The 72089-nt window shown below is 33.8% G+C and overlaps 1 protein-coding gene across 1 annotated transcript; it reads right to left on the bottom strand.

Moving 5' to 3' along the window:
* Positions 1-5273: 5273 nt before the first annotated feature.
* LOC110031530 (exocyst complex component EXO84A-like) lies at positions 5274-48406 on the bottom strand. The gene is made up of 8 exons (XM_020734776.1): positions 48082-48406; positions 47891-47988; positions 37507-38557; positions 27653-28147; positions 26538-26699; positions 26028-26164; positions 5794-6690; positions 5274-5722 (listed from the first exon to the last, which is right to left on the bottom strand). Exons 1-8 carry the CDS (start codon positions 48214-48216, stop codon positions 5530-5532), a joined length of 3168 nt encoding a protein of 1055 aa, XP_020590435.1. The 5' UTR covers positions 48217-48406; the 3' UTR covers positions 5274-5529.
* Positions 48407-72089: the final 23683 nt, after the last annotated feature.

The following is a 72089-nucleotide window of genomic DNA, read 5'->3' on the forward strand; positions in this document are numbered from 1 at the left end:
GGTCTTCCACTCGTCATTATTACTAACTGTGGAACACAGTTCACAGATAAAGGGGTAAGAGATTTTTCTCAGAGTTAGGGGATAGGCTCAAAGTTCACCTCAATGTGTCACCCGCCAAGGAATGACCAACCAATAGCTGCTAACAATATCATTTTAACTTTTGAGAAGGAACGTTGAAGGAGCTAATGAGAACTGGGCTAACGTTCTTCCATTGGTCCTCTGGGTGATTTGAACGACTCCATCAACATTGATCGGGTAGACTCATTGCATGCTGTCACACATAATGGAAGCAATGCTGTCAGTTGAGTATAACCATCATATCAAAGGGTCATCACAACCTTAACTTTCAATGAAGAAAATCTGGTCGACTAGTAGGAGGCAAACGATGACAGGGCAAGGTTCACGCTTGACCTGGTGGAAGAGAATTGAACCAATTCAACCCTACAATAGGAAGAAGCCAAAAGAAGAACCTCCCACTGCTACACTAAACACATCCAAAAAAAGAATTTTATTTCAAGAGATCTTATGCTGAAGAAGGTCGAACTAGACCAGACGTGGGTTGGCCCATATATTGCTGACCAAAGGAACGCCCCCGAAGCTTACAAGTTGAAGACCTACACCGATAAGGGAGTTGCTCAAATGTGGAGCAAAGATGATGTTAAATTATTTTTCCTATAGAAATCCCATGTATCACCACTAAAAAAAACAATAATAAAGAGGTTGGTTTCATTCCAATAAGCTTATTATATTTTTACCTTGAGAAATGTTAAAAAAACATGAATCGGTTAATTGTATAACCTCATGTTTGAACAAAACTCAAGGAACTCACAGAATTTGCATGCCCAATTTCTTAGCCACACATGGGAACTCGAGTCCGAACACTGAAGCCGACAACGACATTTAGATGTATGACAGACTAAACATAAAATAAAATAGCCTACAAAGCTCATACATCAAGGTCACATTTTTAAACTTGGTTGGATATAACTCTGGAGGCAGCTCCCTACCCAGTAATGACAAGCTTCAAGAGTGGTACCAAGCAAATCATCACAGAGTTTAGTTGAGATAGCTACCCGTATGAAATTGATGCCAAAATCCACTTAATAAGCTTAACATATGGGGTACTTCGTTCGGGGTGGAGATCTAACCAAGTGACCGAGACTCGACGAGTGTAAGACGCGAGCTAGTCTTATACATCAAAAAAAAAACTGACAATGATGTGGTTTGTCCAATCGGTGTTAAATTCCTAAGATGACCAACAATGAATAAAGTTGTCTGATCGTTATTCTAAAATAAAAATGACTCCCAAGCGTCAAAATTCTCACTAAAATCAGGTCAGACGAAACTTAGGTGGTTCATTGCCTAGTAGCAACAAGCTTCACGAAGGGTACAAAAAAAAACCTCGGAAGCAAACCATAATAGTTAAGTCATTCGAGACAAACACCAACCAAGCAAATGAAATGAGGCATAAATAAGACTAAAGTAGGAAATAAGTGACAATTGACTGAAAGAGGATGAAAATCTGACTGGCACACAAACGTCACAAGGAGTAAAAAATTCCATGAATAATAAAAGCAAGAGAAATGATAAAAAATCGGTCAAAAAGCTCATTTTCATTCCAATCCAATCAGTTTATTACAAAATTTTTCTACACAATGTTTTCATATATATGTGAAAAACAAAAATTTTCTAAGTACACACGTTAGATGTGCCATCATCTGCCGCTCCACCATCTTTGGACTCGCTGCTACCACCAGAAGATACTAACTGGGCAGAGAAGAGCTTCTTGGATTGTCCAAGTTAGAATATATAGGGTCGACCATTCCAACCCACATGTATTCGCCAATTGCTAATTTTGTGTCCAGTTGGAGGTTTGTGACCTGACCATTGGTGAATTTCTTCTGTCGTCTTAATGAAGGCTACCTTCTCCAACAAAAGCTTGCTATCTTACTGATCCATCGAGAACAAATCCAGTTGTTATCGCTCGCTCATCCTCAACAGAAGCTGCCCAAGCCTCAGCTACCTTCAGTCGTTCCTTAGCAGTGGCTACGCGAGGAGCCTCTGCTGTGTTTGCCCGCATCTCAACAATGGTTGTTCGAGCCTCTGCTGCATCTGCCCGATAGTGGTGTTGGTTGTCAGAATACCCCTCGACATCATCCCTCAGATAATTTGGCGTCTGGTCGCCCTCATCCTCGCGGAACCTCAACGGACTTAGATTCAAGTGCATGAATTTTTGTTTGATTAGAATGAGCTCTCCAGTTGAGATTCATTGAATAACTACAGTCATTTCAGAAACTGAATGAATGTAATCCAAACTTGGGAGATTTTCGTCTGAGCGAACAGCTGCGACCTTCGATCGAGAGTTGCCTTCTTGCTTGACTTCTTCTCTATGGGTTGTGTGAGTCTTTCCAATCGCCTCCTCCTCCACTGCATTTGAGTCAGCCCAAAGCGCAACAGTCATGACCTCGAACTTATCAGGTTTGCAATATTTTACGACAAACAGCTGCTTGCCCTTGATCGCTGAAGCCAAGGACCAAATCCGAGAGGCAAAAACTTTGAATTCTTGTATACTCCATTCGTCAGGCACACCTAAATTCCCCAGCTCTTGGCCGACCCAACAACATTTCGATACTTCCAGTCCATTACCTTGTTTTACAGGCCAAATAGGTGAAATTTTTGGGTCGAACCAAAGACAACATATTCGTCCGACTCAACCATGAAAAATAACATGTGAGAGAAGAGATCATGAGACAAAGGTATCTTCATCCGCCGAAATAAGACCATATAGGATAAAATCACCGTAATAGAGTTTTGCTTAATCTGGGTAAAGATCAACCATAGTGATTCGTGATTGACTACGAGAAATATTTAGGTAGGAAAGACGCACGCAAAATTGGGCGCGGTACAGTGTTATTCAAAGGGTACTGGGGGGTTATATTTATCTGTGTTATTGGGGGTATAACCTCACTATAACCCCCTAATAACCTACAAATAAATTTTGCGGTTCTATTTTCATATATTTGTAGGTTTCTTTATATATTTGTAGGTTACTTGGAGGTTATTATGAGATTATAGCCAGGTTATACCCCCAATAACACAGATATAACCTCTAGTACCCTTTGAATAACCTACTTTACGCACCCAATTCTGCGTGTCTTCCATTCCTAAATATTTCTCATGAGAGACTGACGAAAACCGCATTGAAACTGGTCCCGATAAAAGACCAGATGTTTCCCAGATCATCGGTCGCCCAACTATCCGGATCAACGACATGAAGGCTGATCTTAGCATTGGAAACACAACCTTTCTCAAGTATAGCAGTGTCGGTTGCAGTCAACATAGACTTCTCGGATGGAGAGCTATTTACGTACATCATAGACAAGTAATTATGCGTGTGTATGAACCCAAATAATCTTCCAATAACTCAACTATTGGAGCTTTTTAAGAGGTTATTGAGCGTATTAACCCCAATACTCAATAACCACTCAATAACTTACCAATACATTCCGCGGTTCGACACTTTTCTTTTTTCCTGTCATTCGAGGGTTTCGTGAGGTTATTAAGGGCATTAACCTCAATAACAGCGACATTACTCTACAATACCCTCCAAATAACCTTCATACGCACACAATTTTGCGGTGTATGACGTACGTAAATATTTTTCGCTCGGCTGACCCCTCGACCCTGAAACTCTTAGGAGAGTACTTGTTTGCCATAAGAGCAAAAGCTAAGAAAGAGTGAAGAATAGGTGGTCGATCGAAACATTACCCTCATATATAGGGTCACTAGTGAAAGTTCAAAGATTGTGGCCTAGTTATAAATCATGTTGGCCTAGTTATAAACTTTTAGAGGCCAAATCACATCAACATAGAAATGGAAGAAACATAAAAGATATAAATAACTTTTTTGTAAAAATTAATAGAAAAAGCATTTTTATTCAAATAAAAAATATTTTATAAGTGGGTCCTCGACCATCTCGATCGAGACAAACCCCTACCAAACTAATTTTTCTTGCAACACACGCCCTCCAAACCTAAACATATCTACACTGACTAACAGAGCTTGGATCTGCAACATCGAGCATGTTGACTGAATGTAGGCCAGCTCCATCCAGAGAGCTACCAACTCCATTGAATGCTCCAGTCGTAGGGTCGCCAGCTCCTCTCAGAGCGCCTCTACCTCCGCATTTGGCTGCGGGCAAATGATACCTCTTTTGAGCTAGGGTGTTCGGGCAAAGGTCCCTTCACCTGCACCAGAATCAGGAGCTTGGAAGACACCTGGTAGCGGTGAGTCAACACTCAGGACCGTGTCGTGTGCATCAATGAATAAACATCAGTAAGTAAGAAAAACTTATAACCTCATCGAATCATCATCACATACCCATAACTTCATACAGCTCGGACCATCGAAACGAGGGGCAACTCTCACCAGGCATTGATAGGGGGTCCACTGCCGCTCGAGCAAGGTGTGGTTCCAAAGCCACAGGCATTTAATCCCACGGAGCATCCACCATTTTATTCCCATGGCTTTTTTTTCTAAACCTCATCCATAATGTCTTTCTCCCGCTTCTACTTATGTGGCACCTTCGGGGCAGCTCCCTTTTCCTGGTCTCTTTGTGGCTCCAGATTTCTTCGCACCCTCAAGCCGACTCCATTTGCCCAACTTCTTTGTTTTGGTCTTCTCACCCTCGGGTCGGCCAACCCCTTCCTTCCACTTCTTCTCAAAATCCTTCTCTCGACGGGCCCACGTCACAAAATCACCAAAGGCTACCCCAGTATCACCTCTGTTACACAATCTTCCAATATCTCTTACCGCTCGTCACGAAGATCCTTCTGGAACTAGCCAACAGAACAACACACTCTCAAACAATGACGATAGTGAAAGCTTGGCTACCTAGAGGCTTCAAACCCTCATCAACCGACAAACAAGATAATTAAACCGTATCCGTATGGTATTTTATTTTTTACATGCCCAAAATACCTTATAACACTCCCAAGAAAGCAAGGACAGCCATGTAATTTTCACTTTATAACCCCTATGCTTATAAATAAGGGCCCTGGAGGGTCATTAATCACTCTTAAAAAAAACTAAATTCTTACTATGCAGTCTCTATCTCTCCTTTCTTAATCTCTCATATTTTATGCTTTTTTTCTTGGTGTGATTCACATCACGAATTCGGATTCAAAAATATATATTTATATATCTATGTAGTGCATTAACCCTATCTTGAAAAAAATCTATCTTGAAGGGTATTAAAATATAGTCCAGCCTACTGAAAACAAGAAACTTCATGGATAAATAGCTCACAAAAAGGAATACTAACAGCATAATAATAGTTCTGAGTTGAAGAAAAACAGCAGATCTCAAAAAGCTTGGATCAAATAACGTTACAACCAAATACAAAGCTATTGCCACTGAGGTTGTGTTGTCCTCCCCTTGTTCTTTCCTATGCCGTCAGCAGCAGTCTGGGCATGTTTGAGCCTTTCTGTAAGCCTGGAATGCTTGAATCCATCCACAGCCTTGGCATGTTTAGATCTCTCTTGTCCACCGTTTGTTGCCAATGTGTCCCCGTCGATCGCTCGTTGCTATAGCAGGAGGATGAGCACCGCTGCAATTATTATTAGATATTCCTTTCAGGGACAAATCCCTGTCATGGCTAGCCAAGAGCTTTAAATCAAAATGCTGCACGTCACATGTGTTCATTTCGACTCTGGCTTCAGTTCTGTCAATAATAAGATGAACATTACAATAGGATGAAGGAGAAGGTAACTTCCAAATGTTTTTGCATCATACCTGTCATTTTGATCATTCTCCAATGCAAATGATTTCTCTTTGGAATGCTGAAACTCGGTTCTGGACAATTCACGTTTATCATCACAACTGCCATACTGGAAACCCTCCCAAGAAGCCACCAAATGACAGGCCTGCGTTACCTCCGGGCAACAGGTCTGAAGAACAGGCATGGCCTCTCCATTAAGCGCATTAGAACGAGATTCATTTACTTTTGCCAAGTTCTCTACATCAGAAACAGCTGAAATGGAAACATTAACATTTTCATCTTGATGTTCCAAGTTTCCATTAAGCTCCAGATTCTCAAGGAATCTAAGCAGCCGAACATCTACCCTGTTGATTTCTGATCCACTAGTATCAGTCAACTTGTCAATTTCTCGACGTGTAGCAATCGTGTCCAAATCTGAATCATTTCCAGATTCTTCTTCAGAAATTCTTATAAAGTCATCCAAATTAAGCTCATCAATGCTACTAGTCCCACTCAACCTGTCACTAATGGCACCACTTTCTGCTGCAGCTTGTACATCTTCCATGCAATTACTGAAGATGGTTGGGCTGCTAGATCTCTCATGATGGAGGCGAAAGTCTATAGCACCAGCCATTGAATTTTGAAGATGTTCAATTATCTGGATTTGAGTTTTTGATCTTGTAGAGTCCACTGAATTTACAAATTCACCATCCACTCTGACTCTGGACTCTCCTGTACACAAGGCATGCTCCTCGTTCAATTTGAATCCATCCATTTCTTCTTGTAAACCTTCACGACTATCTTCAGTAAATTTATTAAAACAATCAAGTGAAAGATTATATTTTGAATTCGTCTCAGATATTTCAGCCTCAAGAAGGGTTTTAATTGCCAGTTTGGCAGCATTTGAAGCCCACTGCTCTTCAGGAATTTCACTGCAAAAAAGAATTCGGGATAACCAGATCCTAGATAGGAGATCTTAAAAGGTATCAAAAAGTGTCTATCACATTGTATAAAACACAAAACACAGTTAAGGGCTGTGGAACATTCAACTTTCCAAGTTTACTTTTCAATATCATAACCATGGGATCCTTATTTAATAATTAAATTTTACGTAGTCAAAATGAAACTAACAATCGATTGCACTTTCAAGCACTAAGCAGAAATTTATTGTCACGAGGTAAGGAAGTGTTTTTTTCAAAAAATTTAAGTAATTGCCAAAAATTACCATGAAAGAGAACATTCCAAACATCTGTCAAAGGAAAGGACATGCGGCAAAGATTTATTTATTTGTTAACATGAAAAGGAGAATAATATATAAAAGTAAAAAGAGAGTTATAAAAAGGATAAGACACTGAAGAAATGATATACATCTAAGAAATTAACGGGTCCAAAAATAAAACATGAGCAAAAAAATTAAAAAAAAAGCTAATAAAGGTTTATTAGGAGACTATAACGACTGATCCATGCAATCTTCCTTGTGATTATATAGATGAGGATGTATGTAGTGTCAAGAAGGCCAATGAAAAATTATGCAAGAAAGCCTGATACATTAAAAATTTTTCTTTTAAATTACATTCAATGGCATCTAGAAGGCAACTTATTAATTAAAGAATACTGGAAGGGTTCAGTAAGAATTAAGACCACAACAACTACAAAGCCTTAATCCCACTACGTGGGGTCGGCTACATGAATCATTTTTCTCCATTGCGTCCTATTTAGTGTCATATTTTCATTTAGTTCTAGTAAATTAAGATCATTTTTAATACAATAAGCCCAGGCTACATGAATCCTTTTTCTCCATTGCGTCCTATTTAGTGTCATATTTTCATTTAGTTCTAGTAAATTAAGATCATTTTTAATACAATAAGCCCAAGTCATCCTAGGTCTATCTCTGTCTTTCTTAACACAAATCGAATCTAAAACATCTACTCTCATAATCAGATCATCAGATGGTCGACGTTTAATGTGACCAAACCATCTAAGACGACTTTCTCTAATTTTGTCAGTCACAGGAGCTACACAAACCCTATCACGGATATATTCATTTCACATTTTGTCTCTAAGTGTAAAGCCACTCATCCACCTAATCATTCTCATCTCGACAACACTTAACTTATTATTATGCTTCTCTTTTAAAGGCCAACATTCAACGCCATATAGCATTGCAGATCTCTCCACCGTCTTATAAAATTTTCCTTTCAGTCTAAGCGGTACTTCTCTATCACACAAAAGGCCCGAGGCATTTCTCCACTTCAACCAACCAACTTGAATTCTACTATTAATATCCCCATCTATATCACCATCGCTTTGAACGACGGACCCAAGATATCTAAATCGTTCACACCTTTTAATAATTTGATCACCTAAAGTCACACTTCTGTAGCTATTACTACTAAAATTACATTCCATGTATCCAGTTTTTGTTCTACTTTAATGAAGACCTTTAGACTCCAATGTAGACCTCCATAATTCAAGGATATCATCATCAGTAAGAATTAAGACCGCCTCTAAGAAAAAAAATGCTAAAGAATGCCCACCATTTTAAGAAGAGGCGGACTTGTTTTTATAAGAGAAAACAATAAGGTATTATCACGAAAAGTTTACAAGAAGGATTTTATAAGCAAAGAAGAAGCTTGGAGTTTCTTGAAAACCTAGAGGTTGAAAAGATCCCAAGGGTTCACAATTTAATCATGGGATCACACTAAAACAAGAGCATAATCCATAGAGGTCAACATAGGACCCTGGATATTGTCCACGCCCTATGACAACGGCATGACGAGAAAAGGCTAAGAGAAAATCCCTAGTTTACTAAGTTCTGAAAGGACAGTGAAGCGCTGAAAAGCATGTTATAGAGAAGCAACGACGGAAAAGAGGCATTAGGCGAGGGAGGGAAGAAGATGATGAGGGATAGCTACAATTATAATGTAGTGGGCTAACCATAGGTACCGAGGGTTTAGAGTAGATTGCATCCCAATTGACAAATATCAGCAACATGCGATAAACAAGTGCTAGAACTTGCACATAATTCAATATAGCTGAAAGTAACCCACATAAAAGTATAATGACACTAAGAGAAATAGTGTCTATTTTTAGATACTTTTAACTTTTAAACCAATTTAACTTATTTTTTTTAATAAAAGTAGATTTTTAACTTTATATCTCATTTAATTTGCATTGCTTTTGAGAAATTTTCACATTTAATATTTTTTTTATTTCAACCCATGAAGCACGAACACGACACGATAAGGGTACATGGCATAATTGAAAAAAATAGGACAAGCACACCATGAATTATTAATATTAAATATATTTTTTTATTATTCTTTATTATAGATATCACAAAATAGTATGCAAGAATAAAATTTAATAGTAAAAATTTAGTTTGTATCATGAAACCTCATAAAATTATTTTTCAAAATTAAGCATATAATATGTTTCAAAAGTATTCTTCCAAAATAAAATTTAAAATTTCTTGTGACTACACATTGTTTAATTAATTAAGTTAGATTTTAGCTTTTAGAATTATAATAAGTGGAGATTTATAACTTAACTCATCAAAAAGAAAAAAAATTATAAATTATCACTTAAAAAACTAGGGAGGCTTTGACACCACTAACTTCGACAAATCAATGCTTCAATGCAAGCATCGTAAAATTCACATGGTATTTGGATTGGCTTCAACCAACAAGTTTGACTCCAACTTAGATTGTGACAATAAGCTTACGACTTCTGCTCTAGTGAGTGCAAGTTTGGCTTCAATGAATAAAAAAGAACTAGAACACAGTTTCTATAAATGCAAGTTGAATCTATAACACTCGGCTTCGTCAAACAAAGATGAAACTACTGATGCTCGGCTATAACACAGTTTCAATAAATGCAAGTTGAATCTACAACACTTGGCTTCGACAAACAAAGATGAAACTACTGATGCTCGACTTCGAAAAATATTATATGCACAATTGAAGCTTAATTTTGGTAAATGTTAGAGGGGTATTTGACAATACATTTATTATTTTTAATGAAAATAAAAACATCAAAAATCAAATCAAATTCTAATGGCCTCGATTAGAAATATTTATAAGAAATTAAAGACAAAGGAAGCGACATTAGTGCCTAAAATCTAAGCACAAATTAAAAACAAAAATCTATCAAATTTGATTAAATTCAAATGCTTTTTCAAGTCAATAAACAATAATTATAGAAAAAACCAAAAAAAAAGAGAAAATTAGCCAACAAATAAATTCCTCACTTGTTACTCTCCTGAAACAATTCAAGACTCTCATTTGATTATGAAATTGAATGCTGGATGAAGTAAAATTAGATCTAACAAGTACTCTTTTTTTTTTTTTTTTTTTGTACATTCCTCAAACAGCTACTTATGTTGACAAAGCTAAATAAAAAATGTACCTAATTAATCTTAAAGGACAGTACTCGGTCAAAGAAGGATCCCATAACTAAGAAACCGCTAATGACTCAATAGTTGAACTATAAAAGTCATAAGAAAAGGCCACCAAACAAAAAGACAGGAGAACAAATCGTCAAGCAAAAAAAAAACATTCAAAAGAAAATAATGGAAATCATTTAGGCATAGGACTTGTAAGACTTGTATATAAGCTACAAGAATAAAAAAATAAATAATAATAAAAAAGAAATGCAATAACAAGAGAAGAAGTTACATGGTAAAAAATTCACAAGGATAACCAAAAAGTCATTGAAGCATAGAGCATATAAGGAATTGGTAGAAAGAAAAAAGCCATTAAATAGAAGTCATACATAGTATTCCAGCAACTGAGAAAGCTGCTGACAGAGGAAACCATAAGAAGATGAAAACATGAGGGTTGTAAGCTCTATATTAATTCTACTTGGCTGGAAAAATTTTAAATACAATAAATTGCTTGGATGAAAGAAAATGTTTGATTGTTCATTGTATATGGTTGCTTTAATATCCATCATGGTAGTTGACAAAATTTAATATCCACTAATAGTTTAATGAACAAGGTCAATATGAACGTTTGGATTTATTAATCTTAAACTGAAGTTCTCTCGTAAATCTCCCACAGCAAGATATTGCTCCCTACACCACTTATTGTTGGCCGCATGTGATACTTCTCTACAATCATATAGATCTCCTCTTTAGTGTGTGCGTACAAGGTAACAGTTGTAGGCTCGAGTTCACTGTATTTCACTTCTCGCGCATCACATTTTATTTCCTGGTTGTGTAATGCGAGCTATCTCTAACATTGACTCCTCATGACGTCGATGCCTCGTACACTCTTCATTTTTCCATCACCTAAGACGAAACTTGTTTTTTGTTAATTTATTTTTAATTGTGGCCCACGTTGCTCACAAACCCGCTAATGTGGGTTATTTATTTTAATGATAAATGTCATTTAATTAATTAAACGATCTTAAATCTTATCTATCAACAATCCCTGATGGATGGTGGTTACTAACTTATGTCATTTAATTAATTAAATGATCTTAAATCTTATCCATCAATAACCCCTGATGAATGATGGTTAGTAATGTATGTCATTTAATTAATTAAATAAATTAAATCTTATTGTTCAATAAACCCCTTCATGGATAGTGTTTAAATAATGCATAATTCAGAGAAGTGTCATCTCTTTTCCTAACAGACATATTATGTTTCTTTCTATCAGAAAGTACATAAAGTTTCCAGAGATTAGAGAGGAAAACTCCATCTCCTCAGATCTAATTCTATAATCATAAATATAGGTATGTTTCTCTCTTATGAATGAATATTTAAAAATCATGAATTCAAAGATCTTGACCATTATATGCATAAAGTGTTTGAGTCATAAAATTGGATCACAAATGAAAAGTACTAATATGTGGTGTCAAAGCTAAGTTGTTGAATTTGTGATTTTTTATTTTAATTTTATGTACGTTAATTGTATTAGATTTCCGCTGGAGTTAGATCACTGAAGTTAATCCGTGAATTGAGAGATTATTTTTGGTATTATTAAATTTGGGTTTTTAATCAGGGCTTAATCCTATAATTTATGTTATGAAATGCATATTATTGTGATTGAAATTATTGTTTATTTGATATTTATATTATGTTTAATTTGTTAGTCCCAAAGTGACCAAATTAATATGTTTAATAGATGTTAAATTAAATAAATTCAATTACTCATAAGTATATGATGTTTATTATGAAACAATTTTTTTTCTTTTTGTATTTCATTATGGATATATTGAATTCTTTGATTATAAAAAATTTGTGAAGCGCTCAAAGATTGATTATTTGTTTTATAAGCTTTGAATATGATCGCGACCTATTTATATATTTGGATAGATATGTTTATATATCCAAAAATAATAGACAAACCTAATTGAGTATAAACAAATGTCAATTATGTTAAACTAACAATTCAAACATCAATTATGTTTAAAACAAGTGTGTAACTTATCACCCAGACAAAATTAGAGAAAGTCGTCTTAGATGGTTTGGTCACATTAAACGTCGACTATCTGATGATCCGATTAGGAGAGTAGATGTTTTAGATTTGAGTTGTGTTAAGAAAGGCAGATGTTGACCTAGGAAGACTTGGGCTTATTGTATAAAAAATGATCTTAATTTATCATAACTAAATGAAAATATGACAGTAAATAAGACGCAATGGAGAAAAAGGATTCATGTAGCCGACCCCACATAGTGGGATTAAGGCTTTGTTGTTGTTGTGGTAGTTGTTGTTGTTGTTGTTGTTGTTGTATTGTGCATTGTTATATCACCCAAATGAGATATTCAATACACTATTAATGTTTTCATCTAATCTGATTAAATATGAATATTTGTTTAAGTTTAATACTCAAAACATTAATGTATGAACATGATCTATTTATTTGCAGTATCTGCTACTGTTTCTCATCATTCGCAAGCTACATCTGTTCAGACGTTCAATGAGCTTAATTTCTCTTAATGACGTGAGCAAATCCAGTTTCACCTTGGTGTTCTGGATCTTGATTTGACACTCACGACTGAGAAGTCTTTTGCTCTTACTGATTTTAACAATGCTGAGCAAAAATCTTTATATAAAACTTGGGTGAAATCGAACAGTTTGAGCTTAATGTTTATGTGAATGACTGTAGCAAACAACATAAAGTGTACATCTTCTAACACTGAAAGTGCTAATAAATTCATGAAATTTGCTGAGGGATGGTCTCAGTTTGACTATGCTGATAAGTCTCTTATTGGGACACTATTAAGTAGGTTAACCAACATGAAATTTGATAGTTATCGTACTATGCATGAGCATGTCGTTGAAATGAACATAGCAACAATACTTAAGACCCTGGGAATGGAAGTGAATGAAAATTTTCTTGTGTAGTTTATCATTAACTCATTGCCACTTGAGTATAGTCTATTCATATGAACTACAACACTATGAAAGATAAGTGGAATGTGAATGAATTGCAATGTATGCTCATTCAAGAGGAAACAAAACTTAAGAAAGAAGGAAATCACTCCATTAATCTCATGGGTCATCAAAGAAGAGATGTTAAGAAACCTGAAAAGAAGAATGGAAAGGGCAAGCAGAGACAACTAAAGATTAATGCGTCATCTGCCTCAATTCATAAAGAAAAACATAAAGAAATTAAATGTCATTTTTGCAGAAAGCTTGGACACTATCAAAATGAGTGTTAGAAACACAAAATTTGGTTCGAAAAGAAAGGTAAACCTTGTATTTTTTATGTTTCAAATCAAATTTGGCTGAAGTTCCTTATAATACTTGGTGAATTGATTCTGGTTGTACCACTTGTGTTTTTAATACGATGCAGTGATCTCTTACAACCCAAACCATAAATCCAAATGAAAAATTTGTTTTCATGAAAAATTGACTCAAAGCTCCAATTGAAACCATTGGAACTTATCGATTGATTTTAAATACTGGACATCATTTAGACCTTTTCAAATACTTTATGCCCTTTATATTTCTCTTAATTTGATTTCATTGTCTAAACTTGATTATGTTAATATTCTTTTAAATTTCGGAATGAATGTTTCAGTTTATTTAAACACAATCATCTCATGGGTTCTGATATTCTTTGTGATGGTCTATATATGCTTAAACTTGATAATTTTTTCACTGAGACTCTAATGACATTGCATCATAATGTTAGTACTAAACGTGGTTTTATGAATGAAAATTTAGCTTATCTGCGGCATAAATGTTTGGGACATATCCAAAGAAAAAATTGAAATATTGGTAAAGAATGAAATCCTTAATGATTTGAATTTTAATGATCTTGGCATCTAAGTGGATTGTCTTACAAGAAAACACATAAAACACGCACTTAAAAAGTTGTCACAAGAAGCACATAACTCCTTGAAATTATACACACTAATGTTAGTGGACATTTTGATGTTCCATCTTTTGGTGGAGAAAAGTATTTTATCACCTTTACTGATGACTTTTCGCGTTATGGGTACGCCTACTTATTACATGAAAAATTTCAATCATTAGATACCTTAAAGATATTTATAACTGAGGTTGAGAGACAATTAGACAGAAAAGTAAAAATTATCAGATCTGATAGAGATGGTGAATATTATGAAAAGTACAATGAATCTGGACAATGTCAAACTAATGGCATGTGCTCAATGTACTATACCAGAAACACTACAAAAAAATGGTGTTGCAGAAAGGCAAAACTATACTCTAATGGAAATGGTTAGGAGTATGATGAGTAATTCTTCTTTACCCTCATCATTGTGGATGCATTCTTCAAAGATCGCTGCATATTTGTTAAATAGAATTTTTAGTAAGACAGTTCCAAAGACTCATTTTGAACTGTGAAAAGGAAGAAACCTAGTTTAAGACACCTGCATATTTAAGATTGCCCGACAAAGATAAGGATTTATAATACACATGAAAAAAAATTGGACTCAAGAACAACTAGTGGTTTCTTCATTGGTTATCTAAAAAAATCTAAAGAGTATAGATTTTATTATCCTAACTACAGTACAAGAATTATAGAAGCTGAAAATACTAAGTTCATTGAAAATGATGAAGTCAGTAGGATATTGGAACCACGTAAAGTGGAGATCGGAGAAATTAGGGTTTAAGTTCATTTACCCAAAATTTCATCTAAAATTGTTATTCCTACAATTGTTGAACAGTTTGACAACTTATAAGAACAACAAATACATGATCAAATACCCCACAATGAAATTATCACTAATGAACTTCCATTAGATGAACCACATAAAGTAGTACCTAAAAAAAAGAGTCTGCTATTTTTGATGATTACGTTGTTTATACACACGAGTCTGAATTTGACTTAGGAGTCAATTAAAATCCAGTTTCATTTTCACAAGCCATAAAAAATACAAATTCTTCTAAATGATTTGATGCAATAAAAGATGAGTTGAAATCGATGGATAACAACAAAGTTTGGAATGTCGTTGAATTGTCTGAATGTTGTAAATGAGTCGGGTGTAAATAAATCTTTCAGACTAAGCGCGACTCCAATGATAATATTGAACGATATAAAGTCAGACTTGTTATCAAAGATTTCACTTAGAAAGATGACATCAACCATAAATAAACATTTTCTCCAATTTCTAAGAAGAATTCATTTATAATTATCATAGCAGTCGTAGCTCATTATGATTTGAAGTTACATCAAATAGATGTGAATGCTGCCTTTCTGAATGGGAAATTAGATAAAAATGTCTACATGAGTCAACCTGAAGAATTTTTGGTTGAATGAAAGGAAGAAATGGTGTGTAAACTTAAAAAAACAATATACGAACTTAAGCAAGCTTCCCGACAATGGTATTTTAAGTTCAATGATATTATCACGTCTTTTGAATTTAAAGAAGAGACTGTTAATCGATGTATATATCAGAAGGTCGATGCAAGCAATATCATATTTCTCATTCTGTATGTTGATGACACCTTGCTGACTACAAATAATCTTGGCTAATTGTATGAAATCAAGAATTTTGTCTCAAAGAACTTTAAAATGAAAGATATGAGTGAGACATTCTATGTGATTGGAATTGAAATATTTCGTGATAGATCATAATGATTGTTAGAGCTGTCTCGTAAAACATATATTGATAGAGTTCTTAAGAGATTCAATATGGAAAGATGTTTTGCAAGTGGGCTCCAATTCAAAAAGGAGAAATTCAGCCTTATACAGTGTCTAAAGAATGATTTGGAAGAATGATTTGGAATAAAAGGAGAAATTCAGCCTTATACAGTGTTTAAAGAATGATTTGGAATGTAAACAAATGGAAGAAATTTCTTATGCATCTATTGTTGGAAGCTTAATGCATGCTCGAACTTGTACCAGAATAAATATTAGCTTTGTTATCGGGATGTTGTGCAGGTATCAAAGTAATCCAAGAAAAGATCATTGGAAAACAACAAATAAAGTTTTGAGGTACCTGCAAGGAATAAAGGACCACACGTTCACTTATAGAAGATCTAATGATAGAAGATCTAATGATCGAAGTGATAGGATATTTAGATTCAGATTTTGTTGGATGTGTTGATACCTGAAAATCAACATTTAGTTATCTCTTCCTTTTAGCTAAAGGAGCATTCTCATAGAAAAGTGCAAAGCAGATTATCACTGCTGCATCCATTATGGAAGCCGAATTTGTGGCATACTTCGAAGCTATAGTTCAGAGATTATGACCGTGGAATTTTATTTCAGGATTTGAAATTGTCGACAATATTGCCAAGCCGTTGAAAATTTACTGTGATAACTCAGTCTTTTTTTCTAAAAATGGTAAGTATTCCAAAAGTGCTAAACACATTGAATTAAAATATCATGCTGTTAAGAAAAAAGTTCAGAAACATATGATGTCAATTGAACATATTAACACTAATCTTATGATTGTGAATCCATTGACGAAAGGGTTGCCACCGAAGAGATTTAACGAACATGTGAGAATGAGCATTACCGAAACCCTTTATTAATTTATGTTTAGTACTATTTATGTTAGGCACTTTGAACTCGGTTTATTGTTGTTTCTGATATTTATATCTTGTTTCTTTATTGTTAGTGTACAATTTACATTATATTTTGTTTAATAAGATTTGTCTTTTAATAGATATTATGAGATCATGATGTTATTCCTCATTATGTTAAATATGAAATTGATATTGTGATACATGGAAGAGACTATATCGATAAACTGATACACAACCGCCATAATTCATTTTAATTTTATATTTATTGATGATTTATGATTCTGACTAATATAAAAAAGTAATTTAGCTTATAATTGTGCAGTATGTTATGTGCTACTAAAAATCATGTGGGTCAAGCTGGGGAATGTTAATTTTTTCTATTTGTAGCACACGTTGCCCACAAACCCGCTAACATGGGTTATTTATTTTAATGATAAATATTATTTAATTAATTAAATGATCTTAAATCCCATCCATAAATAACTCGTGACGGATGGTGGTTACTAAAATATGTCATTTAATTAATTAAATGATCTTAAATCTCATCCATCAATAACTCCTGATGGATGGTTGTTACTAGCGTATGTCATTTAATTAATTCAATGATCTTAAATCTCATCAATCAATAACTCAGTGACCCCTAATAGATGGTGGTTACTAATGTATGTCATTTAATTAATTAAATGATCTTAAATCTCATCTATCAGTAAACCCTGTCATTTAATTAATTAAATGATCTTAAATCTCATACATCGGTAACTCTTGATGAATGATGGTTACTAACACATGTCATTTAATTAACTAAATGATCTTAAATCCTATTGGTCAGTAAACCCCTTGATGGATGGGAGTTAAATAATGCATAATTCAGAGAAGGATCCTCTTTCTTCCTAATAGACACCATATCTTTATCTTTATCAAAAAGTACAGAAAATTTCAAGGTATTAGAGAGAAATTTCATCACCTCAGATCTAATTCTACAATCATGAATACAAGTATGTTTCTCTCGTATGAATGAATATGTAAAAATCACAAATTCAAAGATCTTGGTCATTATATGCATAAAATGTTCAAGTCATAAAATTGGATCAAAATGAAAAGTACTAATATTATTATCTTCTGTTTTTCATCAATGGTAGATTTTTACCATATCAGCTATTTGTTTTCTTGCAAATTCCTCTTCCATTAGTCCCAAATGGGGGTTATTCTACCATCCTGAATTTTTGGTTTCCATCTCATACATACGCATTTCTTCGAATCCCCCACCCCCTTCAATGAGTACTTCATTTAATTAATTCAATGATTTTAAATTTCATCCATCAATAACTCAGCAAACCTTGATAGATGGTGGTTACTAACGTATGTCATTTAATTAATTAAATGATCTTAAATCTCATCCATCAGTAACCCCTGTCATTTAATTAATTAAATGATCTTAAATCTCATACATCGGTAACTCTTGATGAATGATGGTTACTAACACATGTCATTTAATTAACTAAATGATCTTAAATCCTATTGGTCAGTAAACCCCTTGATGGATGAGAGTTAAATAATGTATAATTCAGAGAAGGATCATCTCTCTTCCTAATAGACACCATATCTTTATCTTCATCAAAAAGTACAGAAAATTTCAAGGGATTAGAGAGAAATTTCATCACCTCAGATCTAATTCTATAATCATGAATACAAGTATGTTTCTCTCGTACGAATGAATATGTAAAAATCACGAATTCAAAGATCTTATTCATTATATGCATAAAATGTTCAAGTCATAAAATTGGACCAAAATGAAAAGTACTAATATTATTATCTTGTGTTTTTCATCAATGGTAGATTTTTACCATATCAGCTATTTGTTTTCTTGCAAATTCCTCTTCCATTAGTCCCAAATGGGGGTTATTCTACCATCCTGAATTTTTGGTTTCCATCTCATACATACGCATTTCTTCGAATCCCCCACCCCCTTCAATGAGTACTTCCTGGTTTTTGCTAAATTCCTCTATGAGATCACCACCTCCTATCTAGAAGGCATTCAACTATCCTATGGCTCATCCTTTTGAGCATCTTCAAAGCTTTCTGCAACACCTACACATCCTTCTTGCTCATTCGCTAATGTTGGTTGGGGTTCAAATGTTGTTGGCTTTTACGCATCACCATCCATCAATTTTCATTATTTTATATCGAGTTTCAGTAATATTACAACATAAAAAATATTCATGTTGTTAAGGCAAACCCAATATTTTCATCACTAAAGAAGAGATATTTTCACTTGATAGATTACCATCCCTCCCAGTTATGGTAAATTTTGACTGGGTCATCAAGCTTAAACGTGATGTGTAAAATCATGTTTGATTTACATCTAACAAGTGACTATTCGATTGATCTTGTTGATCCTTATCATATTATACGTCAATCTTTTCTCATCGCATGCAACAATTGCAGTGTCTTAATTGCTCTGTCGAACTCCCTTGTATCTCTTATTTAGATCTTATTTCATGAACTTCATCTGCATTATTTCAACCAATCTAATTTAGTTTTTTAGCTTAAATTTGAAAAAAACAAGTGGATGCTACAATAGTTCACCTTTCTTGGTCTTTTATGGTCACAATTTAAGTGAAATTGAATATTATGTCCCATTTTTATGAGGCTTGAATTGAGCCCTGTCATCAAAGTACTGGCATCAGATGGAATTTGAAAACATCTCATTATATTGCTCCTATCAGATTTAAAGGCATAAATTTCAAAATATTTTAAGGCATATGCTTAGCTATAGACTTTCCAAATATCAAGCAAAATATTTTTCACCAGAAGCTCAAATCCTACCTCCTACCAAGTTGGTTGATGATCCTCCTTCATAAGTAAAGATCTATTCACAAAACATAATTCTAAGTCTAGAATCTATTCACGATATAAATGATCACATTCTTGCCACTACTAACTTTCTGGTGTTGATCACTTCATCATTTTCAGTGTTATCGAAGTGCAAAGAGCAATGCGATGCATAAACTTTTATTTTTACTTCGAAGCACAAAATGTGAAGCAATACAACGCTTTTATTTACCAAAGCTCTAGTAGGTTATAATTATATAAAACTATTAATATATAAATACATTCATTAATAATAATAAAGCATAAGGTATCAAAATTTAATTGTTTGATATATAAATAAATAAGAATTGTGTGATATGAACATAAATGCGCCCTTAAAATTATGTAGTTACATGCATGAAATAAAAATTTTTTTTATTAATTTAAATAAGAAAATACTTTTGCATTATGTAAATATTATGATGCTAAATATTTTTATTAGAATAACTTACAAAATATTTATGCAGAATAGGTTGCTTCGATTGGGCATAAAGGGCTATATTTTACCGTTAATGGTTTACCTACAAAACCATAGGCTACTTTGATCGAAGATGGAAGATCGCGTAACGTCACTGTACTTGCCTATAGTCATAAGGCTTCAAGCTAAAAAAATTATAATTTTTATGATTTACAAAATGTTTCATCCTTTGAGCATTTTATTATCTCTTTTGTATTATCGTACTTTTCTTTTCAATTATTGATAATTGCCCTTATTGTAAGCATATGGTTTTCTATTATAATTTATAATAATGTATTTAGAAAATATCATCGTAAGTATTTCAAAAATATGCATATGTGACACATGTTACACTTAAAGAAGGTGAAAAAGAGAAAAATCAAGTCGCTGGTTTTTTTCCTTCAAAAAGTTAATGTCTAAAATTTGAATGATATCAATTAAAACTTGAACAAATATTAAAATTTTCTAAGATTTTCAACGTATAAGTATTTGTCCAAATTCAATAACAAACTTCAAATGATTCAAATTAACAATTAATTTCTTAAGGATTCATCTTAAGATAACATTTCAGGGTTTAGAAAAAACATTGCCTTTTCATTTATATCCTATTGACTTTTCTCCTATTCAAAACCATAATATACTTATAATTTTCATAATTGAGAAAATGGAGCATGCAAATCATGTTCATGACAAATACAGAAGAAAATTATTTAAAAAATCTGAGGTGCGCATTTATTAAATTCCATAAATATTTATTTTAATAAGTAACAAGCCAAAAACATGCTTAATTTTTATAAAATATGCTCATTATTAGAATTAAAACATAAAAAAATAATATAACCAGTTTAAAGATTAAAAATTTTGAAGTAAACTTCTTTAATTTGTATTTGATAGATGAATTTTTTAATTTCAATTTCACTTTTGGAAATAAGGTGTTTATAATAAATCATGTTCATGACTAATACAAAACAAAATTATTTAAAAAGTTTGAGGTGTGCATTTATTAAATTCCACAAATATTTATTTTAATAAGTAGCAAGCCAAAAACATGCTAAATTTTTATAAAATATGCTCATTATTAGAATAAAAACTTTAAAAAATAATATAATCAGTTTAAATATTAAAAATTTTGAAGTAGATTTATTTGAATTCAATAGATGAATTTTTTAATTTCAGGTTCATTTTTGGAAATAAGGTATTTATAATAAATCAAAAAATATGTTGACATAGTTTGATTTTCTTAATAATGTCCTTTTTATGAACATGCAAAATAAGAAACTAAGAGCTAAAAATAAAATTGTTATAAATTTGATTATTCATTAAATGATAATAATAATACATTATTTATCAAGCAATGGTGGGTTTAGGATACTAGTGATGTATGTGTATGTGTACTTACACATCTACCCATATTGAGAGGATACGACAGTGTGGGAAAGAATCATGCAAACAAAAAGGGTCCAGCCCCCTAAAGGTAGGAGATAATTCCATCGTTCTTAGAGTCAGGGATCTTAGATTCTAGGGTTTCTAATACAGATGTAATATGTGATGCCAAAAAACAAGCACCAAAAATGTAAATTCATGCGTCACAAAACTCATACCTTTTAACAAGTAGCTATTACTTTGAAGGAAAATAAAAATTATGTTTACAACCAAACTGCATCAAATTATAATGGGTCAAGACTTAGTAAGCATGATGGAAAATTCAAAACCACGAAAGCAGTATAAGTGCTAAAATTCACACATTCATCGAAAACTAAATTTTATTAAATTTGATTAAATTCAATCGTTGTTTCAACCCAATACCTTGTAATTAAGATAGAAATCAAAAGAAGAAAAACAATTCACCAAAAGATAAGTCTCTCCTTTCATAAGAAGATAGCTCTCCTAGAAAAGTTGACACTTATTTGATCAAGAAATTGAATGCTGGAAGCAACTACAGCAGATCTCACTAGGAAGTTTTTTTTTAAGTACTAATTACTTTTACACATGCCACAAACCCCTACTTACATTGATAATGGTAAATAGGCAAATTTTCCTCAATTAATCTTAAAGAAAAACAAATAAATAGAAAAAGGTTTACATAATCAGAAATTATTAATAGAGCAATCATATGAAAAGAAGTAGTTGAGACACAATTATTGAACTATTTAAGTCATCATATAGAATATCATGGGACTTGACATCAATCGTGGTAATCATTGAAGAAAACGACTTCTTAAACTCGTATAGAAGTCAAGAGAATCATTAAATTAAGGAACTTGATTGCAGGAGAAAAGGTCACATGATAGAAATTCGTATAAATAAGATCATAAAGTAATAATAAAATCACTGAAGCAAAAGTCAAAAGAGGATTTGGCTGTTGGTAGATAAAAAGAGCCATTATAGGAGCAGTACATAGGAATTGAACAACCGAGAAAGCTGCAAAGAGCTAGAGGGTACCATAGGAAGATTGTAAGCTTAAATCAATTATGCTCAGCTTGGAAAATTTTGATGATAAATTTTTTAGTTGACATTATTTCAAGAGATTTAGGATTAACTCTTAAATTTTCCAAGGAAATCCATTAATTATCACATGTAAGTTTCATTCTCCGTCGCATAAGGTATATTCAATATTTAGCATAGTAGTTGAAAAAAATTCTTATCCATAAATAGCTTAACGAACAAGATCAGTATGAATGTTTGGGCAAAGTGTGTATGTTTTGGATGTGAAACTTCAAGGAGGTGGAAAGTTGGAATAATCAAGGTCATTGATATTTTTTTCTCTATCAGATAGATTAAAAATTAAACAGAAACTCAAACTTCGTAAGAGTTTCAACTTAACTATTTGTCCCATTTTGTGAAATGATTTATATGATCCTGAATAACAATTAGGTTATTGGGTTTAGCTAAAACACTTTTCAAATTTTGAAAAGGCAATTACCATATCACTTTTCTCCAATTCACATCCATAATTTGCTCATAACCATTGAGTTAAACTCCAAAATATTCCCCGACTATTTGTACATGATCAATTTAATCTCATAGTACCAAATTTCCCCAATTTTAGTACCTCAACTATATAAAAATGATCCAAAAAAGGTCCCTTGTGGACTACATTGAATCAATTTTGTATAATAGAAGGATTAAAATGGGACCACTTTATCTCATAATTTCACTACGATAGACCATTCTGGATTAATTTTGTAAAGTAAAAAATAAATAACTCACAGAAATATCATTGCTTACGATAAAATTGGTCACATATAAATAGTCAGTAGACTATTATAGTTTATTCTTCTAATTTTATAGTCAACAAGTCTCTAGAGAAAATGATCATGCAAATCAGGTGAATAACTAATAGATAACATACAAGGATATGATGAATGTGGGTGTAAACTTCTTATTTAATGCACTGTCACTTACTCTAAAAAAAATAGAATGATAAAAAATACATAAAATGTACGTTTCTTCAATTCTATAAAGATTTATTTGAAAATGAAGCAAGCCACAACTATGATTAAATTAAATAAGGCTTACCTATTATATGGATGAATTTTTTCTAAAAATATATTAGATATTTTAAAGGTAAAACTGTTGAGCTATTATTCTTTGGAATAAGCTAGAGGGATCTTTTGAATTAAGGTCATTTTTTTTGGAAATAAATTATCTAGAATGAATCTATAGGAGCCATAGTTTGATTTTCTCAATAAGTTTTATTCTATAAATGTGCAAGTCAAGAAACTAAAAGCTAAAAATAAAATTGCTATCGATTTGACTATTCATCAAAAGGATAATGTTGGTGATGGGGGTATAGTCTGCATGTGTGTTTGTATTTGCCCATGAATCCAAAGAGGTGGTGGCATAATATGGGTCACAATCGAGAGAATAAAAGAGTTGAGGCCCCTCTATCCAACACAAAGGATGAAAGATAACTCCGTTCTTCTTAACAGTTCAAAGGATTAATCTCAAGAATAACATCATAAACTTCCTCAATTGATTTAACATTAGTATGCATTTTCTATTCACTTTCAAACTCAAGGATAGGTTTAGATTCTATATAAGGTTTTGATTTAATCTAATCTCATATTAAATTTAGATTCAACCCCAATTGTTTTTATGATTGGAACCCAAATATAAAAAAAACACAATACTAGCCATTTTATTACTAATATCCTCATGATAAGCTAACAGCCATGCAGAGGACCATCAAACAGTGTGATTACAAGGTACTGCTCCAAGTGAAATAACATAGGACCACGTGTTTTATGTGAATGCACCTATGGTATACATATAATTTGAATGTTAAAAATTGCTATTTGTTATTACTGTTTAGACTGGTTATGTCAATCATTCACAGTTCAATACTGTATGGCATGTGATTTGGGATAAGGAGAATGGAACAAAAAAGAACTAGCTTAGAAGACAAGGTGGCAACACCTTATAGCAAAAAAATGTCAATATTTTAAATTGTATTGTTAGTATGATGACTGGATTAGAAGAAGGATAAGACCACCATTACTTTTTTATCAATAAATACACCATTGTACAAAGATCCCTCTGAAGACAGCATATGGCGTGATGTGTGTCATTTTAAACATGACTCAAAATATAAAAAAAGTTATGACTAAAATGAAAGACTATTACATTAATTAATAAACCAGCATGATAATTAAATTAACACTCAAGTTTAATTGATCAACACTTCAACCACTTAAATTTCAAAATAATATAATTTTTTTGATGTTCAATATTTTTCTTAGAAGTTAAACTAGTTAAATAAAAAATTATCATCATCATCATAAATAGTAAAAAAGAATATTATTTCTTTCATCAACATTATCATTATCTTTTAAATCATAAACTTCTTTATCACTATGATCGTTTTCATATTCAGTTACAACATCTTAAGCCTAGATGAAAATTTATTCTTTTTGTATTTAGAATGCACTTGAATATTGTAGCTTCTTTTATAAACACCAGAAATTTTTACAACTGTACTCGATATGAATTTTTTCTCACAAATAACTAATGCATTATCATCATTGAATTATTATCTATTTTTCTTGTGAACCAACCATTTGTATCATCAACATAAGTCAAAAAGACAGTCCATAACATCACAATAATTGTATCACAATCCAGGCCCTATTATATTTTACATAAACTTGATCACAGTCCATCATGCCTTTTTCTTTTGCTATGAAGCTGCAAACAAAATTTATTAAATCCATTATGCTTTTTCTATTGCTATGAAGCTTCAACTAAAATTTATTAAAATTACCAAGTTATAAAATTTTATGATAATAACCAATAAAAAATTATTTTTGTATTTAAATGTTCAAATATACTTCAATTGTGTTTGCATCCAAAGAAAATATAATTTAGACAAAACACTCTAATCAAAAATATTTTTATGTGTGAAACTCCTCGGTCATATACTAGCCATCAATAACTAGAAGAATTTAGCAACTTTCATCATCATTTAAAAACAAAATATTATTAAATATTATTTATAATTTTACTCAACCATCTTATTTAGTGCCCGAGTGACTTTGCCTCACTGATACAAGAGTTAACCCAAACAACAATAGAAAAAGAAAATATTATTATTGAAAGCATAAGCATGGGCGGTTACAACTAACACTCTTGAAAGGAAAAATACAGCACACGACACCTGAAAACTTTAATAGCAACAAACACAACACAAATATTCCATTATGAGTCAAATTATATTTAACTCATAGCCAAGCATTTTGGTATATGGTATTCATTCAGTTAATAATTCAGCACTTTTCTTTTGGTTCTGTTAAATTTTTCATAGCCAAGCATTTTGTTAATTATTCATGCAGAATTGGTTAGGTCGATTGGATTGTGACAAATCAATAAAATTCTAAGGAAAAAACAGTAGAAAAAGAATGTGCCTTGAATTTGAGACAGTTTTATTGAATAGTCAACAGAAATTTTTATGATTCAACAATGATGATTAGTGAGATTAACGTGTCACCTGTTCAGATGGAATTCATTTGCTGATAGCTTCTCTTTCATAATTGCCATTAAATCCAATGCTGCTACTATTAGATTTTCTGAAAAGTAACCTCCAACCATTGCCATCTCCATCAAAAAGTGCACATCTAGAAGCAACTGAACGCAAAGAAAAGGTAACAATAATTCTGATTGGATTGACAGGCAAACAGATAAAGCTGAAAAAAATGCAAACAGTGTTGCCTAACACTTAACATTTTAAAATAATGGAAGGCTTATACACACAAATTCACATCAGACCATATTTTATAAAGAGGTTGCAGAAAAAAGACATCTCATCAATATAAGATTACACGATAATGAGTAAGTAGTAGGTTAATGCTCTATTAGTGCACAATTGGCATGACAAACACTACAATTGGGACGAGGTGTGCATGGTATGGTTGGATGTAAAATAAAATAAAACAGGATCAATTACTAAACTAATAGGACTTAATAGAAGTTTGGGTTTCAGTTGAGGAGATTGCTATACCTGTTTATGGGACTTCGTACTTTGCAGGAACTCTAGGTTTTCTGAAAGCCGACAAATCACGGACAGCAGAATCCCATTTAACAAGTTATTCGTCATCCCATCTTCAGCAAGCAATATAGATTTTAACTGTTCTTCTAATTGCCTCAGCCGTACAAACAGTTCCTAAACATCTTATCAGGCTATGTAAGTAAAAACCAGGATAATAAATAAATGAAAGTTATGCGTGCGACAAAAATAAAAGAAAGCCAGAAGTCTCTAAAAAGGTTAACAAATATGTAATCAAAATATAAGAAACGCAATTCTCTGGGGGGAAAAAAAACATGGGTTGGTTCTCTCACGAGATGGATTGAGTTTTAATGAAAATACACCATGTTTCAGTAAAACTGGATAACTATGGTTGAACTCCAATACCATGAAACAAAGCATTCCACCAGTCTTAACAACCTCACACGGAATAAGTGTGTTTGTAGGTTTTGGCCATGCAGGCAGCATTTTTATACATATTAGCTTGAACTTCATTTTTAATGAGATTCCAGGCTGTCCCTTCCCAATCAGTTTCGCATTACTTCCATCGACAATATAGTAATAATCAAATTACAACTCTTCTCTTTATATAATAAGGAACGATTATGACACGAATAATTACACCAATTAAAATTTATCAAAAAAAACATAACTCAAGAAGGAAAGAAATATAACATAATGATAAGAAAAAAAAAACTAAAAAAGGAAGCTCAGAATTCCACAGAATCATATCCATACTAAGTTATTATAAGCTAATAAACATATAAACCTCAAAATATTAAAACTGAAAAAAATGCATTTTGATCGCCTGTTTTACATGATATGTATGCAGTTTTGTTTAATAGTTCCCTTTCGAAGTTGTGCTGCTAATGTAAAGAGTCATTTCCTACAAAGTCCAAATCTTAGTTTAATTTAATTGGAGCATGACACAGATATTAGTAAGCTCAAAAAATTAACATTAAAATTGTGAATGACTCAAAATCACATTTAAAGAAAGAAATGCATAAAATAACAAAAGCTTTTCGGAGGAAATGAATCAATGAAAAAATAAAATTTTAAGATACCGACAAATGATCTTGAAAATACCATACCTGAAAAACAAAAGAAGGCATTGGAGCTTCCGAGGAGCCTGGAATGCAGTGGCTACAACTGCAGGTTTCCAGATCTTTCATGGATTCAGAATTTCCATGGCTAAAGACGTCAGAGACAAATAGCAGGCAGAAACAACACTTTAATCGGTCTGATGCTTCTTGAATTGCCTGCTTCCAGAGATCCAATCCTTTCTGTAAAGAAAGCTCATCTTGTTTTGGTAACACCACATCACTTGAAAATCTTGTGGCACTAAATGAGTTTTGTACAATAGTTGGCAACAAATGCACCAATTCAAAGGAATTGACTAAAATCGAGATCTGTTGATGAAGTTTCTGAGCTGAAATCGAAGTAAAATCACATTTTTCTACATGTCCTCTTATTGCTATGGCTCTTTCGAGGTTAAGTGTGTACTCATCAAACAGGTCACTGAGTCCTTCAAGTATTAGGTTTTCCAAATGAAAAGCATGGAATGGGAAAGTATCATCAAGAGCCATCTGAACAGAAATGAAAGTAATGAAAGTACAAGCACAGTAAGCACAAAAAAAAAAAAAAAAACATGATCTTACGATTCAAGAAAGTACTCCAAACATACAAATAGGTAGCATTTGACCATCTGTTTCATAGTTTTGTTTGTAGCCTATTGTCACACTTTAAGTAGGCTAAAATTTTATTTTTGGTTTTAGAAATATATGAGATAAGGAGCTTTTTTCAATCAGATTTACTGATGTGTAACAGCTGCTAGAAAGCTATCATCCCGGAGAGTGAGAATTTATGATAAGCAATAGTTTTCAAGAACTTTGCTTACCCAACAATAGTTCTATAAATTCAAAGATAATTGCAGCAATTCAAAACGAAGCCTAAGCAATTGGTTAAGCACAACCAGGTAATTTCACCGTTATTAGAAATCATTATATTGCTGACTTAAGACTTCCTCCGGAGCAAGACACGATATTTAATTGCCCCTCACGCTATTAAGAACTTAAAGATTGATTATTAGACTATGCAAGTTTTGACACAATGGCTTCTTCCATTTGTTCAAACTACTACAATAATTATAATAAAGACATCATTCATAGGGTTAAAAGAGAGTGGGGAATAATGACAAACCCAATCAAAATCTATAATTCCATTATCCTGGGTTTGACGCTCTATTAAATTAGAGAAAAAAGGTTTGCAAATCACAAACAAAACAAGTACACCCAAATGTACGTGATTCAATTGGAAAGAAAGTTGGTTGAAAATAGAGCTTACTAGAGTAGTTAGTTCTGTAAAACAGTAGAAGGCATCCTATTGATAAAAAAATTAATATAGGCTCTGTCAAGAAAGCATTTATTCTCTCTGTACTAAAACAGTAGAAGGCATCCTCAAGAAGATATCTATTTTTCCTTTGAGCTACTCCATTATAGGATGGAGTATCAAAACAAGATGACTGGTAAAGCATCATGTTTTATTTCATGTATGTCTGAAAAGGTGCATAAAAATGTTCATTGGCATGTCACTTCTCATAATTTTAATAGAAACAATGAATGAAGTTTTAATTTCAGCACAAAAAGATAAAATATGTGATGGTAATTTAGAACAAGATTTCATAAAGTAAAATCAAGCAATACAAGAAAAATCATCCACATAAATGACAAAATATCAAAATGCATTAGATAAAACAGGACAAGATCCCTAATAGTGGAGTTAAACCAAATAACATTAGGATAACATATATTATTGTTGAATTCAAATAGAAAATTACAACAGACTCACAGAAAACTGAAATTGCACTTGACAACAAAAACTCAAGATCCAGAGGTGGTGGTGGTGGTCGGCGAGGGTTTGGAAGGTGGCATAGGGACGAAAAAAGTGGTTAGCAAGAAAAAACAGACAGTTGTTTTCCCAATGTCAGACAACAAACAAATCGTAAGAAGCGATGTAGGAGGACTGTCCAGGGTGATGGCAACAAGGATGGAGGGCTAAAATGGGGGGCCGCACCAAAGAGGAAGGGCTAGACAGCAGCGGCAACGAAGGTGTGTGGCTGGAACAATAGTGGTAGCGAGGGGAAGGGCTGGACAGAGAAAATGTGCAGGAGAACAACAAAATGGTTGCTATTCGGTCAACCTCCAACAAAGACGGAGGTGTGACAGCGAAACGGGAGAGGATATAGGGAAGATAGATACCACCTGGAGACCATGATACAACCGAAGCACCACTTGGAACCCTAAGATATAACCCTCGAAAGGAATAAGAAATGCTGACATTTATCCCTATACAAAAAACACAAAACTGACTTATAAACCTTAATAAAATACATATATAGGAACAAACTAAAAAGGAAGAAAGGATAATGTGAAAGAAGCCAAAAAAAAAGGAAAATTGGGATTGATCAACCTGCCTCCCCATCTCCCACGCTCGAGGGAGTTGCACGGCTCATGTCTGCGTCCAACGCAGGGCACTCTCCCAACAATCTCGGTGTTGGGGGAGCTTCAACCTTATTCGTTGAAGCATCTATTTGTCATTGCCGATTATAGAGCTATTGTAACCTCCTAGTACTGAAGACTCTTTGACTGCGGCCCTAGAAGCTCCTAGATCCCACTAACGACTACACTGTCTCCTAAAACGCTTGAAGAGCTTTCCGAGCAGTGATCCATATAAAAAAAATCTTATAGGAGCTCACAACTGGACTGAACTAGATCTACAAATCATGTAGATACTGATGAATTTTCTAAGAACAACCCAAGGTTGGTTCGACCTGATCCATGGCGAGGGCAATCTGAATTTTCCTGAATGGTGTAGACCAAGGTGATAAGCTAGTAATCATGATGCCCTGAAATTCTCTTTGTACTTTCTAAAGTTAGTTATAAGTTCTCTCTCGCGATCTTCTATCATCATTAGAAACAATCCTCTCAATGCTTCTCCACTGACAAAGGAACCTGTAATTTCTGACTCCACATAAGGTAGATCAATGTGATTTCCATCTTTAATGAATGAGTAGGTGTTCTTTGTATCGATCATATTAAGTTTTGTGACCATACTACCAATGTCTCCCCAGCAAAATGTGACAGGAATCCAGGGGCAACACATTGCATTAGACCTGATCCAATAGCTGACTCCCAATAGAAAACAGCACAAGACTCCTCTCGTCAATGTGGACTATGTGCTCCTTCTTTAATCATGTTAGGAAATATAACTGGGAATGTCTCTGAGTCGTGAAGCTCTGCTTTTCCACCATCAGCGTTCATGTCACAGTCTAGTTGTTACCTCCATCGATGATGATGTTGCATACATTTCCCTTCATGAAGCAACGATGGTAGAATATATTATGGTGAAGCCACTGTTGCTCCCTCAATGACTTTGTTTGAACAACTCATCGAACCACAAGTATTTCAGCCTCATCTGGTGGAAGCTGGTACTCAAAATTTTCTTGAGTTGCTTCGTCATGTTAACCTCCTACACTACCCCTTACTAGATGAAAATCACAACTCAGCTCGTCAAACAACTGGAAGTGTGTCTAAAGCTATGGCACCTAAAGCATTTCTCGGTTGGGATTGTAATGGGTGTGGTACTCTTGTCAGACTTCTCGTTCGGAGCAGCTCTATCCTACTACTGGCTAGTCTACTCTAGTCCTTGAGATGTGGTCCTCCTAAGGTCTCCAACTGTGAGTGGTTGTCTAACTAGGCGTGGTTGCCTGCCTTGCGTATGTTGTGTCTCCACTTTCAATGCTAAAGTCTGCACATTCCTCAGTGTCAATTAAGATTGCAGCTAAACCACATTACTGATGACAGGCTTTAAGTCTCCCAAATACCTAGCAATGGTGTGCTCCTGTGTCTCCTTCAACTCACATTTCAACTTAAGCTGCATAAATTTTGTCGTATACTCCTCTCCACTGATAGCCCCTGCTACAAGTAGTGAAGTTTCAAGAAAATGTCTTGGCGGTAATGCAGGGGTAGGTATTGTCGCTGAATCTCACATTTAATCTTCTCCCAAGAAGTAATTTTGTTTTGTCCTTCTCTATACCTATCACTCTTCATGTTCTCCCATCGCAAAGAACATACTTTCCCAATTTGATGGCAGCGAGCCTCGCTCTTATGTCATTGAGCAACTTCTTGTATTCAAAAATTTGCTCAATAGTTTGCATTCGCTCAAGGAAATCATCTGGATACATTCTTCCTCAAAGTCTGGTAGGTAAACTTTCATTCACAGATCTTTATATCCTCCAATAAGCACGTCGTCTCTCTATCTTCTAACAAGCACTCCATCAATGTATCCTCTAACATGCATCTCAACTTTGTGTCCTCTAACAAGCATCTCATCTATGTCTCCTACAACAAGCACCTCATCTCTATATCTTCCAAAAGACACTTCAACTCTAGGCCTCAGTTGATACTATTGTAATAACTGAATTTTAAATAAAAGAGTAGAAGAATAATAATACTAAATATTAAAATATATATATAATAAAAATACTAATAAATTGAATCATTAGGACGATTCATTAAGAGAGGTCGAGAGGGGAGGTCACTCTTGATTGTTCTTCGCTCTAACCGTCACAAAACAAACAGAGAGCAGGAGAGAGAGAGAGCAAGAGAAGAATCAGAGAAGAAAGGAGAAGTCGAAGGAGAAGGAAACATTTGTGCCCTAGTTAAACAGCTTTGCCAGTCTTCATGAGTGCAGAGGAAAGGGAAGAAAGAGTTACGTGCGCAACTCTGGATCGAACCAGAAGTTAAAGCCTCTATTGTGCATTGAATTCCTCAAGGTCGAAGGAGAAGAACCAACTGTGCCCTCCCCCTCTCAACTTCACTTAACGAATCATCCTAACGGTTCGATTTCTTAGTATCATTATTAGATTTTTTTATAATTTAATATTATTATTCTTTTATTTAAAATTCAATTACTACAACTGTACTCTAAAGTATTGTGGTCTGTCTTCTTTTCCACTGGAATCATCCACACAAAAGAGATTTAGGTGTTCTTGTTGCTCTCCTTCACGGATTTCACTATTACGGTTGACGGTGATCCCATCCCGGATTCTTTCCTTAATGGCATCGAGTCGATATAGCACTTGGTAGAGTAACCATTGTATGTCGCCCATGATAGACTATTGATCATATTCCAACAATTGTCTCCTCGGGGGCATAGTTAGGGTTTTGGGTGTAGGTAGGTGAAACATGTGTAGGCGGAGGGAAACAAAATTTTAGGTGGTGCTAGAAACCTTAGGATAGAACAAGGGTTAGACTAGCTCCAATATCAAATGATATAGGAGTTAACCCAGACAACAATTGAAAAATAAATATTTTTCTCGACCTCAAATAGGAAATTACAACCGACTCGCGAAAAATTGATAAACAATTGAAAACACAAAATCAAGCTAGAGGATAGATCCGGAGGTAATGATGGTAGTTGGCGAGTATTTGAAAGGTGGCGCGGGGGTGGAAAAGATGGTTACCAAGCAAAAAACAGCAAGATGGATGTTCCCTAGGGCCAGAAAACAAGCAAACATCAAGGAACAATGTAGGAGGGTTTTCTAGGGTGATGGCAGCAAGGATGAAGGGCTGAAATGGGGGGCGGCAGCAAAAAGGAAGGGTTGGATAGCAGCAACAGCGAAGGTGGAGGGTTGTAACAACAGTGGTAGTGATGACAAAGAGTTGGGCAAAGAAAATCTATAGGAAAATAGCATAAGGTTGTTATTGGGGCAGCCTACAACGAGGAGGGAGGCATGGCAGTGAAGCGGGAGGGAGGTGAAAGGGTATGGGAAAGATACACACCACCTGGAAATTAAGCTACAGTCGAAGCACCACCTGGAACCCTAAGATACAAACCTCAAAAGGAAAAAGAGACTCCAACAACTGTCCCAAAACAAAACACATAAAAACTGACTTCCAAAACCTAATAAAAAGATTAAAAAAAATTGAAGGATAATAGGAAAGCACAAAAAAAAGGAAATAGTGATGGATGTCCTAATCGACAATAAAACTCAAACTTAGATAAGGTGTTGGAATAGACGATAGATTGAGATAGTTTGTTGCTCAAAATGTATAGCCCCCCGTTTCTTGCATTTACCAATAACCTTCTGCGTCATAAGATCTGGTAAAAAAAATAATTAGGGAGGAATAAAATACAATAATTAAAAGCATAGGTAATCTTGATAACAGAGACGAGATTAAAAGAGAATTGAAGTAAACTAATCATAGACATTAAAGAAATTGTAGGTGTAATATTAATGGTGCTAGAACTAAGAACATTAGAGATAGATCCATCCTCTAAGGTGACAAAAGAAAGATGCTCATTAAAGGTGAAAAAGTGTTTTGGATTTCATATCATTGTAGCACCAGAATTAATGACCCATTTTATGAAAGAGGAAATACGACAAGTGTCATTGTCACCTGACTCAGCAAAGGCAGTGACAAAGGGAGATTTCTAGAAGGCTTTATGATAAATTTAGCATATTTATCAACAGAAATCGAAAATGTTTGACATTGAGTAGCCTCATTAACAGTGATCATGTGAGCTAAATGTGATATAGAACCCTTTTGATTCTTTTTTGACACGTTTTCTTTATATGACCAGGTTCATGGCAATAGTAGCACACTACCCTATAGTCTTGATTTACAAAATTTTGAGTTCTGCTTCATTAATTCCCCTGAGACTGTAGTTTCTTGATGTCTATATTTTTATGGCTAGCAAGAGCACTAGGTTATTGTACAGATGAAGCTTGAGAACTTGGACTAATACACAACACTCTAGTATAAGCTTCCCTAAGAACAGTAACTCTAGTGTCAAATAGAATTTGTGATTTGACACATTTGTACTAAGAGTTGAAACAAGGAACAAAACTCAGTCATTTGTTCTCATTAAGTCTGTTGAACCCATACATTAGTGCTAAATGCAATAGTGCATTCAATTGTTCATAAATACATTTAAATTATATATGATACGTTTTAAGTGCTTGACCTTATTGTTCATTTCAATAGAACTCGTAAACATCAAAGATTCGATAAATATTCTCTACCATAAAACACAAATGTCAATTCCTCCACATTTTTAACCCAATCACAATGAGTAATATAACCAGATTGATCAGGTTCGATAGAGTTTTGTAGATGTATCAACAGTTGGACATCAACTCTCTCCACTCAGAATAATTTGAATCAGTTTCAACTGGTGTATTTTCAATGAGGAGACTCTCATAGGAAACACTTTTTAAATATAGTTTCACTTATCCCAATAAAAATAACTGAAGTCATTTAACTTTTCAACTTTAATTTTAGCCACTAATGAAATTAAACTTATCACATGTTTTTGCTTCATGGTGATGATTATCACCAAATAGTCAAGGAAACTCAATCAGTACTGAAAGGAACAGGGCAGAGGAAAGCCAGAGATGAGAAACTTTTGAGCTACTTCTAACGTACCATATGGAGTGATTTAGATATTAAATTTAGATCAGCATTATATCAACCGATAGATGGGCAAACAAGAGGGATGAAGCACCACGTTGTAAATTTCCTTAGGAGCTTGATGGGAGAGAAAATCTTATAGTGGAATATAGGTTCTACCCGAGACGAAAAAGAAGGCTCTCATGAGCGGTTGCTAGTGAGAGTGGCTCAATTTGTTATAGACTTCATCCCAGAGTTGATTCCTCCCTACATACTTATTTATCAGATATGTCCAATGGAGCACGAGAAGTGAAAGAAATAGTTTATGGATTTAGTGGCTTAAAACTTGATTTATGAGAAAGCTCATTTTTCTACAATGTTAGCTCTAATTGTGTCAAAGTTGGCGGATGTCTATTCTATCAGGATGTACTTTGGAATGACAGCGCCACAACATTGACTTACCGAGAGATTATGCTAGTTCCACTTTCTTAACCTGAGTCAACTTGATGCCATACTATACGAAGATAGAAGCTTCGACAAATAGTCGAAGCATCACCAACCTCGGGACTGACACAGGAGCACCTCTATTTCAAACGCAGGAGTTGCACGAACAATGCAACAACCCGTTAACTTCGCCTAGACCAAACCGACCCAGGTTTTCTCCCTTTCGAGGAGTTGGCGGTCCTCTTAAACCACTCCTAGCTATCCTCTTATTATATATTTATTTTTGAATGAGTCCACGGTTAGGTTTTTGAGTGAGTTTGTTTAGGATAGCCACATACATTCACTTTCTTCCTTTAAGGATTGTACCTGAGGGTTTGGTTGGTGCTTTAGTTGTATCTCTCTTTCAAAGTGGTGATTATCTTTCTTATCCTTTTCGATATCCAACCTACTTTGCTCCAGGTATCTCTCCATTGCCGCAGCCGCCCCTGAACAACCATCGTTGATGTTCATTGTAGTTTTCCCATGTCCAGCCACCTGTCTGAGCTGCTTCTAGCCCAGGTAGCCGTCTTCTTGTCGTCCTGCATTCCCCTACATCTCCCTCCACTGCCATCGACATTCACGCTCACTAGCGCCACCCGAAACAGCGCCTATTTGCTGATCACCTACAGTTTCACGTCCAACCACTTGTTTCTCTCATTCCAGCTTGTTAACATTGTCGCAAAACCTTACCTTCAATTTCGTCATCCTCCTCCCTTGTCACAGCTCTAACACCCTTTCTCAGTCATCATTCCTCATGGTTGTCATCCTAAAAACAAAAAATTTGTTGTTTTACTGTTGTATCAGCCTTAGAACAATCCCTCTGACAGCCTCCTTGCTACCAGCTGTCTAGAATCATTCCTCTTGCAGCCTTATTTTGTGACAGTCGTCAAACCCCTCCTCACTACTGCTCCAGCCGCTCTGTACCAACTCTAATCGTTATTCCTCAGCTTTTCAGTCTACCTATCAACTTGCTGCCACGTCCCTAGCAATCACCACCACCTCCCTAGATCCACCTTAGTCATGTGTCTGATTGTTAGTATTTTCGTTTCTGTGTGTTGGTTGTAACCACCAATTGGCTTTGTCAGTAATAATAATTTGACTTTCCTATTGCTTGGGTTAACTTTGGTATCACCCTACTAATTTGCTCCAACAGTTCACTAAAAAAGGGAGAAGCCCTGAAAATGAAATGAGTTCTTGAAATTTGTCAATACTGATCAATGGTATTTTGCAGATGGCATGATGCCACTAGTATTTAAAGAATAAAAACAGTGCTATGAATAACTAAAGTGAACAAAAATGGTATGCTCCAAAATGTAAACTTAGCTTATTTAAATTTTAACGCTGTAAAAAAAGGATATTTCACAAAAGCATTTAAGATGAAGGGGTAATGCAAGTATTCAAAATTTTATATAACATAAAATCATGTAATCGAAATACTTTGTCGATGTTTGGTTGTTAATTAAAGAAATTTCATTCACTTTTTTGTGTCCAGGTGATTGCAAAATAGATCAAACACTTGAAATAAGGCGGCAGTCAGCATCAATCGCTCGCCTGACGATGATTGCTAGCAATGCATGATGATTGGAGGCCAATAACCACCAATAATGGGTTTACAAGAGACAATTGATGGCCAGTGTGCAATGACTAACAATGGTGGGTAAAGCTTTACATTTTCAATGTAATTGAAATTATCCTAGTTGGAATAGTTCCAAACTAATTCAAAATAAACCAGTAAAAACTTTCGATTACCTTTAAAGATCAACCTAAATTTATTTTTCTTCAAACCAAACACCTAAAAAATATAAAAATCCTAAATTCAATTTATTTTACATTGCTATATTTCAAGCCAAACAGCCTCAAAAATAGACTCTAAGGCAGTATCTTTCAAACAATTCTTTACAAAAAGAAGATGAAATGGATATCTAAAAGGGAAACTAGAACAAGCTATTTATGAAAGAGTAGTTGAATCTTGTATCAATCTCTAATGCTATTGACCTAATTTATCATACCTGCAAGAGTGTGATAAACTTTCTCCCACTACTGGTAAGCCGGAGGTATTCCAACTTTCCATTGATTTCTAGTAAATGTGGATTGTTGCTTAATTTTCCCGAAATAAGAAACTTCCCCAAGACCCAATTATCTGTAGAAGCAAATAGACTAACAACTTTCCTCAACTGATCAAAATGCATTCGCAATAATTCTGTTATGCAAGGTCTCATCAGCTTAATCACGTCAAACTGCAAACTAAATCTCTCGTGTTCCAATAATGAACAAAATGAAAAAGAAATGGTCATAATTTCAACAGCCAAACCTAAGGCAAAGCTTGTTTCTGAGATTGACTTGACATACATATCAAAACTATGAAAAATTGCATCAAGTTCTACTCTAGCCCATTGCATTAAGTCCGAAGAATAAGGAGATGCCTCCTCAAACAACAGCACAAAACTCCTTGCCGCTCGGAAAATGTTAGAGAACACAATCTGTGTAAGTTCTAACATGTAAGTTCCTTTAGGAAATAGTGCCGAGCTTTTCAGTTCGTTGACACTGTTTTCAAGTTGTAGATGAAAGAATTTCAGTAATAAAACACATGCACGATCATTTTCACCAAGTCTACAAAGTCCAAATAATGCAGCATGGAGTTCTGGCCAAGTCACTCTCCGGTGTCCAGCCAATGAAGCAAAATGTTCAGCAAGCCTAGCCCTCCAATCTGAAATTGCACGTGCAAATAGACTGATACTTGGAGAGAATTTGTCTTTTTCCTTTTGCAACTTTTGAAAGGTTTGGTTCTCCTTCTCCAAGACAACTAAGGCTTCTTCCATCCTGTGCTCTGACATAAGAATATCCAATGTTTCAAGAATATTTTGCATGTGAGTTTCCATCCAGCTGGGAAAATCAAGTTCAAGATCTTCAGCACACTCATCATTCATGTTTTCCAATTTCTCCAATATTATCTCTGAATGAAAGCTGTTCATAAACTCTTCTACAAGCATGCTTTGGGTTGAAACATGATTCTTCAATTTCATGATTTCACTTTCTATGGCTCCAAATTCTTCAAATATCCTGTAAATGATCCATCATTGTTAAATGTGTGAAAATTTTACCAAATTCAGTTTTTGTTATTCAAAATTGTTCCATAAGGCTAAAATTGTAGACAAGAGACGACCTCAGCCCTTTTGAAGTTTGAGTTCAATAACAAATGTATTAAAACACAAGGCCGTCAATGCCAAGGCATTCACTGACCATTGGTTTCCTATTACTACCACTCCAGTTAAGAAAGAATCTCTCCAGAAAGAGAATTAACTTCATAATGCAACCTAATTGTAATCAGGTTATGAATGAATTTGCATACAAGGCATGAATATACTAGGTGGTTAGAAAAGCAAACTAATGTAGGATGTTTAGAATCCAGGTTCACTAATGCAAATATCTGATGAAATGTACGAAAAACACAAAATATCAAAAATTAAGTTCTCTAACTTTTAATTTAGGCAACGATAAGTCTCTTCCAATGCAAAATCAGAAAATAATATTAATTCATTCAAAATGATAACACATTAAAACTGCAAAAAAACGACATTTCACATTAAATTTAAACAAATAAAGAAAATTCGGTAGTTATTAAAATTTACACCATAAACATGCAAACTAATGTGTATTGAATTCAGTAAAATTCAACCATCCGAACAAACAAATCTTTAATTAATTTAGATAGAAAAGAAGAATAAAAATTATCAATTGAAAGGTTCAGGCCTCAAATCGGTACAACATGAATGTTCCCTCTAATGTTGAGTCAAAACAAAGAGCCAGCATCAAACAACATACAAAACTTCGGAGAATTTTTATCTTTTTTTTTTTTTGAATTTATGTGTTGAAACAAAAATTTCTTAAAACCAAACAAAAAGAAAAAATCTGCAGCATGTTGTAGTCTGGCTTAACCCCGAGACTATATTTCCCTACCCGCTCGGCTTTTGCACTGTAGATTTGTTTTGACTGATTGGTTTCTTCATAATGCAATGAATTTTACCGAGTATAATTTTTATCAATCATGCAATGAATTTTTATCAATCATGCAATGAATTTTACACTCTTCAAAATTCCTATTTATTATCCGTAAAGACACCAAAGGTAACATCTCATAATCCCCAAAGATTTAGTTGAATATTACAAGTTTCAATTCAGCAGACTTGTATTCCAGCAAGGATAACAATTTTCCAACCCTAGCTTCAACAAAATTGTATGTTTCCAATTTTGATATCACGTTTTCAACAATATACCAAAATTTTTTCTTCCAACTAAAGCGGAAATAAAATGAAAATGGCAAGAAGTTAGCAATCCCACCATTGCTACAGTGGAAGTCTCAAGGAAGAAACCAATCAGTCAACAAATCTACAGTGCAAAAGCTGAGCGGGTAGGGAAATATAGTCTCGGGGTTAAGCCAGACTTCAGCATGCTGCAGATTTTTCCTTTTTGTTTGGTTTTAAAAAAAATTTGTTTCAACATAAATTCAAAAAAAGAAAACATGGTTGCACATATACTTGTGCTTATGTGCTAACAAGGCCTTCCATGATAATTTTTTGGTTGAAGAGGCGGCTAGCTCCCACTTCCTTTTTCCTTTTGTTAATTTTGACCAGGTCCATGTTTTGGTTGAGCTCAATTTAGTTTCTTTGTATCCCATTCGTTTTTAGATTAATGCAAAATGTAAAATTTCAAGGGCCTGAAGAGGAGGAATTGAGAGAGAAACAAGAAACCAATTTAAAGCCAGTGTCAACCATCATTACCAACTACATTACAATTAGAAATTAAGAGTGAAGATAATGTAATTAAATAATTTTATTTACATAAAGTTATAAGTATAGACACAATTTGATTCTCCATTAATGGAGAAATCAAAATAATAAAATAATCATAAAAAATGTTTACATTAATTCAAATTTGAATGGAATTATGAAATCATGGATCGAGTAAAAATGAGAAAACAAATAAGCTCAATTCATTAGCCTCCAATGCAGAATACAGTTGTTATTAAATCAGCGTGAACCTCCAAGTGAGCTTGTAATGTTTTTCAATTCAACTGCTTCCAAAACTAGTTATTCAAAATCAACCTTTTAGAAATATTGTGGACTTTCAACCTTAGCAATCCGTGGATGGTTCTATTCCAAAAATAGAAGCAGCAATCAATTGTATGATAGAAGCAACGGTCACCTACCTTCCAAAAATCAACTGAAATATAATCAGGGCAATTGAAGAACCGATTCTCCAGAATCTCATGCTCCAACATGACCCCTCTGGGGCGAGCCCAAGATGTGATAAACAAGGCCAACTCAACTAATTAAATCTATCTCTAATACCCATTCTAGAACTTTACTCACAATTAATAGGGTGAATGAACTCAATCATATGAAAGACCTAAACCAACACATTCAACAACACCCAAACTTACAACTATCTAATAAGATAATACAAGTCTGTTGATAGGAAATACTACTATTATTCCTTAAATTTTCACCTCCCTGTGGGATTAATACTCAGGACTCCATTATCTTTTATTACTTGAGCTTATTACTTGAGCGATACGTATACTTGTGTTTACAACCTAGTGACGATTTGAAATTGAAAGTAAACCTTAATTGACTAGGAGTGACAGCTTTAGATATTTTAAAAGAAAAAACTTATTGTTCTGAAATAAATTTTATTGTTGTTAATTTACATATTTTTTAGTATAACTGTTTGGTGTGTTGTGGTGTTGAAAAACATTTATAACGCAAAACAAAAATCCGCATCAAGTTTTTGACGTTGTTTCCGAGAAGGCTACGGTAAATTACTTAAAAGACTTTGTTTGAATTATAAATTTTATTTTAAAATAACAAAAATAAAAAAATAAAATAACAAAAATTTTTTAGTTGTGTGAATACTTATTTTTATAATTTTTACTTGTATTTGTGTATGAAAAATTAGGATCCGAAGGATTAGTACCATATGATTCGGAATTAGAATGAACTATAAGAAAAATTCAAAAAAAAAAAAAAAACTTAACAAAGTGACGAACAATTTAAAAAATCAATGTATGGGAAATAAACATCAGCAGAGACTATTAAGAGACTATGTTAACCCTACATTAGATGAAATTCACTTAACTATACAAACTTCTGCTGTAGTTGCTAATTCATTTGAGCTTAAACCTGTTATTATTCAAATAGTACAAAATAATTAGTTTGGGAGAACACTATTTGAAGATCTGAATTTACATATTGCTAGTTTTTTAGAATTGTGTGATACATTTAAATATGATGGAGTGTCGAATAACACCATCAGACTTAGACTTTTTCCTTTTTCATTAAGGGACAAAGCTAAGCTGTGGTTAAACTCTTTAGCACCTAGATCAATTAGAACTTGGAGAGAATTATCTCAGAACTTTTTGGCTAAATATTTCCCATTACCAAAAACTGCAAATCTTAGAAACAATATTACATTTTCTTATCAGTTTGAAAGGGGATCAATATATAAAGCTTGTGAACGATTTAAAGATCTTCTGAAGTGTCCACACCATATTTTATGAGATTGGTTAATAATGCAAAAATTTTATAATAGATTGGTGAGATCTCTTAAATTTATTATTGACGTTGTTGCTGGGGGATCATTAATGTCAAAACCATTCGATAAAGCGTATTCATTAATTGAAGAGATGACTACTAACAATTTTCAATGGTCTTCTGAAAGAGTAAATCCAAAAAGAGTAGCCAGTGTTCATGACTCTAATGCAATTTCTATTTTTGCTTCTCAAATTGTTGCAATATCAAATAAGTTGTACCAATTCAAAATGAATATATCTCAAACACCACCAGTGGTTGAGGAAAATTCATTCGGACAAATGATAGATTCTCAATCATTGTATGAAACTTGAACGCAATAAATAATCGACCTAATAATCTCTATTTTAATTATTGCAATCCTGGTTGAAAAAATCACCCTAATTTAAGTTGGAATAACAATAACTCAGTTGGAATAACAATAACTCTAACATAACAATAACTCTAACGGTGTAAATCCACAATGGGGGAACAATCAAGTGAACCCTTTAGGAAATGTAAACAATCAAAGAAATACTAATTATAGACCTTGTTATCCTCCCGGTTTTAACAGTAATTCACAATTTAAAGAGAATAAATTGTCTATGAAAGATTCGGTATTATAAATGGCTAATCAATTACAAAGTCAGGGAGTAGCAATTAGAAACATTAAGAATCAATTGAGACATATTGCTACTGCACTGAGCAGTAGGCCTCAAGGAACTATTCTTATTAATGTTGGGATTAATCCTAAAAACCAGAACAAAAAACAAAATAAAGCTATACAACTAAAAAGTGGAAACAAAACTTCAAAAAGAGATTGAAGTTGTGAACGAATGGTGGAAATTGAAAAATCTCAAGAAGATATTCATCATGATTTAGAATATCTTATTAAACCGATGTAAATTACTGTTGAAAAACCATCACCTTCATTTCCTCAAAGATTGAGAAAACAAAAATTGGATAAAAAATTCTCAAAATTTTTGGAAATATCTAAAAAACTAACAATAAACATTCCATTTGCCGAAGTCATGGAAAAAATGTCGAGTTATGTAAATTTTGTGAAGGATATACTTAATAGAAAAAGGAAGCTTATAGATAATAAGACGGTTGCACTTAATGAAGAGTATAACACTATAATTCAGAAAAAACTTCCTGAAAAACTTAAAAATCCTGGTAGTTTTACTATTCATTGTGCTACAAACCAAAGATTTTTTGGAAAGGCTCTATGTGATTTGGGCTCATTTTAAATTTTAAACTAATTTTTCAGGTTAATGTAATTGATTTAAAGATGAACTATAGAAGAGACAATGCTTATAGAAGATGCAGACAACCAGCAACGAGATACATTTAAATTTATTGATTTAATTTAATTTGATTAATGAATCTTTCATTTGTTAAAAAGTAAATGAATATAAAAAACTTAGTTCCCACCATCCGACCATCTGTTTCTATTTTAGTTAATTTCAAATCCCAGGCTGGGTCATGACAAAAAAGCTTAGAGAAAGAAATATAAATAAATGTATCTTAAACGCTAGGGTATTTGACGATGTTCCAAAGATAACTTCTTAAGTTAAATGTAGATATAACTAATTCAAATTTCTAATAAAATAAAAATTGCTTTTTCATTCATTTTGAATTGCATGTATAGTTGAGCATATGCATAAAAATAAATATATTATAAACTATAACTATCTATTTAAGTTATTGTACAACTTAATAATACTTTTTTAATCCCATAAAAAGTTTATATAAATTAAATGGGTGTAGAGTGAGCCTGCATAAAAAAGAAAAGGCAAATGAGAAAATGTACCAAACAATAGTTGTATCTTATTTTAAATTTCTCAATTACAATTTTTGTATCAAATTTCTTTTATAAATGTGAGTTGGAATTGAATTAAAATATTGATGTTTAATGGCTCTTAATTATTTAAAAGATATTTTTAGATTATCTTAACTAATAAAATAATATGTTTTTACCATTCAATTGTTCGTTCTTGTCTTAGTAACTTTAAGTTTTTGAGTCAGTTATGACATAGTGAGCATTAGTATAAACTTCAAATTATAAAGGATCGCATTTTGGTAAGGAAATCCCTTTTCTAAACTTAATTTAGTGGCATGGAAGCTTAATTGCTTTCATAAGATTTCGCAGAATCGCGAAATGGCTGAATTTAGTGCTCCCCGCAAGACTCCCAAACCAGAAATCTGCGATCCTGGGCTACCGATTTCTAATTTTAGCCTTTTCTTTTTTTTCTTTTTTCTTCTTCTGATTCTTTCCTATTTTCCTATTTCTAATTCGGGTATCTCTTATTGAACGACTATTTATGTGTTCTTTTTTAATGTTTTGAGGACTTAGCTTTATTTTTTGTGTTTTGAGAGATTGTATGCTCTAATTTATGATATAATGAGAGTTGTACCATTTCCCTTTGCAAGAGTTGTGTATGTATCTTGCTTAGGAATAGGTGATGAACCTCGCCCCTATCTTGCAATTTAGCCATCCGACAACTGGGACAACCGCAAAATGATGTTCATGTTATTCTAAAGGCCATCGACATCGCATATTTTCATTATCTTGTTATTTCCTAACCACCTCCCTGTTGAAGTGTTGGCAGTCAAGAAGGCCCAAGGGTTGAAAAGAAAACAAGTGATTCTCCAAAGTAGAAAAAGGAAAGATTGTTGAGGCATGGCCTAGGAGAGCCTAAGTTCACCCAAAGAGCCCAAAGAAAAAAGCCTATCGAGGCTTGATGCTGAGAACGTGGAACGCATCGACCATTTGGATGATCTTTGATGGCAAAAGAAGGGGTCCCATGTGCAACTTTCGATCCCAGTCCATTCATCTTCTCACAAACAACTAGGAATAAAATTGACTAGGTACCCACAGCCGACTTCCATCTTATAACAATGACAACTTGCACTGTGTATTGGCAATATATTTACTCTTTGGCAAGTCATTTTGAGAAGCAGATGAAGGTTGAAAGGAACCAATCTTGAAGGTTTCTTTCATTAGAAGAACTTTAGATACTTTAAAGTCACTTTAGAAAGCAAGACGGCCAACAAGGAGTGAACATAGAAAGTTGGAAAAATAAGTATGGGAATATACAACCTTGGCGATAGTGATTGCATTATCTAAGAATAGAAGAAAAGAAAATGAAGTCTCCTTTATGGAAGTTGCCACTCTAAAGAACTTCTGAAGAAGAAAAAAGTTCCATGCCTGCTGAATTCATATGAAGAATTCTTCAACTCCATAATTAAGTTAGTTGACTATACAAACATTTGATCTTGACAATTCAAAAAAAGGTATTAAGTTTGTGTTTTGAAAAATTAACCAAGAAACAAAAGCTTCCTCCAACATATGACCCTGAGATTTTTCATTTTTTGACTGAAGTGTTGAATTTAAATGAGAAGAGCAACTTAACTTATAATTTTCTTTCTTTCTTTTATTTTATACAAGTAAAGTGAGGTATCAATTTGGGTTAATAAGTTGGATTTGTGTCCAATTCGAATTTGACCTGACCCAAACCTAACTTGTTCAATAAACAGTTGTGAAACTTGACCTGAACGTAACCAATCAAACACGACCCATGTAATATAAACAAGTATAAATGAAAAAAACTATACAAATAGGAAACATAGATGCATAACAAAAAAAAAAATATATAGAAAGGTAAATGCGAACTAATAAAAATGAAGTTAAATATAAACATTTATATAAGTTGGCGGGACAAAAGTTTGTTGGCATTTCAACTCAAACTCAAGCCAAAAATTGTTTCAAAATATTCAACTCCAACTCAACCCAAAAGTTAATCGACTCGAACTCAATTTTTTTAGATCAAATTCGTGTTGAGTTCTCATGTCATGCCATTTATTTACACCTCTAATGTCAACTAAATGCAATTTTTACCTTCATGATCTCGCCAATATTGTTTCTGTTACGAAGTATGGCAATTGAGATGAGATAATTGCTAGTTAAAATTGATGAGTAAGCTCATAGGTAGAACAAAAATAAACAAAGTTGAATAGGTAAGTAAGCTCTTTAGTAATCAACAGAGCTTTCTCGGGAGAACCCCTTCATAGAAGTGAAGTTGAGAGCTAGAGGACTCTTAGACATGGTAATCCAAAACATCCTCAAGTAGTAGCAACCACTCCTAAAGATCACTGAGGATGGCATCATCAATTAAACATTACAAGTATTTTCCAAACTACAATTTGAGAGGAAAGGGTTGATCGTCAATCTTGAAGTTGATTTTACCTTGCAATCGACCTCTTAATCAACTTCACCTAAAAACTCAATGTAAATAAACTTATTACAACAAAAGTAAACAAAAAAGCATTTCACCCAACATTGATCATTATGATGAGTGGAACCTTTGTTGAAGTCATCGAATTGATTGAAGCACCATGACTGGTAGCATCATCAAGGGCCACAACCTCCTTACTCAGCTCACCTGGTTCTAAATCTCTTTTGAGGGGTGATTGGGAGTCAAACATCTTCTCCATATATGATATCTTTATGTAACTTTTTTACTTTGCATACCCCTTTAGCATGAAATGAGGAAAATAAGGATTAGCTCGACCATATCAAGATGATTTCATATGAGTAAAGAAAAAATGAAAAGATGGTAGCAAGAAAGGAAATCTACAAAAGGACGCCTTAGAGTTCATATTTATATGAAAGACATGAAGTTGACATACACAAAACGAACAAAATAGCACGAATAGTCAACATTGATGTGGCGACACATTACATGAGAATTTTAATTCCTTATTCTTTGGAATATCTTCAAAGAGAAAAGAACTAGGGATTTAAATATAACCAAAATTTGCCAAGGCCAAGCACGAGGCTAGTCAACTTGTTAGGAGTGCCAACAGATTGAACTCACTATATCCACTCTAGTCAAAGTATTCAGTTTAAAGGATGACCCGAACAAGCCAACGGACACCAGGACTACTCGACCCAACTCACCAGCCACATTCAGTTTTAGGACCAACTAGACCAAGTTATTAAAGTCATTCAACGCAAAAACACGCTCATACTAAATCAAGCTCGATGAAGTGGACCAACAATGTCACATGGATCTACACATTATTTAGAAATCACCATGTGTGTTTAATGTATTTGAATAACTACAACTAACAATATTCAATTATAGACAGTTATCATTAGGCATTGCCATGTAATTTGCTTACTTTTCTTGAATATAAACTTTCTTATAGTGTAAGCTCCAACCCCTACTTATAAATATGGGATCATGAGGAGAACCTAAGACACATCTAGCCATTGCTATAGTTTTGCAGTTTCTAACAATATAGTTGAACCTCAAAGTTTTCTTCTTTGGATTCTCTCTCTCCCTTTTATTCTCTTTAGTTACTATGTCATTCTTGCGAGTAGGGTCTTGGAATTAACAATAGTTAAATTTGGTTCCAACGCTAATCACATAGAAGAGATAGCATGGTTCATAGACTTTAGTTCAAACATTTTAGGTAACTTTTGACCGTTCTGAAAAAAATTAAGAAAATTCTGAAGGAACGCCCTTCTAAAATCAATGAAAATGGCATATCACAAGGGAAACCTGACTGTTAAGTTATGTTGATACAATCAGAGTTTTGAGCTCAGAGTACCCTTTTCAATTTGAACAACAACTAAATGGATGAATATTCAATGCGTTGATTAAAAAGAGTTCGATCACTTTATAAAAAGAAATAAAAGTTGTCGTAATACTTTATGAACAATTGATTCTGGTAGATGAAAATAGTTCAAAGGCTTGAAGTAATCAAACTCGATTATATAGTATGTGAACACAGAACAAGACATTGCAAAGAGAATTACCTCAGAAAGGCTGAATAATTTGAATATATGTTTTTCTGAAAATCTTCATCTGATGCTTTCTTTAATTCAAGAAGCTCCGTGCACAAACGATTTGTACCCTAAAATTCATGAAAAAACAGAGTTTAAATAACTCGTTAACTAGCATGAAGTTGAATTATATCATTTAGCGATGGAATAATGAAGAAGTTTACCTTTCCTGTCATGGACTCTAGTTCTATTTCATATCCTTCGGACTCCGAATCGGGTAAAACCTCCATGGCCTCCTCCGCGGATTGATACTCGTCCGCTTCTTGATAATCTAATCGAGATGGAGAAGGAGAATCCATCAAGGGAAAAGACGGGATGGGTTCCCCGTCTGCTCAAATCCAAGAGGTTTGCTTGCTTTAAGAGGCGGTCGAATAAGGAGTTCGCGGCAGGCCACGAATTTTGGTGAAATCGACCGTCGCTGTGCACCATGTCGAGTTTTGAACCTCGCCTTGCTTTCTCCGCAGGGAAGTGGAGAGCTAAGTTCAAACGAGCCGGTCCAACCTCGGAAGAAGACGAAAGGAAACTTGCAAATTAGTCAGCTTGATTATGATTGGAAATTTAAAAATGCTTTAAATAAATAAATTTTTTATCAAAAATTTTCCTTAAAAAAGGAAAACTTTTGAAACAATGTATGATTTTTTTTTTTTTTTTTTTTAGCTTTTTTCTTTCATCTAAATTATAACATGAGTATGTTTGTCTTTATTTTCTTACTTGACATAATCTTATTTTTTAAATATAAGAATTATTTATTTTATTTTATATTTATTAATTAATAATATTTTTAAATTAATTTATTTTTTATATAAATTAATCATATTTCTTATTTTTCTCTCATTTTATTTCTACCTTTATATATCAAAAATATGACTCCACAAATCTCGAAAAAATTTAACGGATCTCACTAAATGGACACCCAAGAACTGCATTAAGATAGTCAGAAGATAGGGATAATAAAAAATAAAGGTGTCAAACATTAGTTTCTTTGACCGGAAGTATTGGACGACTAAACGAAAGCTTAAACAAACGAAAGAACAGAAGACATCTGTCTTAAGGGACATCCACCTACCGTTTGCTCCCTTGACTGATTTTGGGATTCTTCATAAAGATGGTCAAATAGCACTATATTGAATATCTGTTCAATCTTCTGAGAAGGCCCCTTGCCAAAGACGAGTTGTCCATTAAATTATAGTGATACATCTCTACCTGATGGTTAAAGTTTACCCTAACAACAAGGGGGCCTCCACCAAGGATTCTCTCGAGGAGGCCTACTGAAGACTTTCTAGTCGATCGAAGACTTCTAGCCGATTGAAGAATTTCTAGCCGATCGAACACTTCTCAGTCGGCTAAACGTTAAGCCGTTACTAATATGAAACAATGTCAAAGTCAATTATGGATATTAAAAGGTTCTGGAGTCTGTTATAAATATTAACATGTGTAATAATTGTCTGTAACATCTCTATTAAAATATAGACAAATATGTAGCTTCGCTAGATACCCATATGATTAAATAGCACGTCATTTCTCAAGAAATGACCAATGAATTTACCCTTTCAAAACTTGTGTTATTATACAAGTTGCTTTCTCTGTTTCTGTCTCGGTTCCTCTCAATCGTCCAATGGTCTATACCTTTGGTGTGTTTCACAAAATATTTTTTGATTTAGCATCCTAAAAGGTGTGGTGAGAGTGGAATCATTTCGTCAACAAAAAAAGGAGTGCGCCACGGAGAAGGAACTTGCATGGGAGAAACCTCGATCGTTGAGCCTATAAGAGAATTTGTACAACAACAAATTCAAAAACTCCAAGAGAAAATGACAATAAATGGAAGAGTTGACTCGAGTAATAGTTAAGGGGAGAGCACAAGCTCCTCAAGAATTGAACCCTCAAGTATAACCCAAACCCCAAGACCAACCAATGGATCAAGTTGTTGAAAGAGTCGAAGAATCTTAGTACCATGATATTGTTGGGTCTATACTAATGTTCACAGCCTAATTTGGGTGACTCGAGCTATAAACAGCCAGAGAATGCTTTCGTCTTGTAGACTTTTGATGATAAACCCCGAGAGAAGTTTAAAATTTTATTCTTTGAATCCTATAAGGTTTGGAGCGATCCAACTGACCACATAGCATCCTTTGAGTTTGTTGCATGCCTTCTCAAAATCTTTGACATCCTGAAGTGTCGAATATTTTATACCATGCTAAGATATTTGGCCCTTAGGTGGTTATGGCCTCCCTACAGAAGTTATTATCTTGTTTGGTAAGTTCAAGAAGATCTTCACCACGTAGTTCGTTGGCGCCTAGAAACCCTGCAAGGACTCACAGGCCTTGTTGCGGGTCAATTAGGGGCTGAAATAGAGTCTATGAATGTATATCACTCAATTCCTGAAAAAATGCTCAAAGTACAAAATTTAGGGCCAGCAGTAGCACAAGCCACCCTAGCACAAGGGTCAAATAGCGAGTAATTCAACTATTTTCTTGGTTTATGTCAACCAAACAGTTTAGATGAACTCCTAGAGTTATCCAAAGACCACACCAAGATGGAGGATTTTGTTTACCCGCCCTATAAAAAAGGTGAACAATCTGATCACCGTTCATAGAAAAAGGGCTTGTGAGATGATGGATGAAGGCCAAAAGACGCTCATAACCCAAATGTGTCGATAGTCAGTAGTTTCGTAGCAATTGAGAAGCTAACAAAAAGTATTAAAGATAGAGTCGATCAAACGACTAATTGATGGTTCACCAAGAAATTGAAACTAATTCGGTTGAAGATTTCAATAATGGAGTTAGTAGAAGCCATATAAGATAAGGAGTCTTTTAAAAGACTCCACCTATGAGAAGCAAACATTTTTCTTCGGAATACACATAAATTCTGCAAATATCACGAAGACCATGGTCATGACACGGAGGAGTGCAGACACATCCAAAGCCTGGTCGATTTTTGTTAGACAACACAAAAAGTTTGTGATCCCAAGGGAGAAGAACCAAAGGTAGGGGAATGTCCATACATTAGATGACTCGTACGAGCGCTTCTGAGCTAATGTTATGCACATCTTCGGGATAGTTTCAACTATACTGGAAGGAGACTCCATTGGCTAGTCAACCGTAAGAGGCTCTAAATGGGGGAACAGTGCGCCTCAACGTTTGCACCGAAGCAGAAGCCATATCCCCCAACTAATTTTATTGACACGGATTAGGCCCCTACAGGGAATCCTCACAAACAACATCATAGTAGTCACGATGATGATCAATAACTACTAGTGGGTAATATTTTTGTTAATAATGTCAATTCATGAAATATATTGTTTAAATAAACCTTTAAAAAAATGCATCTATCAATTGACTACTTAGTTGCACCGACCAGTCTGTTGTACGATTTTTATGACGAGTGAAAGGAAGTCCTAAGAATAATCAAGTTATCAGCCAGCTGGGGAGAAGGTGACAACCAATTAACTAACATGGAAGATTTATTGGTGTTTGATGGCCACCCACTTACAATACGATTTTAGATCGCTCATTGCTCAATAAATTCAGAGTTTTGGTCTCCACCTATAATGCTGTAGTGTTGTTTCCATGAAACAGGGAAATAATTACAATTCATGGCAATCTGAAGCAGTTTTGGACATGCTACTTCTAGGTTGTTGGTAGTGTGGAGCAATAATTGTTCGACATCCAAAATCAATGAGAGTGAGGGGTCTCAAAACTGACAAAATCATAATCGATATACCTGCTACTCTCCGAAAAATGAGAAATTTTTTATAACTAATGAAATTTTTGATGTAGGGTGCAGATTTGTTGATCTAGATCAAAACATTTTTGCCTAGTTGGTCACTGAGATGTTAGGCATCCTAATTGGCGCATCATGTCTCCAACTCAACATTAATCAAGTCTCTTAGCTAATAAAGCAAAATATGAGAATGTTGATCATCACTTTGGTCAAGCAGATCTGAGAAGAAGCACATGAGATCAAGGAGGCAGGCTAAGGCAACTACCCACTACTGAGGATTGACGTTCTGGTGAATTTGACAGTTTAACATTCAGTAATGAGCTTCCTAGATGATTTCTTCCATCATCCTCAAATTAGAATGAATCTAACTGACACTGAGAAGATTTCATGCATCACAAGCAAATGAATTATTGTTATAATATAATGCCCTTTGGGCTAAAGAATGCTTGGGCTATCTACCGACATTTAATGGATGTAACCTTTTTGAATCAAAAAGGGAAAATAATATTGAAGTTTATGTCGATGATATCCTTTTTAAAATTTGATTGTCAAACATCATATAAATGATCATAAGAAAATAGTTTAAATGCTCATAAATAATAACATGAAAATTAATCCACTGAAATATATATTCAGAGCTTTGACCAGCAAGTTTCTAGTATATCTCCTAACACTTGAAGGAATAAAAGCCAAATTGTAGAAGTGCTAGCGCTTTTAAATATGAATTCTCCCCAAAATGTTAAGGAAGCACAAAAAATGATCATCTAGATAACAATACTCAGCTATTTCATCTCAAAGCCAAGCGAAGAATGTGCATCATTCTTCAAAATTTTGAGGAAAGCTAAGAGTTTTGAGTGGTTGACCAAGTGTGAATTAGCAGTCAAAAGCCTGAAATAATTACTAGCCTCACGTCCTCTTCTATAAAGCCCCAAACTGAAGGAAGAGTTCTCTCTATATTTGTAAGTTCGACTTAAACTATGAGCTCGGTCTTGGTTCGAGAGGAGCTAGAAATGTAATTCCCAATCTACAACAATAGTAGGGTCCTCAGAGTCACTAAGGTCAGTTATCCTATTTTGGAAAAGTTAAGATTTACTCTAATTGATTCTTCTCACAGGCTCCAGTTGTATCTTCATACCCATCCAATTGGGGTTTTCACTAGCTACCTTTTTAAATTCGTGCTCACTCAACTGGAACATTCAGATGGACTCTTAAAGTGGGTTGTGGAGCTTAATGAGTATGAGATCACCTACATTCCTCAAATGGTGATTAAAGATCAAGTCTTAGCAGACTTTCTGGTAGATCTCTCCAAAAAAGTCAAACAAAGGAACTACTACTAGTAATTGAACCTAAACCTTGCACATTGATGGTGCCTCGAGTTTGGCAAGAGAATGAATCAAACTAGCACTGAGTAATTTGATCGGGGAACACCTTTATCATTTGGTCATCCTCAATTTCAAAGTCATTAATAACTGGCAGAATATGAAGCACTAATAGTGGGTCTATGCCTAGCTTTCAAAATGGGCATCCTACATTTATTGGTGAAGCCAAACTCATAATTGGTGATAATTAATGTTAGTAGAGAATTTGAAGCTAGAGATTATATGATGGTTAAGTATTTAAGCAAGGTAAAGGTAGGGGGAGAATATTGTGGACTTCAGAATCAAGTGCATCTATTGAGAAGAAAATCAAGTTGTGGGCCTTCTATCAAAGAGCTTTTGCTTTGGAGAGTGGACAATACAGAGGCTAGTCTGGCTAGCCATTGAGAAATTAAAGGCCATGGAGGTAGAAGTTGAAAGTACAAAGAGTTGGATGGATCCCTGCATCCAATATCTAGAAATTGGAAAGATCCCTAAAGAAATAACAGATCTAAGGAGATTCAATTTTAAAGTTGTACAATATCTCATGATTGAAGGTAATTTTCTTTTAATGGTCAATTACTTCACTACCCCTAAGCTGTATAGAAGAAAAAAAGGCAAAAGAAATCTCTAAGAAATACACTACGGTGAATGTGGAAGTCATTTTAAAGGAAAAAAACTTAACACATCTTAGAGACAAGGCTAGTTTCATCCAACACTCATGAAAGATGCAGAGGAGTTTTTTAGGAGATGCGAGCAGTGCCAAAAGTATGCTCCATTGAAGCACTAGTCGACCCACAAGTTGCAACCAATTATCAGTTCCTGGTTTTTCATCATCTAGGAACTCGGCAACCTCAGGTTCTTTTCCCCTTCAAAGGGCTAGTGCAAATTCCTTTTAGTCATCGTAGATTGCTTTTTAAAATGGATAGAAGAAAAGGGCACTTATTTGGATTACCATAGACATCATTTAAAACTTCATATGGATAGACAACATCTATATGTATAGCTTGCTCCTACCTCTTGTCATCGACAATGGGATAAAATTTGTTGACCAGAGGGTAAAAGATTTAAGTCAAAATCAGAAAATTAACCTAAAATTTTCATTTGTATGTCATTCTTGAACAAATGAACAAGCAGAGGCTACCCATAAGATGATTTTAAATCTACTAAGGAAGAGGGTTGAAGGGGCGAAAGACAATTGGTCAAACTTACTTCCATCCATTCTATGAGTTGTCTGAATGACACCATCATTAGCGACCAGGCAAACCCCTTATATGCTTTCACATGGGATGGAAGCAATGTTGTTGTTTGAATATAATTATGATAGACAGAGAGTCATTAAAACAACCTCATTTAAAGAGGAGGAACCACAGACTAGCAGGAGGAGAACAATAAAGGAATGATGCTCGCACTTGACCTACTAAAAAAGTGTCAAACCAACACAACACTCCAACAAAGAAGTGAAACGAATGACCGTTGGTTGCCGTAATTGGAATATTTGAGAAAACATATTTGTGTCTGGCGACCTAATCCAGATGTTGACCTAGTAGCACGAGGGAAATCGGTCGAAAAATTTGATCAAATTTGGACCTGTCCATTCATTATCAAATAAAAAATCACCCAAAAAAAAGATTCACCAAACATGGAGCGAGAATGATCTAAAAAAATTCCTTAAACTAATCACTTTGTATCGATAAAAAAAAGTTTTTTTTTTTAAATTTTAGCATAAAGTTAAGAAAAATATTAGCTAACCATGCGATGCGACCTCAGGTCTAAATAATATTTGAGGAACTTGCAAGGTTGATGCACTTAACGTTGAGACAACGCTTGAAGAACTAGAGTACCCTAAAAAGCTTACCTACATAAATTTTATGGAGCTTGATTGCAAAACTACTCAACCTTGAGTTTTTAAATTTGAGCGAACAAAAATTCTAAACATGGTTGTCCGCCCAATAGCGATAAAGCTCTACGAAAGGTTCCAAGAAAATCATCCTAGAAAAGTATCAGTGGCTACCTCTTACGAGATGTAGTGCGACCGAAAGAAATTTTGGTTTTATTCAAACAACAAAAACTTAGGTTTGCCCGGGTTAATAATTAAACCCAAAAATAAATTGATTTGATGCATGTCATTCGAGCTATTGACAAAAATATTAAATGAGACAAAACAACACCACAATGTTTGATTGATGTACACAAATTAAAAATCACCCTCAATGCTCAAGAAATGAAAACTAAGACTTGATTTGGGTGGAGATTACATCAAAATTGACTAAAGATTGGTGAACAAAGTAACATCATACTTTAGTAAAGCTGGTAAAGAAACATAAGGTAGCATAAGTAAAATCAACTAAAGGTTATAATTCATTTTTACAAAATATTTCTGAACAAAAAACATTTCATATGCATTTGTTCAATTACATATAAAAAAAGAAAATTAAAAATTCCAAGTCTAGGAGTTATCAGACTGAGTGTTCGATGATCCATTGCCTGTCACATTATTGCCCCCACTCCTCCTAGTGATCTGAAGCTGAAAGAGCATCAATGAATTCTTGAACTTATCCAAGTTCAGAATACTTGGGATCATCTCAAGTATAATGAATTTTTTGATTGCCACCTTCATACCCTCTTCCAAATACACAACTTGAGTATTGAGAAACACTTTGACGATTTTAATTGTGGTCATCTACTCCATTAGTTCAACATTCTTCTTCTATATGTCAAACACCCATTCTGACATGATTTCCAGCTTTGCTTCAACATCCTTCAACTGAGCCTATGTCATGGTTGTCTAATCTTCTAATGTTCTTGCCTATGTTTTAAACTCCTTGGCCTTCACCTCAGCTCTCAAGGACCTATCACTCACATTCAAGTACAAATATGACATCTGGTGTGTTGTGACAAGTCTAAGCAGTTGATATCAGTTGATCATATGGCATAGCTCAATAGGTTGGAAGTTATTTAAGAATTTTTTAATGCCCTTGGACCAAAAAATATCTACAACGGTTAAGGCATACTCATCTATGCCCGAGACTTGGGTAAACTAGTCTCGCAAAACATTTAGTAGTGCAAAATTGGAGTCTAAATTAAAAAAAATCTATGGCAATTTCTACTACAATGAACTCCAATAATACTTAAATCTCTTTTGTTTCTTTATGGGAGGCAAGGGGAAATAATTATAAAAATTTGAGGCTAGGGCCTTACGCATTCGCCAACACTATTCTTCTAAGGAAGCGGATGGTCTGTACCTTAGAACAGATGTCGATTCAAGTTCCTTTTAAACCAGACAATCCTGAAGGCTTTCTAACTCCACTTCTTTGGCTTTTATAGCTGGAGACTGTGGAGAGGAGTGACCAGCTACCCCTCTTTCAATAAGGAGAAGGGAACCCAAAATAGATGGCTAAGAAGTTCCTTGGGTGAATAAATGCCCAAAGGACTCAAAATTAGGTCTGAGGATGCTTGGTATTGACTCCTCTTAGCGACGATTTCTTGGAGCCCTTAAATTCATCAAAGAAGGTTTTATCTCAATTATAATCTATTTGTCGGTGACTTTTATTTTTAATAACAAATGTAGTTTCAAAGACAAAAGGAATTAAGTCTGAAGCTAGGACTATTCCGATTGCCCGACAGTCATCCTCCTCTTCTTTGGTCTCTTCTCTCCTTGATGAGGAAGCACCACCTCTTTTCTTCCTTTGTTCCTTCCTCGATAGCCACAAATCTTTTTCAAGTTGCCTTTTTTACTCTGCTTCATTAGAAGTGAACCATATTACAGGGGTCATTGGGTCGAACCAGGCAAGGTTTAACTCCTAGTTCATTGTCATGGGATCAGTATAATGGATGACCGACATTTGTTTACCCATGATAGTTATTCTGCAATGGATCCCCCATATTTTTCTTTTATGACCCTCCAATCAACCTGTTAGAGATTTTCTAGTTCTTGTATACACCTCAGATGAATGAGAACTTACAATTCTTGATCTTATTTTCTAGGTCGATTAAGTTAATTTTTTGAATAGAACTAAAAACAACATACCTGTCTGACTCCACTCCAAAGGAAAACAAATAGGAGAATAGCTCCTAGGACCACAAGATCTCTATCTATCATAAGTAAATAACAAAATTCATCACTTCCATGATCAAGTTTAGTTTGATATGTGTGAGGATGACTCCATAGTGATCAATTATTGACTAGATCTCTAGATATAATGATAATTAGAGTCTCCATTGAAACTGATCTGGAAGAATATCAGATTGTCTCCAAAGTATCTAGTCCTCCTCACCCCTTACTTGACCATATAAAGTACTATACTTGTGTTATACACGCAAGTATCCTTCAGGAGACTCACATTGGATGTGCCCGTGTAGACCTTTTCGTCACTGGTACTGAGTCAAACAATTGCGGAGAATATTTGAGGGCCATGGAAGCTCTGGAAGAAAACTAACCAAAAGAAAAGAAAAGTGAAAAATGAGAAAGCACAAACCCATTTTGCCTTTAATTTTATGTATAGGAATTTGATATGTCTCAGATCCATACCTTAGGCTTTTAAAATCTATATTAAATTGGATAAAAAATTAAGGAAATAAAATGATGTAAAATTATAAAAATTTGCAAAAACAAAAAATTTTTACGATAAAAATATAGGCGGGCCTTTGTTATCCTCAAGCAACACTAGATTCCAACTCATAAGATTGATACAACACACCCCCAAACTTAATTTTTCAACATCCTCTTCCTTTGCTTTAACCTAGGATATCACACTGGTCGCTCAGACTTCTTCCAGCTTTGTACAAAGAGTCACCACCTCTACCTAGAGAGTCCCCATGTCTACATAGAGAACAACTAGCTTCTATTTCAACTCCAAAATGACTATCTCCCTCTAAAGGTCAACAAGCAAAGGAGTCTACCATTTTGTCCATGTGGTGAGCAAGTGACCCTTACAAACCTTGCCAATCATTGGTCTCCCTCTCAAAGTTCTTAAGGCTTGACAGATGGCCATGTGTGCCTCCATCTAGAGGTGGAACAAAAGGCTAAGCTGCCAAAATTTACCTCATAGTAAGACAACTGTATAACATAAGCACATGTATCAAGTAGTATGCAATTTAAGAGTCCACGTATTGATCCCACGAGAAAATTTTAACAATTATTTATATAGGAAAATCTCTAGTTTCTTAATTTAGTGAACCTAGCTTGGTATGATTGTAAAGATGGTTTGTCTTAAGATTTTAGTAGAAATAGAGGAAATTGTATGTAGTAGAAACAAAAGCAGCATGAAAGTGTTTGTGAGTTACTTCAAGGTTGATGAGGCTTGTTCTTCTATGATTTGGGAATCATGGTGATCATGTCTTTCATTAATATTTTCCAAAATGATTGGTTTCAATCAGGAGTATATTACTCCTTATGCCTGTGTCTAAGTCAAGAGAAGCCTAGAATCCATGAAGTTGAGGCTCCCTCAATCTTCATGACATTTTGCATAACTGTTCTGATATCGGGGAGTGATTACAAATTTTCATTGAAATATGTCTACCATCTCAAAATTTTGTGATTAACCCTTTGTTTTCACTACACAACAATTATAGGTCGTAGCTTTATGAGAAATTTTAACATCCTAGTTGGTCAGACTAGGAGTAAATTAAGTCATAGGTTAACCACCAACTTAGGCAATGAAAGCCTAAGAAAATGCTAACAAAGAAACATTACAGAAAAATCATGATTAAATCTGCTTCCCTTACAACATAGAGACATGAAAAATTAAATTATCCACGAAACATCAAGAAGACCATAGCAAAGAAAATTATGCAAGAATTCATTGTAAGAAACAAATACATGTAAGAATTATAATAATTTGTTCTTTCCATAATGGCAGTAATCCTTCCTCTCATAAAATTCCCTCATAGCTCACAAAATAATGGAAAAACTCACCCCTCAAGGTTTCTACCTAAGGAGGAAGGTGACCTTGAGGAAAGCTCTCAAATTCTCTTCAACTCTTGCATGCAGCAACCTCTAATGGCTCTCTGATGTAGAGTATTTACCAAACCTCCAAGAGGTCAAGAGAGGGATCTCTCATGATACAAATAAATATTTATATTTAGGTTTTACATTAAGGCTATAAAATAGGCATCCAAACTCACCAAATTTGTTAATAGGTCCAAAATAGTCATGAAATGTCACAAAATATGAGTTCTAGACATCCAGTGGCGTGGTCAAACCAGAAATTGATATGTTCACGCTAGAAATGGCATGGTCACACCCAAAACTAGGTTGGTCATGCCATTTCTGGCATGGTCACACCAGTTTTGGCATGGTCATGCCCAAATTTTGTGTGACTGCGCAAAACTGCACTATACTGCGTCTTTTGACTGTATTTTGATTGTTTAACTTCTGCATCTTGCAAAATAACACAAAAAACCTTTCACAAGCATAAAATCATAATAAATGAGGTAAAATAATATATAAAAAGCATGATAAAAAGCATGTGAATTTATGTAAACTTGATGCATGTCAATACCCCCAAACTTAACATATTACTTAACCTTAAGTAATCACATATCCCAGTTGAGTTACAACAAAGATAATTCACATTCATGTAGGTTTCTAACTATTCAACATGTAAATCAAAGCTAATTAAAAGTTTCTAAATGTCATTATAAGATTAATTATCTTTAATGATTAATAACTTGCCATTTTCTTAATTCCCTTCTCTCTCCTTAAGAAAATCCCATATATCTTTAAATTGGTGTTATTTAAAATATTTTTCACTAACCTTGAATGTATTTAGAGTAGTTGTAGAGGATTTTAGCCAACTCAATATTTTCTTAACTCTTTCCTTTTAAGAGAACTTCTTAAATGGTTTTTATTAAAGAATAATGGAGAAGTTTTATCATTTAAGTCCAAGAATCTTGTCAATTCATTTTCTTTCCTTGAATTTTTATTGTGAGATCATTCACTTTTGACTTTTTTGTTTTCTTCTTTTTATTTTTCTTTTTCTCCTGAGAATTACTATACCTAATTCGCAACTTTTCTTTATTTTCTGCAATATGAAAATGGGGAGTAATTTTTAAGCAATAAAAACTCAGAATTTGATATCTTAATGTTCCTCCTCTAAGTTATTTTTTCTAGTTAAAAATTAAGACCACATTAATTTATTTATGATGAACTGAAAAAGATTAAAGATATTCTTAGTTTTTCTACCTAACACTTAAATTTACACCTTTTTAATAATCAATGGGTTTCTTAAAGTTGAGTTTGAATTTGTTATGTTCTGAAATCTTATTATTAACTCATTAAAGTTAATCTTTTTAAAATAATATTTATCCACTTTTAATAAATTATGATAAGCAATTTGAATTGATCGAAAGTCCTAATATGAGTTACCAAAATGGAATTTAGTCTTTTATTGAGTTATGATACTTTACTGTGTCATGTTTCCTACTTTCAGGTTTGTAAAAAAGGTAAATATTTTCTCCACCAAACTTGCTTTTTTCTAACACTGGACTGACATGGAGTAACAATAAATTAAAAAACAAGTAAGTGCATAAAAAGTAAATGCATGAGCATTCACAATAATCTCATAATACAAGTATGTAAAATATGCAGCAATGTATAAATCAAGAGGCACAAATTCAAATGAGAATTAAAAGAAATTTTTAAAACAAATTTCAAAACAAATTTTTTAAACAAATTTGAAACAAATGTAGAATGCAAACACACACTTAACACATCTGATAACCCTTGGGTTGCCTCCCAAGAGTGCTCTTTGTTTAACATCTTCAGCCTGACAAAAAGGGCTTCCTCGAGAATCAAAATTTTAATTTAGTAATCTCTAATCAATTGCCTAATATTTTGTTGGTCCTGGAGTCTTTATTAAGTCCTCAAATATTAGCTTTTCTTGCAAGCTTTTCTTCTCAACTTGATAGTAGTATTCTAAAGGGTATGTTGGGGGTTTATTCAAAAAATCATTTATAAGGGTATTTTTTAAATCTAAAATCCTCCCAATTAATTCTCCTATTTGTAGATCAGTGTTTTCCTCAAAAGATATAAGAAACAGGTCTATATAAGATAATTCAAGGTCTCGTAAATTTTGGGTTGGGTTTTTCTTAGATTTTTTAGGTTCTGAATCTAATTTTACTGGGTCAATCTTCTACCTAGGGCTATATTACAAGTCTTGTCTTTGAGGCACTTTTATAGGTGATTCTATAAGCTTAATTATCTTCCCATACAATGTAAGGGGGTGCCTTATAAAGAAAAGCACATTCTTCCTTAGTCATTGTCCAACCAAATTCGTTCAACTTAGCATACTCTTCAATGATCAACTCTTTAGATTCAAAGTTATGGCCTTCTACTACCCCTGAATTCCTTGGGGTTCATTGTTTAATTCTCATTTCCATTTACTACCCCTGAATTCCTTGGGGTTCATTGTTTAATAAGATAGCAAACCGCCCAACTTAATATTTTATGTTTCTAAAGGAATCAACTTTGCTTTGTATCTCCTTCCCCATGTTTATTGCTAAGTCATCCAAATTCTCATTTCCATTAGGGTAGTCATTATCCTAGTTATTCCAACTTCCTACAGGATCAACTTTGGTGCTCTCCCATTCATGGTTTTCTCCTCTAGGGTTATTATTGTTCAAATTGAAGCTTGGGTAAGACAAACAACTTTGGGTGTAGATGTTTGAGTCATTCTTGAAATTTACTAACAATTCTTCTAACGATTAGTTATTCTCCCTAAATTGGGGTTTCAAGGTAACTTCCTAAGGTTGAGTTTGCAAATGTAGTCCCTGTCCGAGTTGTTCCAATTTTCTATAAAGTTGGCTTGAGTTCTCCTCAATGTTAATTTTTATACTAATGTTGTTAATGTTCCGAATAGAGTTTGGGTAAGTAGTCCTATTGGGGTTATATGTATCGAAAGAAGGGTGATCAAAACTAACTCCTAAGTCAAGGGAGTATTATACTAATGTTGTTAATGTTCCGAATAGAGTTTGAGTAAGTAGTCCTATTGGGGTTATTTGTATCGAAAGAGGGGTGATCAAAACTAACTCCTAAGTCAAGGGAGTAAAGATTGCAAAAGCTAGCCAACAAAGTGTTGTTATAATCCTTAAATGATATAAAATAACTTTCCTAAGGGTTTGTCATTTTAAAGCATTGAAACATTTTTTTTATATTATTTTTTTTGAAAAATAAATAAACACAAGAATAGAATAAAATAGAAAACAAAAATAAAGATAAAATTAACAAAAGTGCCAAAATTAGATCCTAAGTTTTTCCACAAAAGTTCTTCTAAAATCAGTTTGTTAACTGTTTTCTCTGGCAACGGTGCCAAAATTTCATGTGCCAAAACTTGTCGCATAGTAAGTTAAGCGTACAAAATAAGTGTTTGTGTCAAGTAGTATGTAATTTAAGAGTTAACGTATCAATCCCAAAAAGAAAGTTTAACAATTATTTCTATAAAAAAATCTTTAGCTTACTAATTTAATGAAACTAAGTTGGTGTGATTGTGAAGATGGTTAAGTCCTAAAATTTTAGTAAAAATTGAGGAAACTACAAACGGTAGAAGTATAAATATTAACAAAGTATTTGTGAGTTTCTTCAAGCTTAATAAGGCTCATGGCTCTATGATTTGGGGATCGAGATGATAGTAGCTATCCTAAATGTACTCCTATGTGATTATTGTAAATTGGGAATATATTGCTTATTAAGCCTATGTCTAGGTCAAAAGAAGTCCAGAATCCATGAAGTTAAGGCCCCTAAATTCCCATGACGTTCCACATAACTATTCTGATCCCCTGGAATGATTGAAAAATTCCACTGAAATATATCTATCCTCTAAAAATTTTGTGGTTAATCTTTCTTTTCCACTACACAACGACTAAAGGTTGTAGCTTCATGAAATATTTTAACATCCTAGCTGACTAGACTATGAGCAAATTAAAATCATAAGTTAACCAACAACATTGGTCATGAAAGTACAAGAAAATTCAATTGGAAAATTATTATGAAAAAACTATGATTAAATCCACTACCCTTACATTGCAGACATTAAGAATGAAGTTAGCCACACTTCATCAAGAAGACCATAACAAGAAAAAATATGTAAGAATTCATTACAAGAAATAAAAACATGTAAAACATATAATAGCATATTCTCTTTGCAATGACAACAATCCTTTCTCTTATACAAATGCTTCATAACTCACAAAACAAAGAAAAAACTCACCCCTCAATGTTTCCACCAAGGGAGGAAGAAGACAATGAGGAAAGCTCTTTAATTCTCTCCAACTCTTACCTCCAACAGCCTCCAATGAATTCCTAGTGCAGAATTATTTTCCAAGCCTCCAAGAGGTCAAGAGAGGGATCTCTCATCAGAAAAATAGATATTTATGTTTAGGTTTTACATTATGGCTCCAAGAAAGGCATCCAAACTCTCCAAATCTACAATAAATCCAAAATAAGCATGAAATCACGTAAAATATTAGTTTTAAATGTTCAGTGTCGTGGTCATGCCAGTCTATCGTAGAGTACATCTGCTAATCCCCAACAGGAACTCAAATTCACTTCAATTCATATTCAACTTTTGATATCTCGAAATCCTCATGAAAGTCAATGACAAATAGTGTACATCTGCTAATTCCCAGCATGAACTCAACTTAACTTCAATTCAGATTCAACTTTTGATATTCAATCATTCTCATTGAATATCTCAAAATCCCCATGAAATTTAATGACAAATAGAGTACATCTGCTAATCCCCAATAGGAACTCAACTTCACTTCAATTCAGATTCAACCACACCCATATATAGTTTGACTATGCCAGACTGCACTACATCGCATGTATTGACACTGTTTTGTTTATTTGACACCTATAACCTATAAAACAATTAAAAGAACCCTCCACAAGCATAACTTAAAGATAAATAAGGTAAAATAGTAAGTGAAATTCATGATAAAAAGTAGGTGAAATCGCATGAAATTGATGCATGTCCAAGATCCCTCGGTCGCCTCTAGAGCAAAGAGTTGACTGTCTTCCATTACCAAGGAGTAGATGTGTGCAAATTTTCCTCTAAAATAATGATAAAATACCATAAATAGAGAAATGAATAAATCAACCCTCTCAAAAAAATAAATTTCTTCATATCAATTATTCGCTCCATTTCAGGCAAATGGAGGCTCACATTAAGAAGCACTTAGAAAGCCACCTGGCTGGCCTCACTGACAGAGGGTAGGAAATCCACACCTTCATGTGATTGGACCCAGTCACAGTGCTGGCTGAACTTCTTGTTGAGCTGAATGATAAGTCAGCTTCTAATGGATTGGATCAAAAATAAGGATTTGTGCACCAGTGGTGTGCACTTCAGTTCTACCACCATCTCACAAATTGAAATTGAGTCAGATGACTCGACCCTCTCCTCTACTTTTTATTTCTTTTATACTACTTAATTTCCTAACTTGGACCCGTTGGTCGACTTCATTCTCCCGGTCTCTTTGATCTATGACACCACATCCAGGTGGGAGCTCATGCAAGTGCACGTGTTGTATCATTAATATCAGATTTTAGAGTTAAAAATGTTGATCCCCCAGAAAATGAGGCAACTCCAAATAAGAAAAGCTCTAGCCTACGGATTTTAGTCTTGGCCTAAATATTTGAAATTGTTTAAGTTCAATAATCTAACCTACTGTGTCTTAACAAGCAACAAATTTAAATCGTACACAAGTAATCTTACTTATCGTGGTTTGAACTGATGAATATCAGGTTCCCTCCCTTGTATTGATATAAGTGGATTATATAAAATGTAAAGTGCAAATTATATAATAAACTAGTGACAAAAAAGAGCAACACTTTTCTTTACCCTCTTCCAAGTGCATAAAGAAGATTGATTAAAACTACTTTAATTACTTAAAACTCACAATTAACATGTCAAAGCATATTTCCATAAAATTTGCATCTCCCTACAAGACATATCAACCTATACCCCATAGTTCAATGTGATTAACCTACTTGATTCTACCATTGCTCTCTCAAGTCATTATGGTTCACAACACATTGTAAAATTTCACTTGACTAGAACGAAAAGAAAAGAAGATCTAAAGGTTAATCATCACATATGATAATTAAAAATAATTTAAAAGCACTCTCTAGTCCTATACATCCTACTTAATCATCACAAGGTTAGGTAACAAAATCTGCTCAAGAAGCATGAAAAGGGCACCACACAGATTCATTAAACTAAGAAATATCTACTATACAAATGTTTAAAAATTAAATAAAACAATACAGAAAAGCAAGACTTATCTTCCTCTCTTTTTGAATGACCTAATAATGCTTAACCAAGACTCCTTTTGAACCTAGGCTACTGCTTCTGAAGGCACCCCCTATCCTCTGCACTAGAAGAAGAAGGATTCTACAACAAGCTAACCCTAAGAAAAACCAACTCTCATCAGTCCCTCCACATTCATCAATCTATCTAAGTCCTTGATACATTATTATATATAGATCTATAACATAGCATAAAAATCACTCCAAAACCTCCTACATAACTCTCATTGATAGACTTTACAAACTACCAAAACTACTCCAGGCATTTTTTGGCACCTAGGCATCAGTCCCTCAAGGTATTGTAGAAGGCATGGGTGCCTAGGCACCCATGGCTCTGGTGCCTAGGCGCCAACCTCTTAGGTTGTCCAATTGAGGGACTGGCCTCCTCCACATTTTCTCACTTCCATTATCTGTTGTACCTGGGTGAATACAAAAAAAAAAACCTTTCTTTAAAGTGAATTTTTATCCAAAAAAATGTGTATATCATAAAATAAATATTAACATACTTATATACACACCAAAATCTCTCGAACTTAAAGGTTCCTTGTCCTCAAGTAACACTAAAGCTTAAATACCAATTTAATTAACTTGTAGAAATGGGTTTCATAAAAAAATAACAACAATCGTGCTTTAAGAGACTCATAAGGATGAAAATACAACTCGTTAGAAAATAAGTTCATTTAAATGTATAATAAATCTTGCATCCAAGCAAGAAAATCTGAATTCATATTTACTTCAGAAATAAATCAAAAAATGTTAAATAGGATACACTGGATGGTAAATAGATAGAATTTAAGAACTCCCTTTAAAAATTTTAATAATACTTCCTAAACATCAATAAACTTAGGAATTTAATGAAGTTGAAAATTTAAAAAGAATCTACTGAAACCAATTTTTGATAAGGCTTCTCCTCAAGCTTTTCCTCATTTTAAGTTTTCTTTATACTTTTTTGTCCTTTCCTTAGGATAAATGTTTCAATCCTTAATATAAGTTTATGAGGATTACTATATCTTGATAGGCTTTTTAATAATTTTGAATTTTTCTTTCGTCTTTTTTAAATTACACTCTCCACATTCCTCTTCTTTATAATTTTTTAAAAGCTTAAGAAGTATTAGATGAAAATACAATTTTAAGGAGGCACAATTCTTGTTAGGTATATATCTATGTACACCTAATTTAGCAAAAATGTGATACTTTTTTGGAAAAAAACAATATATTTTAATAATTTTTCTATATGCTAAATTTAAAAAGTTACTTAACACTAGTCTAACTTAATTTACATAGATTTTAAATAAGTTAACCATGTTTCTCCTTCCTAATGATTATGGTTGCTCTAAATTTATCCCCCACTTTTCTCAAGTTAAGTAAAATAGCAATTCAAACTTACTTTGCTCAGAACAAATAAGTTTAAGCTCTATAAGATTCTCCCCCCCTCCCCCGCAAAGTTAACTTCAAACATTTTAAGAAATTTACACCATGAATTTAAACAAGGAGATAAGTAGAGAACTAATTTCTACTGCATGTGTATATCAAAAAGATCAACAGGTATAACCAGAAATGAACAAGTATGTAATAGAAAGTAAATATGAACTAAATGTAATATTGAATAAAATTAGCACAAAAAAATTTGAATATTACAATATAAATATATAAAGTTCCATAATGTAGTACAAACTAATCCAAAAAAAATACAAATAGCAGCAATTCCAGTGAATAAAAACTAATATTTCGTACATCTACATAAAAGAAAATAAACTCTGCTCCTCATTTCATTACATTTTTCTTCCTCTTCAGAATCCTCCTCCATCGGTTGGCTGGTGCGTTCATAGGGCTAGTAAGGATAATATAATGGGAACTCAATAAAATTATCCCCTCCAATCTATTGATTTCTCATGTACATTTCTAGCTAAGCAGCTTGGAAGTTAGAGAACTGTTCTAATTGGCTTTCACTTTTTCAATCCATATGTGATAAATGACTCGTTAAATCATACACCATCATCTGAATGATGGAGACATCATCCTCAAACATCCCAAATCTTTCATACATAGAAACCAAGCTAGTGGAGGGACGAGTCTGGGAATAGGAAGTAGAGGGCATTGAAGAAGAGGGCTGAGAAGAACTAACCCAATACCAAAAATAGTGTTTTTATCATATAATTTCAATTTGGTTTTGGAGATAGGATTCAAAGGGGGAAGTTGCTCCTCTTAACTTCTAAAAGTCATACCAAAATTCTGACACATGGAAAAGATAGTAGAGAGGTGTCCTAAACCAAGAGTGGATCCCCCTCTTCATCGCATTAAAGATGAAAAGATAAATGAGAGAGCCTATATTAATAGATTTTATGGTTTGAATACAAAATTTGAGAGAGGCTCTATCCATAGTAACCTCACTCAGATTGGTAGAGGGAAGCAACTTGGCAGAAATAAAGTAGTGTCAAGCCTTAGAGGCTGCATTTAGTTTAGGCGAAGGGAAATTATTTTTTATGATCATTTCTAATTTTCCAAGCCCCCTACCATTTTTTAAAAGTCTGATAATTCCATCTAAATCATAATCTCTAGTAATGAAGCTGGCGTAAAAACTCCTAAGGACATCTTTCAACAAAAATAACGCACTGATACGAGAAGGAGAGATGTTAACCTGCTTCTTTCTTACAGAAACTGAATCATCAGAAGTATCATGAAGATTGTCATAAAACTCTCTCATCACATAAATCATGAATACAAAAGTAGTATAACAAAAATCCTCCAAATGCTGACTCACAATCATACTTTCAATGACACCCTTACAGTTGATGAATCCACATTCAACAATCAATTTCTTAGATACCAATAAGTCATTGTAACTCTCATCAGCTTTAAAGCTTATAAATTTCTTTGTGTCAAAAAAATATTTGATTTGTCGCCCTTAATTTTAGGAGCCATTGAGAAGTATTAAAAATTAAAATCATAAGGACTAAGGATTTAAAATAGTTTGGTAGCAATTAAGATGTAAATCAGAAGTTAAATCATTTTTTTTCCAAAACCTCCAACTCAAGTTCTCTCTAACTAAAAGCTCAAAAATCTAAGATGAGAATGAAAGGAGAATATTAAAGGAGTAAAATCTACCTTGTAAGAGTGATTTTCACTCACTAGAACCTCTTGAATCAAGAGAAAATAGAAGAAAATAAAGAGCCCTAATTTTTGCCTCTCGATCTCCAAAGAAGAAAAGGGGAAGAAAATACATGAAATGGGGTTGAACTAAACCTATTATTGGCTTAATAGCTGAAACGAAAAAGGAGGTGCCTATGCCCCGCAATAGGAGTGTCTAGGCATTGCTTGCCAATAGTGGCGCTTAGGTGCACCCAAGTTAGCGGCGTCTCAGTGCCCAGAACACAAGTTGGCACCTAAGTGCTAGGGGCAATGATGACTTAAATGCCCACTCCAAAATTGGCCATAGTGACCTAACTTGCAATATTCTTCCCTTGTAAGTCCTCAATCATAAAAATTACGTACACTAAAAACACTCTATAAATAAAAATAAAAAAGTTCACTCATCCTCCTTCTGAATACATCTATCTCCTCTTTTTTCTAATTTCAAACAAAATCTCCCTCTTTTGACTGACGGGTGCTTTTACACATTTTTGTAAAGAAAATACACTGGGACATCAATAAGATTGTTGTTTACAATCCATTGGTTGTTGACCACTTACCTCTTTTGATTGTGGTCTAAATTCTTCTCTTAGAACTTGGGATCTAGCCTAGGACTTTTATATTGACTATCCTAAAGGATTAGAGATGGGATTCACCCCACTTAGAAATTCTAACCACCTCCTAGCTTTTTTGTGAAGTATCAGATGGTGTTATCAAACCTACAACATTTGGTTGAGTTGGTTAAGACTAACATGATGAAACTCAAAGAGAGTTCCAACAGAATCATAAGGCCTCAGGAAAATCCTTTATGACTTGAACACTCACTTCACAATACATACAAATTCATATCACTACATATACATTCACATCTCGGTATTTAATCCACCACACACACATTAAACTTCACATCATCATGCATCTCACTTCATATATACACACTCACCACCTAAATTGACTCACCCCACCAACTCCACCGAAATTTATCCAAATCCACCTAAATCCACCATCAAATTACAAAATTCCTCCCCAAGCTCATCATGACCAATTTAAGACTCCATAAATCCCAAAAGGCCCACATCCACTAAAGCCAAGCCCAAAATCCTTTTTTTTTTAAATGATTAAACTAGTAACCATTAAATGCCCCTTTTCAAGTAGTTGCTAATATAAAATAGTGTCAACCTCAGTTATGGATATTAAAAGGTTATAGAGCCAGTTGAAAATATGAAAATGTGTAATAATGACTTGTAACGTCTTTATTTAATTAGGGACAAACATGTAACTTTACTAGGAACCCCATGATCTATAAAAAAGGGCCATTTCTTCAAGAAATAATAACTAAATTTACCCTCTCAAAGCTTGTGTTATTGTACACTTCGCTTCCTCTATTTTTCTCTCTCGTTTCCTGTCATCCTTCTAATGTTCTATATGTGGTCCACATGATATTTTGGGATTCAATATCCTCAAATATATTTTTTAAATATTTTTTTTAATATTCATAACATAATAATTTTTTATGTAGTACCATTTTCTTACTTAAGAATAATTCCCTTTTAGATTTATTATATTTAAAATTGATTGTATTTTAAAATTAACTCATTTTTATATAAAATATTTTATCTGTATTTACTAGCTCATATATTCATTTAAATTTTTTTATAAATAAAATTATTTGAATTAATTTTATTTGATTCAATTTGTTTAATAAATTGGATTGTAGTTAGAATATAGTACCAAATATAAGTAATCTCTTAATGTGTACTTGGTTAGAATTTAACATAAAATGGGTTTAACTATATATAGAGAGGGAGTCCATCAAGAAGGGAGAAGACACCACCATGGGCACGATTGATGAACTATCTCAGTAGATTGAAGGGATGACAGTGAAATTCAATGGTCGTAGCTATAATGTACTATAGATCCACAGGCAGTCCATTCACCATTTCGAGCAACAAAAATGACACTATGAGTACCTGTACCTGGAAGCTGAGATTTATAGGAGGCATAGATGGCTTATTGGGTCAGAGCCATTAGAGTTATAAGCACCACCACCATATGATCTATATCAGTTTGGGATAGATGTGATTAATGATGATGAGGATGATGAGTAGTGTGTTATTACCATTTCATTAAGATTTAGTAGGGCAGAGTGATGCTTTTAGTTTGGAGATTGTGTATTTTTGTTGATAGACTTTGATGCGTGGTAGCTTACTACATTGTATTATGTGATTCCACTTGTGGTTGCATGCACCATGATTGTACTTCATTTGAGATGATCTATTTTTCAGTTTTATTTTGTTGCTCTTGTTGTTGACTTATTTACCTATTTAGTTTTATATACCTTTTAAGCATGTTATTTGATTCCATATTTTTTTGCAAATTTTTGGGAATAACCTTTATTTTCTATCTTATGTTATGCTAAGATAAATTAAAATGGAAATTTTAAACAATACGACATAAACCAAGTTTGGGGGAGAGAAGTTGATACACTTAAAATATATTTATGTACAAATTTTTATAAATATTTTTGAGAAAATTTCACTTTATTGGAAGATATTTGTGTGTTTTTGTTTTTCTTTCAGGTATAATCAAGTGGATGAAAAATGATAAAAGAAGTGAAAAATGATCAAATTTAGAGAAAAAATGAAGAAGGTGTGCAAAAGAATTGTGGCACTTAAACGCCAATAACTGGTGCTTACACACCAGTAAAACCCGGAAGGCTGCGCCTAAGCACCAAATACCTCGTACTAAAGCGCCAGAAGTAGTTACTTGATGATTCATTGAATTTGGGCAAATTTTTGAGGTGTTTGAAGCAAACCTTGGTGATAATGTGGAAAATAGTTAATGGGCACAAAAATATATTCAAATGGCTTTTGAAAGGACGCAACTCTTGGAAGATTCATTGAATGTGGACATATTTTGAAGAGACACCAAGGCTCCTTTTGGAAAATTATAAAAGGACTTGGAGACTTTATCCAGCCTTTCTCCCAGCACACTAGAGAGACTCCTACATGCCCCCCATAGCCAAGCCACCGACACCTTTCTCATAAATTAATTAAGATATTTTATTGGGGAGAATAGAGAAGTTGTAGTGTGCGAGTAGAGTGCATTGTAAAAGAAAGGAAGAGAAGAGATTCAAAGAAACTTCAAGAGTTTGGTGGAGAGGATTTGAGATAAGTTTTTTTATTTGTAACTGCATTTGATTTTAATTAAGACCTTTTGTTTGTTTGCATGATTTCTACTTTCAAACGTAAGTGTAGTTGTGTTTTCTCCATGAATTTTGAGTAGTTTTCTTTATCTTTTTCCTTAAAATGATAAGTTATTTAAGTATTGGATGGAAGTTGTGTGAAGTATTATACTTTAATGTTGGAATAAGTTGTGATGATTTTAAACCTTCTAGTTCATTTACTTCTTGATTTGGCCAATTAAGATGTTAATATCTGTTGTGAGAATATGTAAGATCTAAGATGATATTGTCTCAGCCAACTAATGGTAAAAATCACATGAGATTGTATGGATGCGAATGTAATTCATATAATTGAGTGTAAATAAATAGGGAAATAAACTTTTAAGGGTCTAAAATTAAAAGACTTTAGAGTGATAGGCTAAAACCCCCAATTTAGTTTATAATTTTAGGTTTTGATATGAGATTTTAGGCCCTAGG

The sequence above is a fragment of the Phalaenopsis equestris genome, unplaced genomic scaffold, assembly GCF_001263595.1.
Source record: "Phalaenopsis equestris unplaced genomic scaffold, ASM126359v1 Scaffold000838, whole genome shotgun sequence".
Lineage (NCBI taxonomy): Eukaryota > Viridiplantae > Streptophyta > Magnoliopsida > Asparagales > Orchidaceae > Phalaenopsis > Phalaenopsis equestris.

Bases quoted from the DNA above. Each gene is read 5' to 3' on its own strand.
- LOC110031530 (XM_020734776.1), bottom strand. From the start codon at position 48,216: ATGGATTCTCCTTCTCCATCTCGATTAGATTATCAAGAAGCGGACGAG. The intron at 26,700-27,652 runs GTATGGTATTTT...TAAGATGTTTAG, and splicing joins TGCCTTCTTTTGTTTTTCAG to GAACTGTTTGTACGGCTGAG. The intron at 26,165-26,537 runs GTATAGCAATCT...CTTTGCGTTCAG, and splicing joins GTACGAAGTCCCATAAACAG to TTGCTTCTAGATGTGCACTT.